The sequence below is a fragment of the Erithacus rubecula genome, assembly GCF_903797595.1.
Source record: "Erithacus rubecula genome assembly, chromosome: 1".
NCBI classification, from domain to species: Eukaryota; Metazoa; Chordata; class Aves; order Passeriformes; family Muscicapidae; genus Erithacus; species Erithacus rubecula.
The window spans coordinates 30,383,334-30,455,422 of NC_136658.1; positions in this window are offsets into that span (position 1 = coordinate 30,383,334).

Sequence of the window (72,089 nt, forward strand, 5' to 3'; positions counted from 1 at the left end):
TGTACACTCAGGTTTTAAGTGTTGGTTTCAGGCAGTTTTCAGATGTTCTACTGAATTAAATGAGCCAGGGATCATGGAGAACATCCACAGGATCTGGAAAGCTAAGTCATCATACCTCTTGAGAGGGGAAGTTGTATGAAAGAATGGCTTGGAACAACACAAGGTTTTTTGGTGGCTCAAATTTGGGGCAAAGGAATCCTTGGGAATAGTAAAAATCCGAATTACAAAATTCTCTGTAAAGAGGCACTGATAACCTTTGACAGATCATTACTCCATCATGTATGCTGGAAAGTTAGTTAATTTTATAGTTTTTTGCTTGTTTTTTCTGGTGAGTGTTTAAGAGTTCATTGAGTTGGATAACTTGCCTCTAAAAAACTTAGAAATTCTGGAAACTCTGGATTATCACAGCAGAAGATTTTGCTGCATGGGAATGGTGTGACTGGCCATACTGTCCATTTTCAGACCTATTACTCAGGAACACACAGGAGAGAAAAGAAACCAAGCCAGAGAAAAGCATATAAAACTGCTTATTACAACATCTATATGGTTGTCATTATTATTTCCTTTCTGCTCAGAAAGGCTTTTGAAGCTTGGAGGGAAGAGTTATTTACTATCAAGTGAACCTTTTATCAGGATTCTTTGTGAAACTGCACACTTGCCTCCTACAAAAAGAAGCTTAAATTAATCAGAGTTTATTGATCTCTGTAGAAGTCTTAAGGGCCATGGACAGCTGGGATCACTCTCTCCAAAGTACAACATGCAAGAGTTTCAAAACCAGGAAGGGACAGTGTCCCAGTTCTGCTGGAGCATGTGAGGCTTGTGAGCACCCATGCCTAGGCATCTACATTCAAACACATCTGCTCAGCTGTGCCTCCCCAGCAAAATCTACGTGTAGGCAAAAAATGGGTTGAATTTATTTCTTAAACGTTTTTCGTTATCAATTCAGATTCCAGATTCTCTGTGGAGTTCAGGTGGAATTATCTAGTTTCCCTCCATCTGCTATAATTCATTGGCAAAGCTGGTGCTGCAGTATATGATGTAAGGTAGGATATAAACAGCACTTCTCCTCCTGGTTGAGTCCAGGCTAATTTAGATGATTGAAAATATGTAATATTTACACTGGAGAATTAATTAATATTTGGACTTCCCACAAGGCACTTGCTGTTAATTTTACAGCATTTTCTTTTTCTGTTTTTCAGCCAGTCCCTATTGCTGCATTCTGTACAAAAGCTGAAATTCCTACTTGGGGTCATCTAGTTGAGTATTTCTTTCACCCCCTACTGCCTGCCACAGAGGCTTTGTCAAGACTTAGAAACACAAGCTAACTGAGATTGATTTATCCCAGTCTGGGCAAGCTGAACAGCTCCCAGTCTCAAATTTGATCTCTTGCCATCTGTATTATTTTGGATTCATCATAACCTCTTCTCTGTAATCAAGATACTTGTGTTTAGTTTTATTTAGTTTAAATATCAGGACTACAATACCCACCACACCTTTGTGACTGCTTGATTAAGCTCGTGCTTCACCAAAAATCTGCAAAGGACTTTTTATTGCATTTTAAGGCTTTTAATTTTTATTCATGTTAATATTTTTCTTCAGGAAGAGAAAATTCTTCCTCTGCAGTATTTAGTCTTTGATAATGTACAGAAGATGATGCCTTTCTTTTTTTCTTTTTTTTTCATGGATAGCCACATCTAGGAAAAAGCTGACTCCGAAAAAAGTTACTTTGAATGTATATAATCAGATAAGAATAATTTAATTAAAGTCCATTAAAAAATCTAATATTTATTATTAGCTTGTGTACTTCCTAATTGTTTTATAGGCTTTTATTTTTATGGCAAGATTCCAATCATTACAAATAGATGGAACTTGATACATATACAAGCAAAGAAATGCATTTGCAACTTTGTTTAAAGAGGAAATTGTCAAAAATTTCAGAGCATAACATTTCACAACAGAGAAAAAATAACTTTGCTTTTAATGATGTGGTTCATCTCTTCCTTGTTAATATATTAAAAAATACATTACCAATTTTGGAGGGCAAAAGGGGAAAGGGGACTGCACTTAGAAAGTGTAGGACTGTGTAATGTCAGTAATGCCAGGAGATTAAAAAATTAAATCAATATATCAGTGTTCACCCAATGTATTGTCTTTTCCAATTTTTCCTGTGAACACCAGAAATAGATTCTGACCTCAGACTAATCTTGATGCTGGAAATACTGTCCCTACTCAAAAGAGAACTAATTTAACTTTTTTAAATGAATAGCAGTTTACAAAATGGGACTCCTGAATACAAACATTTTTCTAAAGACTCTCTGGGACTATTCTGTGCACTTAATTAGGCAGTATCCTTATGATTGAATTAATGAATTAAATATGTAGAACCCTTATAGATACAGTAATGTCAACTAAAAAAGAATCAGCCCTGAGAATATGAAATGTTAATTCCATTAATTCTGATTTATGGAGAGCTCCTGATATCTTGATATCATCTGTTGTAGTTTTGTATTGATTTTAAGAGGCAGGGGATGTCAGCAAGAAACATTTCCTGCTATTTTCTGGTTAGAAATTAAACACAAGTGTAACAAACACAAATCCAGCTTAAAGAGCTTTAAATTTTAATTTCCAGTCTGAAAGTCAAATACACAGGCAGTGGGAAAATAATGATACTACATCTACCTGGGCAATTCAGTCCAAGGGGAATCAATTTTATTGTAAAGATCTTGCTTTTAATCCACCTCTACCTGAGTGCCAGATGGTCAAACCAAAGAATCAACACATTAAGCAGATGGACTTGGTATCTGATTCCCAATTACTAGAGTTGCTTCATGTGGAAGGTTACTTCTACTGATCAGAGAAAATTATTTGTCCCCAGATGGCGGCAAAAAATTGTTCACTCTTTTCATATTAAAGGTTCCCAATTATCTTTCAAAGTTAGGCAGTAGCATTAAAGATTTCATTCAAGGCTTGTTGGAGGTATCTATTGAGGTTGGTAGTTTTGGATCTAACCTTAAAAGTGAGTGGTAAAAACTTAGGGACAAGCAGTTATTAAGGTAAGCCAGGTGATTAAGCTCTGCTCTATGCTGAGCAAGAAAAAAGCCACAGAACGTGACACAAGAAACCACAGGATGCTGCAGATTACTCTGTGAGACTCTGGGCAAGGCTTGCAGGACGGATGGATTCCATGGGTGGCAAAGGAGGAGTCTGATCAGACACAGCCAAAACCCACAAATACATTGGGAAGGGCACTTAGGAGGTTTTGGGGAGCAGAGTCTTTCCAGGACTACACACAGAGCACACACAGCAGCAGCAGTAAGACTGGTTAGGGCTGAGATTACATGAGCAACTATTGCAGAAATACAATATTTGAGTTCATATTTGACTAAACTGGGGCCAATAGAAAGAAACAATTGGGTGCAGATTGTTTATTTGGGAAGAGACAAAAGTGGTGAAAGAACAAACATGCTAAAACAGAAAAGCAGTGGAATATGAAATAGGAATAAACTTGAAGCCTGACCAGCTGGAGAGGAAAGCACAGGACAGGTCCATCACCACTACTGAAAGCCATGTGACATTACACTGCTTCTGTTCCTGCAGGTGTCATGGGTATGGATCCCTGTTTGTGCTGGTTGTTCACACACAGTGAGTGCATGGGATTACACATTCAGCCCTGTTCATGGATGAACCCCAAAGTGGAAAAAGCAGCAGCATTATATCCAGCAGTCCTGGAAAGGGGAAGCCCTCAGGTGTCAAGAACTAGCAGATGTAGTTTTCTGTTAACAGAAAGTGTCAAAAGTATTTAAAATAATCCTAGTAGATATTACAGGACAATAGAGCTGAAAACAATAGAACTCTATGAAAAGCAATAAAGCTTCATTAAATCTTGTTCAGGCTGCTACAGACAACCATGCGTTAGTTACCAGCTGTACATAACTATTTAGTCTAAGTCCCAATTTTAGTGACAATTCCCCATCAAAGGGATAAATGGAAGCATTGTCTGAAGGATTCAACAAGTTGGCTCTGTAGATATCTGTACGTCCAGAGGTTAGGAGCAGGCATTGTTCTGACTGTAGCTCATGCCTTTCCAAAGCTGATACATTTGAAGTGGATTCCAAACTCCCTCCCCCATCTCGTGCTCATGACATTTGCATTAACTTGCAGCCTAGAGATGAGAGACTGTTAATATTGACACTCAGATGTAAATAAAAAAAATAATAAATAAATGAATAAATATTACACATAGATAAAATTTATTTGCATATATGTAAACTCGTAATGTGTTCTTTTTGGGCCAAACCAAAATGCACGTTTTCTTACCAAGCAATGTGCATTTCCTTTCTGCATTTTCCATTCAGGCCAATAAAAAACTTTTGATTTAACTAAAAGTTGTACTGTCCATTTTAGCATTTTTTCCTCCATTTCAAATGCCATCAATATTTTGACATGATTAATTTCTGAAATAAAATTACAGATAGGAGACAAATAAACTAGAATTGTAGTAAACATCATCCTTTAGAATTTTTAAACGTTTTTCTCTTCAGGTTTTTTACTATGGTTATTCATAGAATAGAATCACAGAACCATACAGGTTGGAAAAGACCTCTAAGAACATTGAGTCCAACCATTATAAATTCCCTCAAACTTTGAATCCTGTGAATAGTCTAAGTGCCTCACAAATTATCACTCCCCACTCCCAAATCTCTCTCTAAGCTCAAAAAACCCATTCCCTGTACCACCTGGTTATCCACCATTGTCTACTGAGCAACAAGGATGGAAACTTCTGGAGCAGAGATTATTTAACATTAGGCAGATGCACAATACACTGCACATCATGTTTTGGTGTTTTTATAAATAGCAATGAAATTTTACTCCCCAGCCCAACTGCTAAACTTGGTCCAGCTGTAATTAAAGACAGCCTTCTGTTGTTAAAACAGATCAGGTTTCCAAGCTACACTGGCTTCACAGACTGACATTTCTGTTCAATGACCAAGTTTAGACAGGCAGGAACTTCTGATCCTTTTTGTCCTAAGGGACTGCTTTAGTTTCATACAAATATAACCTTTGAAAGAAAAGGATAAAATGAGCTTTTTGCCAAAAAAGGCTGATGAAAGCCATTTCCCCTGTGTAAATAAAGGGAAAAAGACCTAGTTATTTAGTCCTTTTGAGGAACATTTTGCATCTGTTTCAGGTGCATCTGCCAGGAGAGATAATTTTAAATGCAAGCACTTTGCAACTTTGACAGTGATATGAGCTATAAAATGCTGTAACACAAACAGGACAATAGCTTGGAAAATCTGAAGGGAATTTTCAATGATCAAAAATGGAAGAAAAGTTATTTTCTGTTGCAAATGTGAATTTTCTGTGGCTAAATATCCTCCTGGAATTGTCTTAGCTCAGTAGCCAGTGCCCATTTGTTTGTATTAAAAATTAGGTAATAAAGAATTTAAATAGTAACGATAACACAATTATTCCTTAAATTTAAATTCCTTCATTAGAAATAATGAAGACTTTTCTTGCAGAGTGCAGTTGTCTGGGCAGGGTGCAGGGCAATGCTGCAGCTGCATGATAGGGATGGGATTGCTTTGCAGATTTACTGCACTGCAGGATAAGCAGATGGAGCAGAAACGCTGTGTAGGTGAGCAGGTGAGAGGTGACATTGACCAGACACTTTAAAGATAGTTTACAAAAAGAGACAGGATTGGTATGACCTTCCCCTGACTCTCGTGTTATTTATTCTGTAATGACGGGTTAATGATTCTCTATAGCAACCAGCCCAGATTGGCTCAGGAATGTCCGTGGCTCCCGAGAGACTCACTTGAAACAACCCCTCTCTTTATGCAATCATTCATCTTATCTCAGAGCAGTGTAAGACTATGAGGTAGGCTATAGAATAAATATGATAGGAACTTTATGGCTTATATCTTCATTCCCAGAAAAACCTGACTTCTTGAGGTACAGAAGAAGCAGCTCTGGGAAGGTAAAGGAGAGCAAGAGCTGACAAGCAAAGTCGGCTGAGAGAAGAAAAGTGTGAGGCAAGTGGAGATAGTTATAGTGGTTTTATACCTCCTGCTTCAGGGGGTAATTTTCTCTTTGGGTCTGGAAAGTGTCTTTGATGAGTCCCAGAGTCAGCCAGGACTTAAAGCTGAGCCTGTCAACACCTCCTTCTTAAACAGAGGGCCTCAAAAACACCAAAGGGGCTTGACAAATCTAGACCTAACTTTTAAGTTAGATAAGAATATCAAGGTGATCATCGAACCTTGTAAACAGAGAAACCACAGAGCAGTAAACTGCAAAAGAATTTGTAAGAAATTCCCTCTCTGTTGATCTGTTCCATAGAGAGGCTCTTCCCACATCCCTCTACAAGCTGTAGGTTGAGATCATTCTTGTCCTTTTCATCATTTTGCCCCTGGTTTTGTGTTTGCCCCAGTGGCTCCAGTGCATTCAGAAGCCCATTTCTCTCCTGGTTTGCCCCATCCAGCTCTGTTGCTTTTCTAGAAGAAATGACTTTGCACCAGTCTCAACCACATTCAGTGAAAGGACATAACAGACATGGAACACTGCTCCCAGGATACTCTGCACCTCCTCTTGGGCTGCAGGGAACTCCCAGCAGGGTTCTGGGCAAAGGATGGCTCCCTTCCATCATATGGATGCTCTCCACATGAAAGACAAGACCCAAGGAGCCCTGACCCCTCAGAGGAGGGGCTGGAGTCCAGCTGGGATGTGCTGCACAGCTGACGTATCACCCAAGGTCTGTATGCAGCTAACCAAATCCTGCCCTACTCTCCATGATTAAGTAATATGAATACAGAATTTTCTTTCCCTGTATTTGGTCTACCCATTTGATTACAGTTGAATAGGAAGGGTTTTGGCCTCTGGATTTTATTTTTTTGGTAATTTTCATGTTTTCTTCCTGTGCGTTAATGCATTTTGAAAAATTGTTGTTGCAGAATATTCCCAGAGGTATGACCACCCCTAAGTATTTTAATTTCTCAGTTTGTAAAGCAGCAAGGACTTCTCCAGTTGTATACTCTACCTCCATACTATGTAGAGAAGCTGTATGTATAAACCCCAATGCTTTATTTTAGAAGGCATTAATTAAAAATGAAAGTGCTGCAAATAATTTACAAGACCACACACACATAAATTCAAACAAGGATTAGAAATCTTTCTTATTGTGTCCTATATTGTTTCATGTACTGGAATAAAAAGAACATTTTGAAATTTTAATTTTCTAGACTAAGGTATTTGGCAGTACTCACTCTCTACACCAAGAAATCCTTTACCACAGGAGCAAAGCCAATCAGAATTGAATTGTGAGAGACAGTTTGGTTGTTTGTCCAAATTAGAATATGATTAAGATAATTCTAAAAGATTTTCACCCTTTCCCATTAAAACAAACAAACAAACAAAAGTCACAAACAAAAACAACAACACACCCACAAAAAAGCCACATGGGCATATTTAAGCAATTCACTGCTTTGAATATGCCTCAGCCAGAAAAAATTGCTACATTAGTTGTTATTAGAGTAGATTTTTCTATCCATCACAGGCCACATATGGTCATTCATACGTTGTTTGGAACAAATATGAGCCAAATACAGCCCACTTTGTGTGTGAGGAGAAGGACAACTTTATCTCCTTCATCTGTATCTGACATCCAAAGCACATGATCATACTTTTGCAGTATTGCAGGTACTATAATATTTAGAAGGACAGAATTCCTTGATTTGACCCTTTCTCTTGAAGGAATACCTGAAGGTACTCTGAAAGCCTACATTTCTGTGGACACAGCATATAAATTAGTGCATGAAAAATCTCAGAATCTTCGTATATGAACAGTCAGCCATAAGACCAGAGCAGACCAAAAGTAAGAGTGAATTTTATATGACAAGTAGGACTGCAAGTTGCTTATAATGGAGTACAAAATCCTTTTTTTTGTTTTTTGTTTTTGTTTTTTATAATTTCAAGCCTTTTCTCAAAGGAAGAGACATCAACAAGACACAGTTTAATGTCACATGGAGGGATTATATAACAGTAATTAGAAAGATAGAATTTCTTTTTATATTCATGGGGTGTGGTCCAAGGTCTGAAACAGCTTGGAGATAGACAGAGGGGCTGTGGCTGCCCAGGCTTCATGGCTTGTATATAAATATTGAGATTATCACGTCTTAGAGTTTCTTCTCCCCACCCCGTGTGAATTTATGTTTCCCATCATTCAGTTAATAAATTTTCTTGTTGATAAGGGTGCTGTTACAGCTCTGGACTGGAAGGAGGGGAAAGAATTCAACTGCCTAAATACTGAAGTGGTGCTTTAGGCATGGCAGGCTGTCCAAAACATTCCCATGGAGAGGGAAGATATGACAGATCAGCTTCAGGAACAGCAACTCAAAACCAAATGGGATATCCCAGGGAAGGTTCTGTAATATTAGACAGCTTAGTTTAAGAAACAGAAGCCTGTGGGACATGGGTGAGAAAGATTCAAAATGATTGATCAGGCATGTCTCAAATGCTGCATCACTTTTGACCAGCTGTAAAACTGGATGTAAAAAAGATTGGATTTTGGAGGTGAAATCATGCATTTATTCTTCTCAGAGTGAAGACTATTTGAAAGAAAGAGTGTTGGAGCACTTCATATATTCTTGAATTCATGCATTTCAGACAAAGTTCCTGCCTTTATTTTGTTTCAATTAAATGGATAAATTTTGGTCATTCCCCTTTCTCTCAATCCTTTCAGTGTGCCCTAAGAATACATTCCAGCAATTCCAGAAAAAATACCCACCAAAGCAAATATGTTTTTCAGAAACATAATAGAGAATAAAGTAGGGAGACAGCGGTGTTTCATTGACATTAAAACCCAGATCTATGAAAAAGGATTAAATGGCTGATTAGAACTTAGAAATTGGTGGCAACTATGCAGTTTGCCTGGTAAATATTAAGACTCACACCATCTGAGGACAACAAGCAAAACAATAACCCATTAATTGATTTCTGGTAGTTGCATTAACTATTTTTCCATTGTTATAAAAGAGGACTTTTATGAAATTTTCCTCTGTGAATATATAAATCCAAGTAAAATTAAATGTTTCATACAGAAAACTCATCTTCACTTTGCAATTTGATTAAATATATTTTGGTAATGGGCCAACATAGAACAGCAACTTTTCACTTGTTTTAATACACAGAATGGCCAAATAATCAATATTCCAGTAGAATTGAAGCATAGGTACAGTTGGCCTGTACATGTACGGAAATTCCATTTATAGAATTATAGAAAATTCCATTTATAGAATTACAGAATGTTTTGGGTTGGAAGTGACCTTCAGAATCATCTAGTTCCAACTACCTTGCCATGGCCATGGACACCTTCCACTAGATCTGGCTCCTCAGAGTCCTATCCAATGTGGCCTTGAACATTTCCAGGGATGTGACAGCCACAGCTTCTCTGGACAACCTGTTCCAGTTCTTCACCACCCTCACAGTGAAGAATTTCCTCCTAATATCTAATCTAAACCTATCTTCTTTCAGTTTGAAGCCACTCCCCCTTGTCCTGCTATTACATGCCCTTATGACATATGACATGATTGTTATGTCAGACATGGGATTTTTCCACTTTTCCCAGGTGCAAAATATGATCCTTTGTAAGAATAACCTACAAATACAATCTAAAGATTTAACATTTGCTAGTTTTAGAGACTTCTGTCTATGAGGTACAGACGTAAACAGGGGCAATGTAGCCAATAGTGCAAAGGTGCAACCACAAGCTATTGCATCATATTTTAATTTATGGGCAGAACAGTGGCATGTGTGTGTTAGCAACTAATGTCATCAGCAGTGTGGAGGTAGTTTTGACACAGAGCCATTAAGAACTAAATCATAGTGGCAGATGATTTCGTTTTAGTCTGTATTTAGGAACAGCTCGCCTGTGCTAAGCAAAGTTTGAATAGGTCACCCTGAAGCATGAGACCTATATCTGTCCTAAATCCATCCTAATCAGGAATTGGAGACATTTCCTTGTTCAAATTTTTATTCCCATTGCAGAATTGCTGCATGTCCATCCGTAACTTTTCCACAGTATAAAACTCATCTAATTGCTACTTTCCTTGTTCAAATTTTTGTTTCCATTGCAGAATTGCTAAATGTCCATCTGTAACTTTTCCACAGCATAAACTCACCTAATTACTCCTGAATAAGAAATCAGTACCCTTGGAGTTTAATGAGATGTTTTACACACTACAATTGCAGGGTGTTCACTTCTGTAGCAAGATAGAAAGCATTGAAAAAAAGATATAGAATTACACTTCAGGTTTAGTTACCAGTTTTTTTGTGTGTTTAAAGATGAAAGGCTGAGACTGCTGTCAACTGTGTCTGTGGTGTGTCTGCCACCTTAGCTGGTCATTGAAGATAGCTTTTTTCTCACTAGACAGAGATATTTCTTTGCTGTGATTCATCTGACATTTTTTGGATGTGTATGATGAGTTCAATTGCACCCTTGGAGTGTCCAAGTTCTGTGAAATGAGCCCAGTATCACCAGGCAGGTGCATGCACCTGCCCTCTAAGTGTCTGCCTCAAGTGTCAATTCCTCCCTCTACACTACCTTGACTTGCTGGGCTGTTCCTTAATACACTGTGGTGTTTTGAGTGTCTCAACTGAGCAGAGACTGCCATAAGAACAGCTGGATTTGTCTGTGATAAAGAGGACCAAGTATTCTCTTATTTCCTTCTCATCATCATTTATTGTCACATTTGCATGCTCAATTTCCCCCCCTCTGTTTTATTACCCCTGATGTTTTCAGAGGTGAGAACTGGCCCTCCTACTGCTCTCAGCTGCCATTTGGTAAATAATATGCTGGATTTTATAAAACTTCACTTTCCTAGGAGTAAAGTTCTGGATTCAAAGTAGGAAGTTGTGGGTGTGTATCCTTTGAGCTCTCCTTTGCCTGATGGGTTTTTCAGCACAGTGGAGGGAGATGTGTCCTTTTCACTTGGTTCTGCAGTAAACACTTCAGAAACAAAAGAAAAAGCAGAAGCCTGGAGGCAATACTGCTTGGATTCTGCAGCATATCTAGGTACATATCTTAGAATTTGTGCTGAAATCTCCTCTGAATGATCTGAGCCATTGACTTAAGTGATTGCAGGAATGCTAGAGATGGTAGAATGACTGTAAAAAGATTGAGTTTTGTCTTTTAAAGAATTTTATTCTGATTGATAAATTATGCAGCTTCATTTTTAATGGAAAGTCTCTTGCTATATAAATTTAAAAACAAACAAACAAACAAATAAAAAAACCCCATCTTATTTTAAGGACCTGCAGCCTCTAAATAGAATATTTTTGCTGAGAACTGGAATTTTTCTGTATTTAGATTTTTCTGTAGGTTATTGACTGGTAGTACTCCAACATTTTTCATCTCAAACCAGCTTTCTGGAATTTTTCTCTTTACATGCAGACTGGAATTTTCAATGGAAATATCTCTGACTACATCTATTCTTAATATTTTGAAGCATGGCTGTTGATGGGTCCAAAGAGATCTATCACTTCTAAAATGTTTGGTTCTCATGTCTACAGCAAAACTCATGAAAACTTATCCAAATTACATACCTATATGAATGTAAAGTGATTTAAGTCAGCTAATTAATATACACATTGACTTCCTAATAATATGTATTTACATTGCTTCGCTAAACCATTGAAAAAAAATTTGGAATTAATTTCCTGCAATCTCCCATCCAAACAAATTCTTGCAGAAGGAGGTGATTGCTTCTCTTTGGGTTGGCATGTAACTAATCTATCTGCTTAGATATTTAGCATGCAGTCATTCATGACAGATTAAAAATCTTAAAAAGAAACATGGACAAAACCAGTGAAGATACGAGTTTTTATGCCTGTGCTCTGCACAAAAATACTATCCCAGTGCTTTCCACATTTCAATAAATACTGGCTAAGCCCTAAGGAGGGAGCATGGCCATGGGCCACCTCTGTCCACACTCTAAGATGCAAAGCCTGTAAAGTGTAAATGTTCAAGAAATGACAGGATGTGGCACTTGGTGCTGGGATTTAGTTGACATGGTGATGTTCGATGATCTTGGAGGACTTTTCCAAACTTCATGATCCCATAATTCTAAAGGTCATTTAGAGGAGCTGGCACAGGGTCTGTCCTACACTAAGTTTAGGGTGAGGATGGTGAGGCACTGGCACAGGTTGCCTGAAGAAGCTGGGGATGCCCCATCCCTGGCAGTGCTCAAGGCCAGGCTGGATGGGGCTGAGAACAACCTGGGATAGTGGAAGGGGGCTGGAACTGGGTGATCTTAGAGGTCCCTTCCAACACAAACCATTTTACAATTCTGTAATTCTATGAACTGAGTATAAGCTATGGAAAATCCCTGGCTCTGCTGATCTATCCTTTTCCCTGTGACCACTTCTTTGCCCAACAAAAGATAGCAGTGGAAACAGCATTGCTTACTGTTGCACCTGAAAATGTATAATTATAATTTTCCTTCTCTTTTGCTTCCCAGAAGAGACATGTCCCAAAGGAAGGCAGGGGCACCATTGTCCTTTTCCTCTGGGGAGCTGTGCCTTGCAGACTGTGACAACAACACAGAATTTCAAAAAGGTGGTAGTGCAAGTATTTGTACTCCTTGTGTTCTCTGAATGGAAGATGATTGCATTGTGCACAGATCCTGACTTTTTCTTTCTGCTAATAGGAGAGGCAGTCTTAGGTGCTTCTGAGGATAAGCAGGAACACCAGCTTCTTTCTCCTGTATCATAGCTTCTCAGGCAAAAAGTGAAATTTTGTCATAATAGGTAATTTAGTTTTCTCATTGCCAAGAAGAATGAATGCATCAATGGACTGCTTTTCCAGGACTGTCTCTGCAAAGGTTTCTGTAAGTACTGCTTTGCAGCAGCCCTGAGCAGAACAAGTTATAGTGTCATCAGAAACATCTGTTGATTTTGGAACTTTAAGGTTTTTGTACCAGCAGCTGGAGCAAGTGTAAGTTCATATGGCAGTGTGTCAGCACAGTAAATTTCAAGTCAGGTGAGCAGGGTGAAGTGGTCATAAGCTGGTGGGGTGTATGTGTAACTGGGGTGTGACAGCTGAGTGTGATGGGACCTGGCACAGTTTGTCCAGAGAAGCTGTGGGTGCCCCAGCTCTGCAAGTGTTCAAGGCTGGGTTGAGTGGGTCTTTGAGCAACTTGTTCAAGTGGAAGGTATCCCTTGGTATGGGGCTTGGAACTAGGTGAATATTCCTTCCAACACAAGCCATTCTATTCTATGATTCCATGACATGGCTATGGGAGGGATTGGGAGTGCAGGTCAAATGCTGAAGAGACTGCAGTGTTTGGGAGTTGGCTGAGTTAACAGTGTGTGTGTAGGTTTCTCTAGAGGGGCCAAGTGGGAAACTGGTGATCTGGTGTCAGCTACTGGGCAGACCGAGTCCCCTCACTGAATGGGTCCACATATATACCTATACATAAAGATTTTTTTCCAACTAATGGGCTATTCACCTGCCAGAGAACAGAATGAGGCCATTGGTGCTTGTGTTCATGTAAACACTGAATTTGACAGAATGTGCTGTTTCCTGTGACCAGGCATGTTCCTACTGGGGGGCACACACCCAGAGTTGCTCCTGATTGGACCTGGGGACATGGAGGTCCAGCTCCTCACCTTAACTGGGCTACCAATTTCATCATCTCCTGAAAGCTTGCATAAAGCTTGCATAAAATTTGAATGAAACTACTCATCCAGAGAGAAGCTTCCAGGCACTTCTCTCTTGTGTAGGACAGGTGATTCTCAAAGGCAGAATGAGCCTCATACTTTCTGTGACTTTGGTCACAGAAGCAATGATGAATAATTCTGAAGATGCCTCTACTTCCACTTAGATGTGTGCTCACAAGCAGCAGAGCAGAGCAGAGAAGGAATTTTGAACATTTTTCAAGCTTTCAGAAACTGGCTTGAACACCACATCCTGTTCTCCTTGGCTTGCTATCCATTTGCAGCATATCTGAAAATTTTTTACCCTTCATTGATTCTGATGGGTCCAAATTCCCTTGTCTCTCTTCTTTCCATATACCCTCCAAAGCACCTTTCTCTGGATTGTCTCAGATCTACAGCTCAGTGTCCTATCTCCTTCAGACTGCTTCCAGACATGTAAAAGACATTTTTGGAGCTCCTACCAGACAGTCTCTTTGTCTGACAGGAACCTTCCAAAATCTTCCACAAAGCTCTATTTTCTTGCAAATCCTTTACCACTGAGTCTGCTGAAAAAGAAAAAAAGCCCCCAAGAAATTGGACATAGCTTATTAGGCTGACCAAGAAAGAAAATGTTTCCTTCTGTTGTCCTGTCTCTTTGCATGAGGCTGCTTTCTCTTGCTTTACTCTTTACATACAAGCTCTGAGAGACAGAAGCTGTCACTTTAATCTGTATTTTTCAGTGCTTAGCACAACAGCTCATGACGAGGCCTCTGGGCATTACAGTAACATAAACAGCAGTAACAAATTTATTAAATATGATGGCTATTCCTAAGGCGTGGCTTGAAAAAAACTACCTGGTCACTCCACTTTTCTGGACCTTTATTCATTCAAGGTCAATGAGGTGAAAGAGCAGAGCTTTCTCAGTAAAATCTCTCAACCTTTCCTAACCCAAGTAATGTCTGCAAGTTCTTTTTATTGTTACTTGTCACATTACAGTTCCGCACAGTTAAAAAATATCGTAGAAGCTACAGTTATTATAGTTATTAACATTTTATGGCCTTGTTATTCATACCTTAAGCTCCTTAAAATGAAGTGGTGCATTTTAAGAGAGCAGCATGTATTTAATTGATTTCACTGTAAAAAGGTTGTCCTACTTCAGTGGTTTCCAGTCTTTTTCCTTGGGTTTTGCTTCTATTAATGATGACAATATCAATTGTATGTTTTTAAGAGAATTGATACAAAGCACTCACAATTTTCTTACTGTGCTATCTGTTCTTGGTTTAAACATCCATGCCTCTCATAACCAAGCACCATGGAAAGATGTGCAGTGTTTGAGCTGCCTGTTTATGCATATATCTATGTCTGCTTTGGAGTACAATGTCATGGATTCATTGGCACTATAATTGCTCTTGAATTATGCACCTTTTCCATATTGTAAGTACATATCCTTGGAGAGTTACCAGGAAGTTGCTGATGTCCAATGAGATAAGTTTATCTTATCTTTTTAATGCCTGTAGAGCAGATATTTGGATCTACAGTGATTTCTTTAGATTCTGCTTCTGAACTGCTGTAGAGAAACAGGGCTGCTCACTTGAACAACCTTAGGAATATAGGGCACCTTAAGATCAGCCTCCCTCTAGATATGCCCTGTTTTCTCCTTTGATTTTGTGGGAATCCTAAAGTAAAATCCTCAAGGTGATACTCCTGTGTAGGTCTTGTATGGTGGCAGCTTCTTTGTATGATGAAATTCCTGTGTCGAGACCCAAAATCTAAATGATTACCAAACATTTTCCTTTAATGTTGTCCATTTTCTCTACAGAGGGACAGGGACTACCTTATTCTAAGTACTTATAGAGATGAAAACCCAGAAGTCTTAATCCACCACCAGGGATTGTGATCACTGGAACATAAAACTAAACCATTCTGGTCACTCAGAGGTACTGAATAGCAGCTTCCTTATCTGTTCTGATACCTGCACTTGGATAATGTAAGCTTATATTTCTATGAGGTCAGGAAGGTCAAAACCAAAGAGAATGAACAAAATGTAATCAATTGAATTACAGAGCAGTGATAAAGTCAAAGTAGTATATGTTCACTTTATCTTTCCCAGACTGCATGAGTCACTACAATTTTCATACTTCAGTGTACTGGCAGAGATTGATGGAATAAGAAATGGCTACTCATACATTCATTTTCATAAAAGAAGGCAATGAGAAAGGAAAGAAGTACAAATGCAAACCCTTCTTTTCTGCATCACATACCCATACACCTGGCACATTTCTGCTCTGTTGGCAGCTTCTACTGTGGACAAAGCCAGAAGCTGAATGTGGGGTGGCTGTTGCCAAACAAGCTGAGACCAGCAGAAGTCTTGTATTGTAACTCATGCAACACAGGTACCATGTCAGGACAGTGTCTGGAAGGTCATGTAACATCTGCCTGCATATTCCCGTTGGGGTGAAACCCCCAAATATACCCAAAGATTTAAAAGACATGAATATGTGGCATGGATATGGTTCAGTGGTGGACTTGGCAGTACTGTATTAGTGCTTATTCTCAATGATCTTAAAAATCTTTCTCAAGCTAATCAATTCTATAGTTCTGTGATTCTAAATGCAGCATTTTTACAATCTTTAACATACTGTATAATTCATACAGCTTTATTTTTCAGGAAAACTTGAATTATTTAACATTACTTTACCACTAGCTCTCTTTCTCTCAAAATAAAAAAGAAATTTTAAACTGCAGCTGAAGTATTAGATATTTTCCTTGTTCTTCTTCAAGGGTATTGCATAAGCACATGTAGGTCAAAGAAAGAGCTGCTAGGAAGAAAAGTGTCTGCCAAATATTTTTGAGCAATGTATTAACATTATTCAAATTTCTTTTAAAGAGCAGTCCTTCCCCCCACAGTTTCTTCTTGACAGGTGTCAGTTGATGACGAGATGAGTGCGGGGGCTGGTGTTCTTATCTAAAAGGGTTTTAAATAATGTTACTGACATTATTTGAATAAAAATTACTGCCTAAGTAATGTTATAAGGAGTTTTGTCTTTTAGAGGGTGCTCAATTATGTTACATTTCTCAGTAGTCCTGCTTTTCATACTGACTTCTCCCTGCCATGTGGGACACATGGATTTGCATTTTCCTGGGGTATCAGATGCCATAATGGCACATCATGGATCACTGTTATTAAATTAAACATTTCACAAACACTGGTCAATAGAGAGACCAGTGATCTACAGGGGTCTGAAATGCTGGTTTGGTTTGTTGTGCACCTGTTACAATTCAGCAGCTGTGAAGCTGTGGAGAGGCTGGGGGCTTGAAACATTGAACCCATGGGTGATTTGGTTTGTACTGTAAGAAGTCCTTTTAGAGGAGCTGAAGAATGGCAGAGGATTCCTGTCAGAGCATTTGAAGTGAACTTAAGGTAACCTTATTTATGCTCTGTGTGTTTTCTCCCCATGCATTACTTCCTCATAAAAAACAAAAACAAAAACAAAAACAAAAACAAACACCCAATAAACCCAAAATTTAAAAAAAACAACAACAACAACAAAAACCCACAAAAAACCACAACCAACAAAACAAAAAAACTCAATGACTTTCAGTCTCTCTGAGTGGCCCTTTTTGAAGTAAAACTAACAGCATTTTTTTTTCTGTAAACTTGCCCTAAAATTAGGAACAATAAACCTCTGATGCTTCCATTGAATTTATTTGTGCATATCTGTTGAGATGTCAGCCAAGAGACTGGCATAGTTTTATTGCAGAGTGGCAGATGATATGTTTGAGAAAATTCTACATGTTAATAACTGTTCAAAACAAAATGCTGTTGTTGATAAACACAAGAACTGTCTTCTACTCAATTCTTTACAAGAAATAGAATGAGAAATGGGGAAAGTAGGAATAAGGTTTTTTGAATTCTATGAATTCTATGTCTGATTCTGCTGGTAACTTATTATAGAACAGATCATCCCTGAAAAGTTTAGGTTCTGTTGCCATAGTGTCTGTAAACTGATGCAGCAATGTTAGTATTACAAATGCTTGGAGGAAGACTTCAAGATAATATTAAATTTTTTTCTCCTAATAAGGGCTTCTAACACTTGAAATGCTGTGGAACTGGGAGTGTTTTTCAGAAATTATTCATGTCCTGTACATTAAAAAAAACCCAAAAAAAAACAACAAAAAAAAAGGCATTATATATATGGTTACTAATGGAAAGAGTATAGATATTTCTAGATAATCAATATAACTGTGATGGCTCATGATTGAAAACAGTTGTTTGCTGAATATTTGAGACATGTTGGTATAAGTATGTGTAACTTAAAAAAAAAAAAACAAAAACAAAAGTTAAATAAAATTCTTCTTCAATAATAAAAATACAGAAGAACACTGAAAACCTAAGATGCCAAAAAACCCCCAAACCTACAAAAGTTCCATCTTTGCATAAACTGGAGCAGTATAGCAATTTTTTTAGATATGTGGAACAGTCTTTCAGCCCCTAAAGAAAGTATTCTATTCATTGCATATTTCTTTGTTCTATATTGAATGAATCTGTGAGAAAGACAATCTCTTAGTACACTTTCTCTTCCATAAGCTGAATTTACTGGAGGTTTAGAGATGCTGTTCAATGTGATTATGTTATTAGCAATATGCTGGCTGACTGCGTAAACAGATCAAAAAATTATTTTTGCATGTTTTGTGTGATTTAGAGATTTCATTTTTAATACATATGCAAATATTTATCATATAAATGTGGGAGAAAAAAGGTTCCTAGATCTGCTGTGATTTTTTATTAGACAAAAAGCCAGCTAGGCAGATAAACATGCTAAAAGGGAGGGAGTGAACATAGCAAAAAATAGGATCTGGAAATTTGTATTTGAAAGAAGCAGGCTTGATGTCTCTTTTTCTTCTTTTTTCTCCACTGAGGTCCACAGAGGATAAGTTTTTCTAGGTGACTGAGAAAGCTGAGATGACCTTAATTTACTCTAAAATGTAGAATTATTTTGGACAATTTTACTTAATCTTTTCAACCTCAATAATGCTTTATTGTCATTATTGAATCTGGTGTTCAATTTTTGTGAGATTCTCTTCAGATGTGATGAAAAAGACATGAGACTGAGATTTTGTCTCAGTCAAGAATAATAACAAGAGATGAAGGAAAGTACGTGGGGAAAGGTTTTTAACAAGTAAAGGTAATTGTCTGCCAACTGCATATAAATTTCAGAACATAAACTTAGCATCAGGACAGAGAGGCAAAGAGGAGTAGCATGAGTTAAGTGCTAAAAAAGGCATTTGAAAGTGAGGAAAGTAACCCCCAGCTCAACAGAGAAGAGTGTGCTACAAAAATGTGTGTGAAAAAAATTGGAAGACTTGGAATTGTGAGTTTCTAATAGTCTGCACATCTTAGTAGGCCCCAAAATTGCCAGAAGACTAGGATAAAAGGTGCGACTTCAGATCCCTCGGTCCTTTCCTTTTATTTTCCTCTGCTATACTCCAATGCTTATGTTTTGCTTGATACCTAGTGCCTGGAAATGAAAAAGATGGGCAGCAATACAGACAGTGTCCAAGCTGTGAATCTGTGCTAATTCACATGTTTATGGTCCCAGCAGATCCCAAAGAATACAAGAAAAGAAAATGTTCTCTGAAGGCTGTCACACATGAGGGACCCATATGAATCTCTCCTCCATGCTGTCCTTCTTCAGACAAATTTACTAGCAGGAGATTAGCAGATCAGCAGATCAAAGGTTTGGCTTCCATTCAGTGCAAATTTGGAAGAAAAGTTTAGGGATGCATAACAGAGAGAACTATCTTTGGTCACTCCACTCTTTGTACACGCTAACTCACAGAATCTCTTTTCAGAACATAAGCTATGTCTTCAAATTGGTTCAGAGGTAATTTGTCCCCCACTCTTCTGGGTCTAGATTTTTTCTAGTATTTGTTTTTTTTTGTAGTTGCTAATGCAACTACAGTTATGTCCAGTTTATAAATAATTTAACTGATGGTTCTAGTCCTTCTTCCCTGATATTTTCCCATCCAGTATATATAAAGAGAAAACTTTATCACAAACTGGTCTCACTTTAATAGAAGTTTCTAATTTTCTAGACATTCCAAATAGACATCTTGTACATCAGACTTTGCACATGCTCCTGCTCATGTCTCAAGTTCATATTTGTGGATGATGCCTTTGAAGAAATTTTCTGTAGCACAGACACTTTGTTACCATTGCAACACATACCTTCCTGCAAGCATCATATTATTCATCCTATCTTCTTGCTCTTCCAGCACCTAAGAATCTTTCCCTCACTTTTCCACAGAAGAGTGCAGTTATGGTGACATGTGCATTTTTCACCTCTATGCTGCACTGCTGTTTTTCATTGCATATATTGCTGAATGGAAGAAAATAATGTACAGTCTCAGCTAGTTACTGACCTTCCCCATGTATCAAGATGAGCCATAAACATATCTGTTGCTCCCCTGGCTGTGAACTCTGCTCTTCGAAGCAATTCATACATAAGGCTTCTAATACCTTAGAGATTTCACTTCTAGGTGCCTCAGCAACTGCTGGAATAATTTCTAACTATTTAAGCATAATTCATACAACAGGCAGGACAAAAAAACACACTTGCATTGGAGATGAACAGGTTGACTGTACTTCCAGAAAACATCAGCCCTGCATTGAACTACTTCATGGCTGACTGAATCAAGAGCTTTCCTGACAAATTCCACTTTGTGACTATCTCCACAAAAAAATTATCTTATCTGTAAGAGAACTTTGCCCATCAACTAACTGCTAAACACATACATGATGATGGCAACCACTCACTAGAGTGCCAATCACAGAATTTTTGCTTTTCAGATCAGTGCATTTTCTTTTAAGCAGGAAGAACATCAGTATCATAGTAGTCCATGACATTTGCAGGGATGTCCAAGATGAATATTTTTTAAAATCAAAATAAAGCTTCTCTGGAGTCCAGCTGGTGTTTATTAAGCTCTTCCGTTAAAAAAATTGCTTGGACCTTTTGTGTTTACAAGATGAAAATTAATAAAGATGCATAGCCAAGCAGGAAGAAAAGGAAAAAAAGAAATTAGGATATTATATTTTTAAAATAAATGCTTTTTAAAAGATCTTTTTCCTTTTTATTAAACCAAGACATAATCTGTAAACTGAGGTCTCACAGGGTGATATCTGGAGGGAGTTTCAGGTGATTTTTAAAGAAGTACTGTATATTTTCTTTGATTATACTTAACAAAAGATGTAAAAGTAAATAACTGATCAGTAATGATCATGTGGAGCTCACTGCCACAAAACAGCCTAGCCTAGCACCTAGCAGGATTCCCAAGGACATGCCCTGTGCTGCAGCATGCAGTGGTGAAAAAGTCAGCTAGTGTGCACAGATGTTTGCATACAACCCAAGAAAAAAATTGCAAGATAAGAGCATCAGGTTTTTTCCTAGCTCACAGTGCAGGGACAGCAAGTCGGTGTGTGCATGTCTCAATGCACACAAGTGGGAATTAAGGGACTGCAGGTACTGATGTGAGTACCCACAGTGGTACAGCCAACACATCTCCAACAGGAATGTTGTGAAAAATGGGGAAAACTGTTCTGAGAGGAGGGATTTGTGCTTCTAACTACCATATCCTTGGAGAAATTGTGTGCACTCAACCCAGGAAAGTTGGAGTCATCATTTGTGAATGAGTTTAAAAGACAGGTAGATGTGGTGTTTAGGGAAATGGTTAAGTGGTGGATTTGGCAGTGCTTGGTTAAAGGTTTGACTTGATTATCTTAATTGGTTCAGCCTAAACAAGTTTATCATTCTGTGGCTCTATAACTCTGTCTGCCTGGGTGCATGTGGGTGTTAGTAAAACTTTTGGGGAATCATTATGGGAAGATGTCTCAGAAAGCATAGGTGCTGGTTGGCATTTTGTAAGTGTCAGGATGTGGCCTATTTTGATATTTCTGAATTGATCCTGACTGTGTAGCTCACTGATTGAGAGATAATTGTGTGTCATTGATGAATTGACATACCTCCCTGACAATGATTTGATTTTAACCACATGAATTGACCAAGGTTTTCTTTCCCTGCAACACATAGGAAAGGGTAGGTTTTAAGGCACAAGAATGACTTAATTTTGGGACAAAAGTAAAATCTAAAGAGAATGTGCAGAGGTGGGGGAATGAAAAATAGGAACATTTTTATTTTTAAAATTTTATTTATAGTAAGTGCACTAATTTTCAAAGTGATACCTGATGACAGGATTCTTCCAGACTCTTTCAGCTAAACTAAAACAGAAAATCTGTCACAAATTACTTTCCCAGGACATTTCTAGCTGAGCATCATACAGTAAAGTACCAGTTACAAAGGGCTCAGGTAAGTGTCTGCACTTTTTGTTTGGAAAATCACCCTGACGTCCCAGCTGAAGAAATTCAGACCAGACTGTGGTTCAATACTCCATTTCATGATTTTAAGTGTGTTTCGGGTGGAATTTCTGAAGCATATACCAAGTGAAGGATAATAAGTACAGATCAACAAAAAGACACCAATAAAGTTAAATATGAACAGAAGCTTCTAGGATGATGCTTTTCTGCACATAAATGAAGTAAATTAAGGTGTCAAGCTGTGAGATAGATATCAAATATGCTACTCAGTAAGTACCAGAATGAGAAGTACAACCAGAGGTGGTAGAAAAGAAATACACAGAAGTTTAAAAATATATAAATAAAAAGACAGAAAGAGAGTAAAAGAAGTTGAGAATTCAGAAGTATACAGGAAAGCCCACTGAGTTTGTTTTGAGCTAATCCCATCCATTCGGTTTTTTTTTTTTTTTTGGGTTTGTTTGGTTTTTTGTTTTTTTTCTGATTCTTTCTTGGTGGCCTGTATACCTCTTTTAGCTACTTTAAAAAAAGCCAACAAAACATAATCAAAGAATTACAGCACAGCACCACCTATGGTTGATAAAACTCCTCAGAACAGCAGTGTTGAGGCATCAGGCTGTGCTGAGGAGAAAGTGGGCTCTTATTTAAAAATATTAAAGAAGACCTGAAATAGCAGTAATGGGAGGGGTGTCTCATATGTAAAATCTGGGTTGCAAAATTAATGTCTATTGTTAGGGGCACATCCAGGAAGAAAACTACACAAAAATTGTAACCAAGTGAGGTTTATCTAAAGTAAAGGAAGAGGAAAATATTCCACTGACACGGGGAAGAGTGAGTGCAGCACCAATATGAGCAGTCTGATAGCTACAACAGATGAGTCAGGAGATCATCACATTGCATCACCGTAAAAAGTATCAACCTCAGCAAGCCTTGCCACCTCTAGCTGTAAGCAGTGATACTTTATATTTTTGGAGGTTTCTGTGAAACCATTAATTTCTTAGAATGAATACTCTTACTATGCAGTAAGTTCAAAAAATGGTAAAACCAAAGCACTATTTTGCCTAACTGAAAAGCAAAATTAGAAAAGCAACAGTTACTGAAATATGCAGATAATATTCTTGGCCACTTCCTTCCTAAGTGAAACACCTTTTCTGCTTTTTCCTTTTCTCCTTAACCTTTTCATCCCTGCCTTTAAGAGGATGTATGCACAATATGCCTTATACCTCTGTCATAGTTGTTGTTGTTTAAGAGAGACCTTATTCTGCCATTGGACAAAGAGTTATATCTTCATTCACTGAATTACACTTGCTTTTCTTCAGTGTGAATGAAAGGAGTTTTAAGCTGCTTCTGAGGATACTACAGAGGCAATAACAAAACTACAGCAGGGTGTACATCAGACAGACAGACAGATGAGATGTCAATCCAGAGTTCTGGCAGAGGAGGTTGCCATGGAATTACAGACACTTTCTAGATGTGAAAAATGCTATTGTGATGTGTCTTGAATTGGATAAGGAAATATTTGTCAGTAAGTTTGTGACTTACCTCATCAAGGTTTCTAAAGCTAGGCATGATTCAGAAGACTGAGTGGGACCTTAGACCCCTGCAGTCTGAAAACTCCTCATGAGGAGAAGAGAAGGGGCAGGCACTGATCTCTGCTCTGTGGTGACAGTGACAGGACCTGAGAGAATGGTCTAGAGTTGTTTTGGGGAGTTTCAGGCTGGATATTAGGAAAAAAGCTCTTCACCCAGAGGGTAGTGGGGCTCTGAAACAGGGTCCCCAGGGAAGTGGTCACAGTTCCAGCCTGACAGAGCTCAGGAAGTGTTTGGACAATGTTCTTGGGCACCTGCTGTCATCCTTGGGGACGGTGCTGTGCTGGGCCACATGTTGGACTCGATGGTGATCCTGATAGGGCCCTTCAAGGTCACTATATCAGGTGTGATTCTGTGTCTGATTCTGATTCAGGTTCTGCCTATGGTCAGTGGGAGAACAGAGACATCCTCAGAAGGTCTGGTCATCTTCATGATCATGAATACTCAGGTTGGGATGTTTTTCTAAATGGCTTCCCTCTGCTGAATACATAGAGAAGGAATCTCATCTTGGCCTAAAAACCTAATTTTCATGGTATGAATTCAAGTAACATGGATTTTACATTTCACCTAATTTTAGAAGGGAATTATTTGGCCTTGTACTTAAACTCTGAAGGCTAGAATACAGTAAAACAGGTCTCAGATAATCCATCTGAGGACAGAATCAACTCATTAGTGACCAGGTAGGATCTCCAGGTAAACCTAAGTGAAAAGCAGCATCATCTCAAGATTGACATAGGTTTGTAAGAAACTGAACCTTCACTCAGCAAGATGTGGCAGGATTTGGGAAAAATGATCTGTGACACTGTTTTAGATATTTTCCTTGATGAGCACTCACACATTATTCATGATCAGGCATCAAACATATAATGGCAAACAATATAACAATATGCCCTTCAGTTTGGAGCTATATTAATAACATGCCTCAACATCAAATCTTTTTTCAGCCAGTTGGTTTCAATGTAGCTCATCTGTGAGGAAAACAAAGATTTTTGCAGAAGTAGCTGTTCAAGTGTATGTAACCTCTGAGCATGATTGCTGTAGTTTAACTGTGGTGAAAAAATATTTTACACTTTTGATCATACTAAAAAGATAAAAAACCAGAGAAGGTGACAGCCTTGTTCATCAAATGAAGACACACAATCTTCAAGTCAGTGAACGATGCCAAGTAATGGCATGCAGAAGATCATTTTAGTGACATAGAGAGAAGAGGAAGAATACTTCTTTTGTTAATTACAACAATTAAATTCTGATGGATAGAACATTTAATGGTACAAAATAATTACAGAAGGGCTGCCTAAGATTTTTGACTATTCAAAAATTTGAGAGAGAAGCTTTTCTGCTCTGCAGGATGCACAGTTCTATTCCCAAGCATTTCTAAGTGCTGGTAGCAAAGCTGAATAAACAGGTGAATTGGTTATCTAAAAGTCCTTGGGAAATAGGAACCTGAATCTGGACCTCTTGGGTGTCTAAAAACCCCATGAGAGGTGCTTTTTTAATTTCCCAGTCACTCCAAGGTGGGAAATGCCTTATTCCACACAACTACCTGTTATGATGAGAAGAATATTAATAAGGACATGTAGCAGTAGGACAAAGGCGACTGGATTCAAACTGAAAAAGGCAGGTTTCTAAAAAATATTAGATAAACATTCTTCATTGTGAGGGTGCTGAGGCACAGGAGCATATTGTCCAGAGAAGCTGTGAATGCCTCATCCCTGGAAGTGTTCAAGGCCAGGTTAAATGATGCTTTGAGTAACCTGGTTTGGTGGAAAGTGTCCATGGCCATGGTAAATAAGTTTGAACTAAATAACCTTTGATGTCTCATCCAATCCAAACCATTTTATGACTCAGTGACCCTTTTGCACCAACAGTAAAAAAAAAAAAAACAGTTGGAAATGGCTGCCAAGTTATAGTTCCAGTCTGAAAAAAGCAATATGACAGGATTTTTCTATAGGTATTCTTCTCATATGACGAGAAATTGGAGAAAAAAAGATAATTATTTTCTCATCACTAAGCACAATCACTTCAACTAAAGAGAAAAAAAATCTATATAGTGTATTCTGAAAAAACAATAATCATATTGTGTTTCTTTATCTAACTCTGAAGTTTTCAGAAGACTAAGCTTGAAAGTTAAAAAAAAAAATCAAAGGAAACTAAGTAGCCCAAATTTACATCAGGGAGCAAAGTGAAATATTTTCTGAACAAGTGATTATCAAATTACAGACCTGTCACTACAATTTCCTGAAAGGGTCAGCACCTTCTCCTGTTCCTGACAGACAAAGAAAGTGTGACAGGCTTGATCAATACTTCAGTTAACAAAACAGCTGGCTAATAAAAGGACTTATGACAGACAAAGATTTGTTTCAAGGCAATAAAATACGTTTTTTTTTTAAAGTTGCATTTCAATTTCCTTGTTTTGTTTCATTTTCTAGCTTGTTTAATAGTTTTCATTATTCTGAATTTTCATTTTTCAAGCTCAAGATATGTGTGTTCAAGACTAAATTTTCCAAGATGTGCAAAAAAGAATAATCAGAAGCCATGCAAACTAAAACAAGAACAATTTTTGTTATCTGTCAGTTGTAAAAGGACAACTATGTTGAAAGGAAATTTTAGCACATTAAATGCATGTCCATGACACTTTCATGTGATGGACCCTCTCTAATTTCCCCATCTGATTCACACTGAGAAAAACCCAGGGGTTACAGGACAAGATAGGTAGACTCATCCAGTAGAAGTTAATATCCATTGGTTAATTAATTTCCTTATATTAGTGCTGTCTGAATTCCAGCTGCTGAAATTCCACAGAAGCTTGAGCAATTTTGAAATACTTTAAAATCTTGCAGTGACTTTTTTTAACCTAAAAGCACTCTACCTTAAAAACCAAATCCCTTTCCTTTAGGTTTCCAGAGACCTCCCACAGAAGTGAATTTCAGTTCAAGGAAAATTCATGGAGTCTGGCCATTAAAGTGTTTCAGTCTTTCTTCCTTTGGAAGCAAAATTTTCTGTTGCATGAGGATGGAAACTCTCAAAATGGAAATGCATGCAGATGCCAGTGGTGCACTGCAATAAGAAGTGCACTGAAAAACAGCTGCACAGACCACGATGATATCCTCAGCCCTGCCTTGCAAACTCCTTCCCTTAGCTGCTGCCCTCACCAGCATTTGTTTGGTCACAGCTGGATTTAGAGGACAGCATCAGAGTTCCCACCTATTCTGCCATGCACAAAGAATTCTGAAAAGGATTAGATCGCAGATTTCTCCTTCTCTGTAGTCATAACATTTAAAATACCATTAAACCTTTGCTTTTGCTTCTCTGTGGGTTCCTGTACCCTACAGCTTACCACATTTCAGAGTCTGCAGGGGTTCATATTGTACTCTGAGCTTTGTGTAATATTGTAATGTTTCCATAAAGCCATTATGTGGAAGAATGTTGCAAACTTTGTTTTTTATTTTTCTACGGCACTTTTGTGTGACATGTATTTATATACCTTATTATGTATTGTAGTCCCTAGTGATCATTTTTCATAGTGATCTAACTTGTCTGGTATTCTTCCCCTGAAGGCTCTAAATAGTCTCAAGGCTTTAAATCCGAGCTGTTCTGATGCAGCATTCAGCAGCTAAAGCTTTCCACTTGAGCTGCCATCTTTGTGTGTGGAGTGGCAGCTGCAGCTGATGCAACTCAACGTTTTATGTGACAAAAGCTGAGCTTCTGGATAGAAGAACCATCCCAAAGTTGCCTCTTGGCAATGGCCCACACTGATCTCAATGAACAAGCCAGGTTTATGCTTGGGGATGGATGAGCTTCCGGCCACCTCAGCTCCAACCTGCCAGGGATGAGCAGCAATCTTTGCTTTGTCAGGGAATGCTGAACCTGAGTTACACTGATGTGACAAAAATCATAGTGTTAAAATAGAAGATTTTTCCATTTGCAAAATATTTGTGTCCAAGCTTGATTCAAGTTGGTGAAAAATTACCTTAGCAAATGCTCCACCCTAGAAACTTTATTAAATGTCCAGTATATACACATACATATATATATATATATATATATACATATGTTTAAAACACACATAATTATCATGACAAATTCATTCTGGGGATAAGGAAGAGAGATGAGATGGAAGGGAAAGCTGGAGTTAGCATTTCAGTGGCTTCTGTTTGTGTTTATGTTGCCACCCCCTATGGACTTTGCTTAATGCCTTGAGAAACCTTTTATCGAGCCAGAAGAATGCCAGCCCCAGCTGATTATGGTAGGGCTTATGTTGTTTGATTCAGACTCTCATGCTGATTCAAATTACTTTCTATCACACATCAAAGAAACTTCCAAAATTTGGCATGTTCAAATTACTGCACTATTCCTGGGTGTTGTTTATTGCTATTCAACCCTCAAAGGCTCCAGACTCAATTAGCTGTTTCATTTTATAACAGCCTTCAGCATCCATGCATTCATGCATGAATCCATCCCTCCTTCCTTGTAGATACTGAGGGCTATTTTCAACAAAGCTCCCTCTAAAGCTTATACCCTCAATGGCCCAAATGGGCATGGTTTTCCAGAGGGAAAATTCCACAGAGGATGCTAAGGACTTTTGCTAATCACTAGACTTCACATAGTTCAAGTGGAATCTCAATCTCTCCCTGGAAGACAAATTGCCTTAACAACCATTTATTTTGCTTGACTTTGGTTCTTAAAAAAATTTGGGCAGTTTAAATAACCAAATTGCTTAAATTTCCTGTGATTGTAGTGAAGAGATACTGGCATCAGTACTGAGCAATTAATTCCTTTCAAGACTAGATATCTGAGATATTTAGGATGGATTGCCTGTAGAGATGCTACATTCTCTGTGTTGGCTGTAGATAATTTCCTTTGATGCCTAACTTTCATATGTATAAAATTAGATTATGTGATGATAGACTGACCTTGCACAGGAATGGCAATTTCAAAAGCCTATGAGCATTTGGTTGTAAAAACAATGAGATATAAACATGAGACTTTGGTAATAACACTGGTATTTACATACTTCACATTTTTCAGACCTCTTGAAAACAATAATTGCTGAGTTCTGACAGTTTTGTGTTGCCTTTTATTTATTTATTTATTTATTTTAATGTTAAGGCTGATTTAAAGCTCATCAGATGCAAGATACTGAATCCAGCTGCTACATCTCCAGGCCTCCATATCTTACATATGTGCAGATTTTCAAGCCTGAGACAAAGGAGTGGTTAAGCCCAGGATGGCAAGCCCTGAAGTCACTCAGAGCTCTGAGGAAAATCTACTACATGCTTTCCTTAAAATGAGCATTCAGAAATCACCACAAAGACTTTGGTACTCTGAATTTTTTGTTTTCTTTGAAAAACATAGTAGAACAGTGAAGTTTAGAAACAGAAGACTTTAGTACATAAAAAATGAAATTGTTTGAATATAAGTGCCCTCCTTGCCCATTGTGCCATCTCCTTCCTTTCCCCTTGTTTATCATAATATCTGACTTTGTGGCATGTAATTCTTCCAATGAAGTCCACACAATCCCCTCAAGGTCAAAGGTCTATAAATGCTCCATTGTCATTGCTGGAGAGAAGATGGGAACCCCATTTCATGTTAAGATTATGGAGCACTTGCTGCACCCCAGCTCCTTTTAAAAATTTGACCCTTTAACATTGTTGAGCTTTAGAATAGTATTTTCCTAATCTTACCTGGCAATAGATGCTAATTGCTTTCTTCTCCTGCCAATGACTACTGAATTCAAATAAAAATTGAATGGAATATATATATAGAATAACCATATAATGGTTAAAAAAGTGGTCATCCTGTAAACCTGTCTTGCCTATCAGAAATGCAGATTCAGCCATTCCAGGGAATTCCATCTATATGGAATTCCAGAAAAACTTAAGAGGAAACTTAGTGTTGGTCCCATAGCTACCTGAGCTATAATCAAACTATAAGGAAGGAGTAAGTGAATGAAAAGCTGAAAGCATCTTCACATGGCCACAGGTACTAGGATTTTTCCATAGCTGGGTTAAATTCCCTTTGAAATATTTCCACACCAAGAAACTTATGAAGCCCCTGTCTGCCCATGGACCACAGACCAACAGAAGTATCAAAGACTTCACTATATTTAGTTGGATTTGTTAGCTTATATTTCCTGGTCCCAATGCAGACACATATTTGGCTTTGTGATGAATTGAAATGATGTGAAATGCATGGCATTTGATCTAAGACAGAGTATGTGATGGATGCAGGGGTATCAAATAATCTATGACAGATGTGAAGCATCTGACAGGGAGTAAAAGTTGTTCCATATCACAAGAGAAAGGAAGTTTCTGCATTATTTCTCATTTAATGTTGCCATGATTTGACTCCAGATGGCAAATATGTACCATGCAGCCACTGTGTCTACTCCTCCAGAGGAATGAGAAGAATTGGAAAAACAAGTAAAATCTGTGAGTTCAGATAAGAAGTTTAAAATTTAAATAAAAATTAAGAATACTACTAATAGCAAAGTATTAGTGAAACAGCAAAATAATAATAATAATAATTATTATTATAATAACATACATGATGATTATAGTAACAACAACAGGGAAAAAAAGAGAGGACTAAACCCAAGACAGACAAGGGATGCATAATACCACTGCTCACCCACTGACAATGCCCAGGTCATTCCCAGCAGCAATTGGCCAACTGCTCCCAGTTTATGCACTGAGCATGATGTTCTGTGGTCTGGAACATCCCTTGTCCAGTTTGGATCAGCTGTCCTGGTTATTCTCCCTCCCAGCCTCTGGTGCAGCTGTGCATGGGAAGCTGCATTTATGGTTAGCACAACTTAGCAAAAACGAAAATATGAGTATGTTATCAACTCTGTTTTCACACTAAATCCAAACCCTACAGAACTATGTCAGCTACTCAGGAAGAAAATTAACTCTATCCCAGCAAAAAACAGGACATAAGCAGTCATATTATCCAGATTCTCCAGAATCCCATGTTTATCATCAGGTGTTTCATGATGTATTCAAGTTCTAGCAAATGTCAAGAAGGAACAACCTCACTGGGGAAGGGAATCAGATCAGAATCAAGAACCAGTGTTACCAGGCAGCAGTGAGGAGTATGTTTGCCCAAGATCAGAGCATCAGCATCACTCTGATGCTCTTCCATCAGAGTGGGAGAGTGTATTTTTATGAATAATTACAGAAAAAATAATTTCAGGAAAACAATCTGAAAATTTCCTAGCAGAAAACTGCAAGAGAGATTTCAGCTGGTGTGCAATGACAGAGAAATATTAAGACTGCTTCTTATATCTGGCAGCTTTAGCGCTGCTCAGTGCACTGCAAACTGTACACATTTATGAAGTTTATTCTCCGAGGTTAAACTTCATATTTTCTTAGCAGTTTATAAAATATACTTCCATTGATACACAATACAATGGAATTAATATTAAAACCACTAATATAACCATTCATATTTAAGAAGAAAAGAAAAAGTGTTTCACTGTTTTTTGTCTTTTAAAGATAATTGTAATTACTTCAAATACAATGTAATCACATAACTTCAGCACCTGCTGTCCAGAGTCCTAGGTGTTAGGTGAGATACAGACAAAAGCCTTGGTAAATACCTCAGCTTTTCTGTGCTCCAATTTTAAACCAAGATATAAAATGAAGCAACAGAAATTTCTTATCTTCTTAGTAGGATGCTGTGAGTAATAACTAGAAAATGCCTGCAAGGTTCTAAGAACTTTAATCGTATTTACTGGAGAGGTCAAACTCTTGTGTTTCCAAGAGGAAAGAAAGATTTTAAAATATGAAAAAAACAGAGATTTGTTCCAGTGCATACATTAGTCCTGAAGAGAGCCAGTTATCCTTTCAAGCTCATGGCAAAGAATTGTAATGTGTGGTAGATAATTTGATACAACTTTATGTGAATTAAGATGAAGCAGTTTTTCAAAACTTTGTTATTTAAACCCATGCTTCATTGCAAGGCTGTGCATATCTATCTGCCTTTGCTCCAGGACAATGCAATAGAATAAACTCAGATCTAAAGGTGCTTTGCTTTCAGTGAGGTTTACCTTATTCTCTTGAGAAAGACAACCTGTTCTGTCAAAACCCCTCAGAGAACAAGTGGAATGAGCACAGAAGTATGTATATACATTAATCAGCCCTCATTAATGCACATGATAATGTGAATAGCCAGTTTTCACTGGGGCAACAAAAAAGGTCCAAAAGTTTATGTGATAGTGTACTGTAGGTCTGGGGCAGAGACCAATCCTCTTGTGTGACCCCATGAACTGACAAAACAATAGAATGGAGATTTTTCTGGTATACATGTATGCTGTTATTCATCAACTCATAACTTGACAAACAAATCCTTAAGAGGAATGATATTTGTTGATTGAGAAACTCTGAATAAATAAAGTGCTCCAGTCATGCAACTTTTCCCATACACTCAAGCTCAAGAAAATCCTTTCAAGTTAAACTTCTAATGAATTTAATGTACTCAAGCTACATATGAGCTATATGCAACCTTATACATAAATTAGGTTACATAACTCTACTTAAAATGTATTATTTAATCTCAGCTGCCTGAGAACAGATTAGTAAAATGGCAGGCAGCATTGTTTCTAGGCAGTCACAGCAGTGGTGGTGAACTGGCATCTCCTCCCTCTGGTTTATTTTAGCTTACACAGAGCCCATCGGAAATGAGGAGCGAAAAACAGTCTGCAAGCAGAGTGTTCTTTTACATTGTTGTCATATCACATTGTGTCATTTCAGCTGATATTAAGAGTTGTCACATCATGTTAATGCTGTAAGTCAAGGAAATGGTAATGGGATGGGACACACCAGATACAGATACCAGGAGCTAAATCACAATTCATTTGCATGTCTTCGTTGACTTCATTAGCTGATTGGTACCTCACCATGATCACAGCAGGCTTCCAAAAAATAGAAATATTTTGCCTAAGTACATGCAGTTCATGTACCAGTACTGAGAAATTAGGCTGCATATTGCAAAAGATGCTAGTTTTAGATAAGTGTATATATATTTTTAAATCTTAAGCTCTGAGAGACATTTTTAAAAAAATATTACTTTCTTTAAAATAGCTTTTCATGTCCAATAACTCTAATGACTTTTAGCTTTTCAGCAAAGTTTCTCATCAATGGGATGCTATAAAATTAGATGAGTAAATTTATGAGTAAATGCAATGATATTTTCAAACTCATCTGACTTTTTAAATTCCATTGGCAGTCTGGAAAAAACAATAATTTGGATTTGGGATGTTTGCTAGTGTTTTGGTTTTGTTTGGTATTTTCTTCTCTTTTAAGGGACAGTATTCTTAACAAACATTAAATCTTTCTATGTCAATAAGAGAAGCATTATTTCTGATACATACAACAAAATTTCTTAAATGTCTCAGTTCCCTTCTATGCAATAAATAATTCAAATAATCTTCTGTCCAGAGAGTTTAAATCCATTCTCAACACTGAGTTGACACTCAAGAGCAAGAAGATTCTTGAAACACTTCAACATGTGCTTGCAAAGAAAATTTGAGGTATTTTCTAAGAATAAAACTTCACTTAACTTGCATGTTTAAACATCTGAGTCATCAGTAGAAATAAAATTGTTTTAAAAAAGGGCCTAATACATCTTGCTAATATGAAAAAGACCCCTATATATTATTGTTCTTTGAGTTCTAGTCTCAGGAAAAAAAAAACCAAACCAAGCCAAACCAAGTTAAAGGATCCTGCATATCTTCTTTTATTTCTGTTTTCCAAAAGGATGGGAATTTAGTGAGTTTAGAACTCACTCATGTTACCATACATTTAAGCCATGTTGAATTGAGAATTTGATAGACTAACTCTGCAATGTCTGTACAATGAACACAATATCTTCAGGATCAGCCAGGCCACTGTACATGACATAATGTCACCATTTCCCTTAGAAATTTCTCAAGCAAAAAATATCCAGAGGCAAAGAATAATTGACAACCAGATCTTCTGATAAACTTGATGGAAAGTCAGAAAAGACATTAAGGATACAGAAAGGGGCTATATATGTTTCACACAGATGGAGAACATGTTAGATATTATCTTATTTATACAAGATTTTAGCTATAGCTGACATGCTAAGATGGGGTTACAGAATCAGATTTAATTTCTTTAAGCACTGGGTGTGTAGATCTTCTTCCTAAAAGTGCTTGATGTTTAGCCAAATTACAGTTTCAAATTTAATGTTGGATGTTAAAGCAGCACACACAACCATATACATATAAAACATCTGGCACTGAAAGTCGTAGTCTTGATTCAGTTCTGTAACTAACCATTAGATAAACAACAAGAACAATAAGAGAATACTTCAGCAGTTATCAAAACACTGTGTTATTCTAATTTTTAATGCTATTTTGAAACTACTTTAACTATGGGTCACTTGGAAGGTTAATGCAGATGCATGAGATCTTTAGTAGTTAAACTTAATGGCCAAATCAATTCCATATTTTACTTTTTTTCCAAATCTGAACTGGTGTTTTTTTTTTTTTTTTTGTATTAAATTAGAAAATCTCTGAAAACCAACCTCTGCCTGAAACATCTTTTTAACAATGGCATAATCTGATGTTATGTCTTAGACTTCAGACCCTGTAGAAATTTAAGCATGTCATAAGATTAATTTATCCTGCCCATTACCTCTGTAACCTGTGGAGTATTAACAATGTTTAGCTTACTGGAGCTTTTTCTAATACCTGCTAGTCCTGAGCAGCTTTTACTCTCATATGCAGTGGCACTGATTAAGTGCACAAGTTTGATAAAATTGTCCCCTCTTTAACTCCCTGTCTAATTGAGATCCTGGCTCTTGGTCTTTGTCACCCTCATGGAAAAAGATCCAGTTGGAGCAGAATGGAGCAGAATTCCCATTCTTGGGTTGGCCAAAGCATCCACTTGAAATGGAAGCTTTTGGCATTAATTCCTTCCATCTTACAAAAATACTGAATTCCAGGTGTCAATCCTCTGGATGACCCTTTTTGTCTCCAGATTGCTGTTGAAAAAAACAAACAAACAGACAAACAAAAAAACCCCTGAATAAATGCAGCTGTGACTTTTTCTAGATATAAAGCTATTTCCATTCATTTTAGCCAGCTCTTCAGTGAGTTTTTGTGCCTCTCTGTCTCAGCTCTGTAGTGTACAGCGTAGAAGACAGAAGGTGATCAGCAAAGCAGTGAGGTGTGCTGTGTCTGCTGTATGATGGTTTCTTACCTGATGAGGAACAGGCTTTTTTTTTTTTTTTTTTTTTAATTGATTTTATGTAGGTTAGAATAATAAAAATCTGAGAATCATTTAGGTTGAAACAGACCCTTATGGTCCAGTCCAGCTGTTAAAAGCCCTGCCAAGCCCACCACTAAAACGTGTCCCTGTTTTCCACATCTCACATCTTCTGAATACCTCCAGGAATGGTGACTCCACTGCTGTCCTGAACACCTGTTATGGTGCTTGACAACCCTTTCAGGGAAGAAATTTTGCTTAATAACTTATCCATATTTCTGTTGTGTCCTCAATTTTGGTGGCCATTTTGGATTTCCATAGGATTCCAACAGAAATTGAGGGATTTTTTACCATCTTGGAAGTCAGAGTTTTGCAAAACAATCAGATGCTAAAAGATCAGTCCCACTGACATCACTGCTTACACTCATTTCTTCAACAGCTCTGAGGTGGATCAGGTACAACAGCAAAACAAAAACACCTGCTGCAACCTCAAAGCTGTGCTGAGGTGTCCAAGGCAGGATTGTTTTCCATATTGCTTCAACTGTCAGCAAAAGGATTGACAAGAGGGTTTATCATCTTTCTTGGGCAAGTTCATCAGTGACTAGCAGTCCTCTTGATCATCACTGAAATACTGCACCAAAACAATTTAGATATTAATTTGTCAGATCAGAGTATTCTTCTGAGTCATAAGGCAAATTCATTTTATTTGAACATCAATTAATAAAACAAGAAGAAAGGAAAAGAGATACAAGATTAATAAAATACCCTATTAGTCTATTCATATAGCTGTAAATAGAAATTTTTCTCCTTCTCTTGTTTAAATTTGTTATATTTCTTGGCTTCTTAAATATGGGAGTTTATATTAAAAAAAGCAACAAAATCCAAACTAAACCAAATCTACAAACACAACAGTTCTAGTCCTGGGAAGTGCATGACTGAGGGGAGAAAGTGTTAGGCTTCTTGGGTACCATACCTGATTTCAGGAGCTACTGATGAGCAGCTACTGATGAAAATCTCTGTTCAGGAAAGCCAGCAGGAATCAAAGGCACCCTCCCTCCCCAGATGATGCTAACAGCCAGTTTATGAATTCTTCAGTGAGCAGTGATTTGCTTTGCTTGTTGTGGATATATACAGCAGTCTTCAAAGAGGCCACATCACACTGATCTCTGCTATTTCACAGCAGCAGCAGCTCTACCCCATGACCTGTCACTTCTCTCTCATCTTGTATCCCATCTGCATGTCTGTGCATGATGTTAGTTAATAGAAATTACTCAAGAGGCTCCTAACTTGCCTTATATAAGTGGAATATCCAATATGGGCCTGTAATTCCTGGTTCTTCATCTTTAGTAATAGGCTTGCCCCTTAAAAGACCAGAGGAGAAGTGGATCGGATCCTGCAATCAGAGGGAACTGTTGTCTGTGTTACATACCTTAGACTCAATTACTGGCATGCCAAGTGCCCCTTGCTTTGTCAGACATGCCTGTTCCTGCTGCCCGAGAGCTCTTAGAGATAATTGATTCTGGCACTTCTATTACTACCCAGAAACACAAGGGCATATTTTTTACATTCACTCACTCAATGGTTCGAGAAGAATGGTTTTCCTACAGGATAATTCTTGCACTACCTAATTGTGCCTTTGCTGAGAATGTGTGCAGACATGGCACTCCAATAACATGGTGATGAGTGCAACATAAAAGTGATAGACTCAGAATGCTTTTAGTTTCAACTTTCTTGTTTTTATACGTCTGTCTGTGTTCCTTATTCAATGAGGCAGCCTTTAAATTAAAGAAATCCCTAATACTCTAGCATCTAGATAAAAGGAATTTGTATTCATCTGATATCTTATTCCTTTTTTTTATTCTTTCCTTTCTGCACTTTTTTTCTTGTAACTAAACATGGATGAGAACTAGCTTATAAGTTACAAAATGCCATAGATGTCACAAAGAAATAAAGACAATTATGTATGTGCATTTGTAAGTGGTTTCATCACAGAATATTTGTGGGATGCAGAGATAAAAGTAAACACAAAAACTCTACATTTGGTATTATTGTAAATGATTTCCTTGTCCAGTTGTGTGCTTGCACAGAGGAAAAATGCTTGTGCTATGAGAATTAAAGAAATGGGAAAGAATTAGAAGATACGGATTTTCAGTGCTTATGTACAGGTAAATGTTCCAACATGTACTTAATTTTCCTGCCAGCTCCTTAAGACTAAAAACTTATGAATATAAATTTTATCAGTGACTTTTCAGTGATGCAGTGGAAGGAAGAACTAACAGCACCATATTTGAACAATGCAAACTTAAATCAAAAATTATTTTTCAAAGCTGATAGGCCAAATATTCACAAAAATCTTATTAAATTATGACAGAAAATCTACATGCAGACAATGAACTGCACATGTGTCCACAAAGACTCATTTATACTCCATTTCTCCTATTATCTGTAGGCACAAGCCTGTTTGCTCATAAATAATTAAATATGGGTCAAATTCACAGCAGCAGGAACGTGACTGTGCTGTGAGATTTAGTCCTTACTCGGATCTGCTGCCTTGTGCCTCCATCTAAACTCAGCATTCACCACTCTTTCAATAATTCAGCTTGAGAGGCTGAGTTCAAACCCTCACAATTCAGATTTATATGAGGGCAGAGGACTGGGAAGAGTTTGACTAGTGGAAATGGCTACTGAATCCTCCTCTTCAGCTATCCAAGCAAGACCAAGCAATAACTAATTGTTTTTTTAAATTTGTCTGGAAGAAGCAAGCCCCTTTGGTGTTTCAAGAGCATAAAAATCACAAACTAATTAAAAATACTGGTCCATCTCCCAAAGATGGGCTGAAGTACAATTTCTTGTGATGTCAGAAATATTTCAGTAAAGTAGTTTGAAATGTGGGATGAGTAAGATCAGAGGCACATGGCAGACACTTTAAATCATTTGAGTAGGTGGCTCTCTATGACTTGGGCTAATTATATGAGCCTCATTGTTGCCCTGCTACCTCAGCCTCACAGACTCCTTTGTTTGTCCCTTTTGTCCCTCAGAGAGCATGGCAGAGGGAGGTGTTATGGTAGCCTGAGTACTTCCAGGGGATGGGGCCATAATGGGAACTGTGTGCAGAGCATGGGCAGAAACACAATGATACAAGAAACTTCTTCATCGAGTTTTTTTCTCATTCCCACCATCCCTGAATTTGGATATCCACACACAAGACTGCTGAGCAGGGATCACAGGAAGAAAGTCACTCCTACAGTGAGACATGAGAAAATTATACCTGCCTAGCCACATATATTGTATATTATATTTGTGGGTTGCTGTTTTTTTTAATACTCAGGGCATTTATGTCTGTTGATTATTGCAGATGTTTATGACATGCATTAACAGTTTCTCTCCACACTGCCTTTTTGGAAACATGTGAATTCATGTTAATGGCTCAGGTCTGCTAACAATTTACAAGCAAAAACCACTCTAATACAGCACTTATTCATTGGTTCTTCATATTTTTAATTTTATGTACATCTCTGCCTGAGATCCAAAAATTACTTACTCCATCACCCATGCTCTTTCTCCTACTTAAAGATGTAAATGTATCCCAATAGTACAAGATATTTAGCATATGCTTAATTTTAAGTGTATGAATACTCCCACTAAGGTAAATGGGAGTGCAGCTAAGAGTTAGGCTCACTCTGAAATTGCTTATTCAGAGCTAAGGAAGAGCCCAGCCCTGGCTTACTGAATCCTGCACTGTCCAGGATGGTTTTGCCTCATGAGTTAATGGTATGTTGTTTTTGAAATCCTCCATTGAACATCATCCTGCTAGGTTTTCCCCAGGTGTCAAGCATCTAATTTACCTGCTTGCAAGTGTTTTTTTCTAATGTAGCTCCAAGTGAATAATCATTCCAGGAGTGTTCAGGCCAGCACTCATCTGCATGAGCATGACATTAGCTGGTGATCCAGGTGTCATCCTCAAATTGCAATGTGTTGCTGTGTGGGTTTTACACAGTGAAGTACAATCTATCAAAACAGTGCTTTTCTCTGCTGTGCACATTTTTACAACCAGTGGATGTCTTGGATGATGGTTTTAAGAACAGTGAGGTCAGTAAAGGTCAGCAATGCAGTCTATCTTAATGCTCATAGAATCACAGGTTGGTTTGGTTTGAAAGAGACATTCCAGGTCATCTAGATTCAACCCCAGTGCCGTGGGCAGGGACACCTTCCACCAGACCAGACTGCTCAGAGCCCCATCCAGCCTGGCCTTGAACATTTCCAGGCATGGGGCATCCACAGCTTCTCTGGCCAGCCTGTGCCAGTGCCTTACTACCTGCAGAATAAATATTTTCTTCCTGATATGCACTCTAAAACTACCCTCTTCCAGTTTGAAGCCATTCCCCTTGTCCTGCCCCTGCACACCCTTGTATGTTCTGCACACACACACCTGAAGCCTCAAAAAATGTAGTCAGTCAAAACAATCCTTATTTTGGAAAACTTGACCCCAAACTGCTTTCTAATTTCCCAGAGACTTTACCCTTCATGAAATCTGACTGTTTCAGAGACCCAGGCAGCAAAAAATTCTCCTATTGCTCCTATTGTTCTGTGATGATCAAAGCATTTGTGCACTGTCTTGTACAACCTTCACAATATGGAAGGATTTCTATAAAAACTGGCCATTTATTCACATTAAAAATCAAAAATATAATCTGAATATTTGAAAGACTATTTGTTGAACCCTTCTATCTTTTTCTTTATGCTTTTCAGTTCTATTCTCTTTACTATTTTTGAAGTAGGGAATTCTTTTTTATGGTGTTTTTATATGGGACAGATAATAGGTGCTCTCTTTTAAAAAGGATCTTTCTCTTCCATAATACATGGTCCTTACCACAAAATCAAAACAATTACAGCAGTGCATGCTTTTTATTTTTTTACAGCTTTTCACATGTGCTTTTAGAGCACTATATAGAGATAATTCTTACTATAATATTCACAAAATTATGCTTCTTAACAGACTTGTCTGTTAAAAAAAAGTCTTTAATAAAAGCAAAAGATTCAACATCTCTAAGGAAACAATAAAAAACCTTTCAAAATTTCTTGATCTATTAAAAACAAATAGTCATTGAAAAAAAGGACACATCTTGGAGGTAATGATAGCAGATAAAGAGGAAGGATTATCAGGTAATATATTCATGTCTGAAATAATCAATTCCTTTTTTATTTCTGCAAGTAATCTTTTACACAAAATAGTATTTCAGCAACTTTTTGTTTTCTTTATAATTGTTTTCAAAAAACTATTAACAAAATAAAGAAAACAATATTTTTCAAACTACTCTATATGTTGAATAGGAATGGACCCAAACAGAAAAAGGAACTCTTTTTGCTTGTTGGAAAGCAGGAAACTGTCCTGCTAAAGCAGTTTTTTTAGAAGGGAAATCTTGTTTGGAAGAGTAGTTACCAATCCCTCCAAACAACACGCTGTGTTTCTGGCCATGCCAGGGTTAGCTTTTGCAGCAGGAGCAGCAGTGCCAGGACTGTGGGGTTATCCAGGTTGCCTCTTGCAGTGTGAAGGGGACACAGAGGATCAGGAGTCACCTTTAGGGTCTGCCAGGGATTGCGCTTGGGCGGTGCCAGGTTCCCCATCCTGAGCGAGTGTTACCCCCTTGCTTCTGCTGTAAGCACTCTGTGCTGCTCCTGCTGTTCTCTTTCTTATTTCATTGATGTTTCTAATAAATTGTCCTTGTCTCAGCCTGTGATCTTTACCTTTCTGTGCCTCCAATTCACCCCTCCAGCTGCAGCAGTGGGAGGGGAGGAGGGAGAGAGCAGCATGTCGTCTGAGGTGTTTCAGTGGAAATACTAAATTGAGGAATTCCATTCCTAAACCATGGTATTCAGGTCCCACGACCCAAAGGCATCCAGGCAAGCAGAGAAGCAGGATAAGTGGAGGAAACAAAACATGATTGAAGAATACCTTTTTTTTTTTTTACAACTGATGTAACCATTGAAGGATTTACACTTAAAAAGCATGGATTTCATGACTTCAGGGATGCCAAGAATACTTGAGGTTGAAATTTTTGAAAGTCAAATCGCCTATTGTCATCACACTTTAGCAAAAAAAAAAAACCAAACAAACAAACAAAAAAAAACAAACAAAACAAAAAAAAAAATCAATCTCTTCTTCATTCAATCAATTGATCATGCTTCATTTTAAATATGTGCAGATGGACACAAATGAAAGTCACAGTAAGACAAATTGTGTAATAGTAGTATGCTCAATAGCTGGATAAGTGCCTATCTGATGCATGAAAACATCACCTACTGAGTTGTCTGCAGGTTCAAATTTCAACAGAAAGGCATAAATGTAAGAGTCAATACTTTTTATTTATGTATATACAAAATGATTGTTCATTACAACAACAATGAATATTCCTCATGCGTTTAACACATATCCTACCTGAAAACTCTCAACTTAGCTGGTGAAGAATTCAAGGTCTGTATTTATTGATCAAGATAGCAATTTCTTTACAACGAATGGATTCTGGGAAAATGCCTTATTAGGATTTAAGTGTTGGCTACAGGTTGCTATGAGAACTAAGACAATGTGTGTTTTTGAGTACTTCACCTGCCATAAACAACCTTCAGATCTGTAGATAAAAACTATTATCTTTGTGCACTTGATTTACAGAGCTATTAGAAGTGGTTCTGTATTTAGCAGGAGGCCCTCTCTCAGCACAAGAACCTGCTTCACCTGCCTGACATCAATCAGAGGGAGCTAATCATGATAATAATAAGTGTAGTGACTTGGAGGATGGTGGTATGGTCAAACCCTGGGAAGATGAAGGGTTCATGATCACCACTCTTTACACTTCTGCTCCTATCAATTCAACATGTGTTTTAGTGAAGTATATTCCCTTTTTGCATAATAGGCGCTAAAAGTGGAAATGAACTGCTGTGGAATGATGATTAGCAGCATGCAGCTCATTCACATAGCATATGATTCCTATTCTTCTCAGACAATGGATTTACAGCATCTGATTTATCCACAGGTTGAAGCTTGCAGCTGGGACAGGCACAGCCCACCCACGGAAATCAGTAAGAAAGCAATATATCAGGTTTGCAGGAACAAGCCTTATAAATTGGCTTTTATAGGTGTTCCTTACTTGATTGTGTTCTCCTCATACACAACTGGCCACGGCTTTGAAATAAAAAGACAGGTAAAGGCAAGCACTCATCATTAGAGTTACTAAAATAAATCATTTAACTATACTCACTCACTGACAAAAATCCAAATCAACTGATGGTTTTTTATTCCAATTCTGTGTGCTACTATATCCCTTCACAGTAGATAATTAGCCCAGTTGAAAGACATGTTGAACAGTTCTTTCCTGATCAGAAACAAGTGAACTCAACCACTTGTGGAATATGTAATAATTCCACAATTAGGATTAAATTCCACAAGCAGGAAATCTGTACCCAAATGCTTTGCCTACTCAACTCCAGGAATGACTGAACATGGAGTAAAATTTTGGACAAGAGTGTAATCAAAAAGCAAAGACTAAAAACAATCAGAAAATGTCAGAATATGTGCAAGAGAAGAAAAAAAAATCAGTGTGAAAAATGTGTGGTTTTCCAGTGCATTGATTCTCATTTTTCCTGTCTGCACATTTCTGTTTACATTCCATGTAAAATGAGTGGTCAAATATTCACCAAAAATAAATGTTAAAATTGCAAGTGGAACCACTGTGATGAACAGTCATGCAAATGTATTTTTGGTTGAACGGATTGTGCCTTTTTACTGTCAATGATGAAAGCAAAACTCTGTGACTGATTTAATAAATCTCTGCTAGGCATCTAGATGGAGTTTAACACAGTGAACACATGATATTTGAGGCTTGCAATTGTGCACAGAAAAGAAAAAATCCCCAAATATATGGGAAAAAAAGCAAGTAAACTCATCTATTTGAAGATAGTGTTATTTAGATAGAAAAGAAGATAAATTTGTCAGATAAAATATTTATGGAGACTTTTTAAAAATGTTATTTTCATCCCGACCAAAGAACATCATAACTGAACTGTGTACAAGTGAGACATAATAAAATGGCTTTGCTTAGATATCCAAAACTTATACAAACTTATTTAATATTTTATAGTCCCAGTATGACATTTCATGAGATCAGACTGACAGCTTTTGACAAAGAGCAAACATAGAGCAAAGAAAAAAAGCACTAAAGAAATGAAAAAGGAGAAAAAGTTCTGAAGTAAAAAGCAGAGTATCTTTTTTTTCAAAGGATTTTGTTTCAACACATAGAAAACAAAACAAATATTTAAATGAAGATGTCAGTCAATGATAATCACATTACAAAAGAGATTGGGACCTGATCTTATCAAAGGTTAAAATAAGTTTGTATGTCATCTAAATCAGATAATTCCCTTAGAATAGAGGCAAACTACCAAAAAAGAGTAAAGGACTTCACTACTCTATTGCAATAAAACTTTTTAATATGTGTTTAAAAATAAAATAAAATTTAAAGTTCAATAATAAAATAAAAATGGAATGAAAAAATAAAACAAAATAAATTAAAATAAAATAAATTAAAATAAAATAAAACAAAATAAACCAAACAAAAAAAATAATAAAAAAAAAACCTGTTTTTTTATCAGTAACATGACTCTCCATAACTCCAGGATGAGTTTCCATGTTATTCTACTGCTAGATATCCTGAAGAATTTCTCTATGCATACTGATGAACTCTGATTCAAGTGTGATCAAAACTCAGCTGCTTCTTTGGAATCATGGATTCTTAAGAAGATTAAAAAAAAAAAATTGTATACATATTTTTAAAAGAGATTCTGATGAGAAAATAACTGAAACCACCATGTGTGGCATCTTCTGCTTTAAGGAAAGAGAAAATTAGTATTCTACTAATAGATAAAATGTCACCAGAAAGTTCACCTTTCTCCACAATACTGTAATTAGTATTTCATATACTATAATTTTACACTTGATGAGATAAGCACTTTCTGAGGAAATTTCAATACCTATATTGCTCGTGCTGGCAAAAAAAAGCAATTAAAAATGACAAATTTTAATACTTAATGGAGGTCCGAACCTTTTGATATAATGGCATGAATATCAAATATTTTAGGTACCTTCAAGGTTTTAGTGACTTTATAGCACTGCAAACAGGCCACTCTCAGCCCCTCCCAGTTTCTCTCTATTTTTCCTAGTTCTTTTTGTCAAAGTCATCCTTCTGCATGGCCCAGCTTGGGAGAAAATCTGGGTTTTATTTCTGTTCTAGTCTGAAAGACTGTCAGTTTTGTTCTGATCTAAAGAAATCTGAGATTGCCACTCAGGGCTGCCTTTCATCAGCAGGTGTCAATTGAGCAGAAAGAAAATGCTACTAAACACCTTAAAAAATCCAGGGTACATATTTGTGTAAGAACTAGCAGCTAAACACAGTATCACCTATTTCCTCTTATCTTGGTGGTGTGCAGGAACTTGTGTCTGCAGTTTCCAGACATGTTTATTCTGTTCCTAAATACCAGCTTATAAAGGCTGTAGCATACCACAAAGCATTTTAAAGGACTTACTTAACTTTGGTGCTTTGCAAGGATTAATTAAGTTGCCATAAATTTAAAGAAAAAAAGAGACAGATTTTATTTTTTATTTTTTATTTTTTTTTTTAAGACATATTGGAGATCAGAAAAGTATTATTACTTCACTTTTGAAAAATCCCCCTAAGGCAGCCAGAAGTCATGCAAACTTAATGGGACTGGGTTCTGTTACTGATCAACCCAAACTCACCAAAAGGAAAACAAAAGCCTTCAAACGTTTCAATTAAATCTCTTTTAGCTTAACCCGAGACAGGCTTCTGGTTTTTATGTCCAAGCCAGGTGGAACTGAATGCTTTTTGACTGAGACTATTATGAAGTTCCCCATTGGTTCAAAGCCAAAACTCAAAGGGAACAGGTGTTCACCTACATGGCTCAAAGGCAAAATGCATTCTTGCTTTGTCAGAATGAAGATAAATTCCCAAATTTTACTCCATTGGAGTGGTAAATCTTTGGTCTCATGAAACACAAAACAGAGAGAAAGAGAGCTGACACTTCCCTGCTGGCTAGGCATATCAGCTGCATTTTCAATGGAAAATGTGATCTTTGACTCTGAATTCACTCCAGCAACAGCTTCCACCCTCAGTAGGAAGCACTGGGTGACAAAGGGCTTCCCTAAGGGCGTGCAGTGGGGACAACTGTTCCCTGCTTTGCTCTGAAAATAGGACACTGTTCCCACTGCTGCAGAGCAGGCTCATTTATTTTCCATGTGAGCCTTTGGGAGGATGCAGGTGCCCAGCAGTTGGGGCTGAGAGGGCAATGCCTCAGGGACATGAGTGATAAAACCCCAAACTGGACAAATCTGTGTTGCTGTTGTGCAGCAGAGCTGACACATTAAACCCCAAAACCTTTGTGACAAAAGCTTGTTGCTAGCATAGGCAAAAGGAAGTTCATCCATTAGATTCCATGAAACCAACATGTGCTGTTTTGTTCAGTTCACCCCAAAATAAATAATAATTATGTGGAGATTTAAGGCTTCCTGCTCCAGATTGTAAAACTCAGACAATAATGCTATACAGAACTTGAACAAACCTAGTGACAATTTGAGTGGACCTAAACTTCTTAATTTTCTTTCCTAAGAGAAATTTCATGCAATAAGGAAGCTGATATCAAGGACCATCAAAAGTGCCCCCCTATAGATATAACTAATTTTAAAAGTTGTCAGTGTAATTGGCAGAAAACAAAATGGAGACACATTTTCTTTTTGCGTATCAAATGTCCAGGAACTCTGTGTCCTTGCAAATGCTCAGGAAACAGCTACAAGCCTACAGCAGGAAATTAGTCATCATACTTGGCTAAAACTGACCCACATGTCTTGCCAGAAATGTTATTGAAAATATTAGTTTTAGAGCTCTTTAAATTCTTTGTGAATTCATGAAATATTTTATGAACACAGATGATGATAAAGAAGTAGCCATTTCAGAGACATTCATTTTTAGCTTGAGATTAAAAGAATAAATGCAAATTATATTTATTTTAAAAGAAACAAGCAAAGGGTCAAAAATAGCCTCAAAACCCACAGTGTGTGTGGTTTATCAGAGACTAAATTGCTAGCTTGTCTTCATTGTTCAAAACAAACAACCACTTCAGTAATGAACTTTGTAACAGGATTCCCCTAGGGAATGGCCTGAATTTATGTCAGGGGAGGTTTAGGTTGGATATTAGAAGGTTCTTCACCCAGAGGGTAGTGGGGCTCTGGAACAGGCTCCCCAGGGAAGTGGTCACAGCCCCAGGGGAGCTCAGTAAGGGTTTGGACAATGCTGTCAGGCACGTGGTGTGACTCTTGGGGATGTCCTGTGCAGGGCCAGGAGCTGGACTCAATGATCCCTGTGGGTCCTGTTCAACTCAAGAAATTGTACAACTCTATGAAAAAAAAAAAAATCTTAATAAATGGATGGAAAAGAAAGAAGTTATTGGCATATCTTTACTCAAAGCCCTTATATAACCAACTGTTTCACAGACATCCACAGAGGACAGCTCTGCCATTAGGATGTGTTAATTTTTGTCTATTAAAACCCTAGTGTAGACAAAGCATTTTTACTTGCCTTAGGAGAGTCATAAATTTTCCAGAGGTCAGAAAATATTAATCTGTTCAAATAAAAATGCTCTGTAAGAATGTGTCAATGTTTGCACAAGTATCTTTCCTTTGAATTCAAGTCCTCTAGTTTCCCAAATGCTCCAGCAGTTGCCTGTAAAATTCTCCTGCAGGGCAAACTCAACTTTTGCTGGTTCATACCTTATTTGCAAGGTACCAGCAGGGTCTCACACTGACTGGAACTGCTATTTTAAAGCATTTCTCTTGGTCTGCCAGTCAAAGATTTGCTTGGAAAGATGTGGAGGGGAGGATTTCCATTGAACTGTCATTTCAGTAAGTTTGCCTGCTAGTAGTAGATTGTGAGAGTCCAACATCAGAAGATAATCAACATTTTTAAAAAGCATTTTTACCTCCTGCCCAGGGAAAAAAATAGCAGCTGCTGATCCATGCCTAAAAAGGTGTCTGGAGTTAAAGTGATTATAAATATGGTAATTTCTCAGCAACTAAATCCATGCTCTACACCAACATTTCAGATGAAATTTTATATAAATAATTGTTGGTATAAAATATCTTTTACATCTTTACCTTTGCCATATTTTAAAATCACTGGATAGAATCAGTGTTTGAAATCAGTCCTAGCCCTGACAGCTTGCTTGCCTGCCCAAGTAGGGCAGCATGTGACCCAGAAGTTTGTGGTCCAGGGACAATTGTTGAAAGAAGCATAAAATTAATTACTTATGAGAGCACCTCAGCATTTTGGAAGCCTTGGCATTGTCCAGACAGGTCTAGTTTCAGATTGTTTATCAATGGATCCAGACATGCTCTACTTGCTGGTTGCTTCCTTGCAAAATTTTTATTTCTAATGACACAACTCCATGCATACACTATATTGTCCTGGCTGTATTTAAGAGAGCAAAACAGGCCCCTCAGTGGGCACATAGCTGTCTGGGACATGTTCAGAGTTGAGGTGAAATAAAACAAAACAAAAAGATTGCACCTGTCCACAGCTGTGCAAAGATTCTGTAAGAAAAAAATTACTAAACAGATTTGAAATAGTAAAAGTATCCTGGGCTGTGAGCTAGGACAGTGTAGGGTAGGAATGCTGATGGGCTGGATTCCATGACATTCCTGGATGACTTTCCTGGGAGATTTGTGGTTATTAGGGGACATGTGGAAGGAAGAGTAGGAGACTGTCTCTTCAGGACTGTGAGTAGTTCCCAAGAGAGAAGAGGTGAAGAAAGAGCACTGAATGCAAGCCCAACTCAGCCATTGCACTTCCCACTGCAGACTCAATGCAGAAATAGGGATCTATGTATAAAATGTTCACAAACTGAATCCTTTTTGAAGCAAGCTCTTGTCTTTCCTTGCTTTCATTACATTGAAACTTGAGATGAGAGGGGCTGAGTCCCCTGGTTGGTTTTAGGAGAAGCTACAAGCACATAGCTCAACCTTCAGATGCTAAGAGCTGCTCTCAGCCTGAGATCACAAAGAGAGAAGCCCAGGAACAGCAAAACTTCAATTTCACAATGATAAGTGTGTCTAAATAGTTAACTTACTCTTGTTGGTTTTTCATTGATACTTGCCCACCTATGATCATGACCATACTATAGATACCTATATGCAAGTTCACTCTATATAAAAAACATGCATGCTAAGTACACAAAAAATTGCATCCTATTACCACTGGAGAACTGCACATCCCTTTTTGTGTGAATATTGTCTGTGTACAAGATGTGCATAAACTTGCACTTTTACATTAAAAAAAAAAAACATAATAACATGACAAAAGGAAAAAAATTGCAAAGACATAATTTTAGTAACTTCTTGACAAGCACTTAATGTCTTCCAGTCAAGCAAGAACAGAAAATATGTTAGTTGCTTTTTAAACTCTTATTCCAATAAAAAGTAATTATAGTGATTAATTGCATAATGATTACTGTAATCACAGCCTATTCTTAGTTGATTAAGAAAGACAGAAGCAGCTCAGAGAAAGCTTTCCATTAAAACTATTTATGTTTATTTTATTTGTCCTTTGCTAATTTTCTTATCTGAACCCATGAGTGGCAATATTTCAAAGGCAGCCTCGCCAGTTGCTTTGAGACTAATCCACTGTCCATCAATAGAAACTCCATTTAAGAGGCTGACAAATGTGTTAAGTGTTATTATAAAAGCAAGAAATTATTTTACTTGAACTACTGCTTTTTCTGCTCCTATTCAGTTTTTCCTTCTTTTTTAATTGAGAACTTCTGTCTCATTAGAATATTTTGAAAGAATTTCCATGTACTTTTAAATACATATAAAAATTGTAGAATAATGCCTATATTGAGAAGGTATATGAACCCTCCAAAGAAATGATAATGGGGTGAACAGATGTCAGATTTCATTTTGTGGAGATGGAAGTCTTGGATTCTCATGAAAACCATCATATTTCTGTCAGTTTGGATGGAGTTGTCATAAGTGACACCATTTAAGACTCTGCTCTGTCATGTTGTTCCTCCTCCCAGTCCATTGGGACACTGGTTTTTATTAATTTGGTGTGCAATGAGATCAGATACTGCTATGACAGCATCACAAAACTCAAAATAGACAGTCTGCGTGATGGACAGACATCTCAAAATATTGAGATCTACTTTTGACTTTTATAGGGGAATTGAGAGAAGAAAGCAGCTAATAAGCAAGGCAGATGCTTTAGTTAAAACCTGTTAACTGCAAAACGACTCAGTAATACCTAGGTCCCAGCCATGAGCCTTGATGTTGCTGCACTCCAGTCTGTGGGATGTTTTTTGGGCATAGAAATACACAACGGTCAATAGCCAATGATAAAAGGCTGAGGTGCCTGAAAACATTTGTGACAAGTATCACACAAAGTTTGGAGATGCAAAACAAAGAGAAGGAGTTGTGATATATAAGAGGACCATACTGCCTCAAAGTGGCAGCTTATTCTTCAGTGTGTGAACTTGACCCTGTGGGAACCCTGATGAGCTCAGGCGTGGCACCAGCAACACAGCAAGATCCCCCAATATTCTAATGCCATATTAGTCTGCAACAGCCACAGAGTGAGCTCACCTCTCTTAAGTCACATCCCAACCCTTCAGCCAGCAGTGCCAGATAGCCTTTCCATAATGACACAAGTCCAAGACAAGCATCAGACCCTAGCCAGCTTTTGGCACATTGACTACAGACAGGAGGCTAAAGCCGTTCAGATAAATGTCAATGCCCTCGGTACCTGGTGCAAAGGGCAAACACTTTCTTCTGTATAATTCCTCCACCTGGTGGCCAGGTCAGGGATTTGGCTACTCCAGGTGACACAGGTACACTCCTGGACACAGGGTCGACCCCTTCCCAGCTCGTGATGCCCTTCCTGCTTGAGGTGCTTTTTGGGCTGAGCTACCAGGTCCAGCTCAAACTCACATGAGCCCTGACCATTTTCCTTCTGAAACTGGACAGGTAGCCCATATTTGGCCAAGCATGTACTTTACTGGTAAGGAGTATCATAACTTTGCAGAAATTCTTTACCTTCTGTTTTCTCTCCTCAACCCTGAAAATAATAACTTCCTTCAAAAGTGAAAACATTTGCAGAAAGGGACCGGTTGTGAAAAATATCACATTTCAATTTTAAAGAAAATATATAATGGTTTGGAATTGTCAAAATACCCTGTTTTGACATTTGGAAATGAAAATAAAAGAAACTTTGAAAGGTCACCATCAGAGCAAAGTGATTCCAAATTTATATCTGGTTTATTAACTCAATTTTTTTTGAAAGAGTTCTTTTATTATTGTTTTGCTGCTTTCTCCCCCCTGGTTGTCTCCTTTGTTTTTTTCCCTTTTCTATCCTCCATATTCCTCAGCTATTTAGTGCTGGAACATCTGTAAGATAGTGAGATATTTAGACATCCTGTAGAATTTTCAAATATGCCAGGATGCATTACTTATTTCGTAACTAATGAGAGCAAGAAGCTTCTTTATATCCCACATCTCTAAATCCTGAAAGTACTTGCAAAATGGAAGACCTGCTTTCCACCTGGCACTCATCTGTGTACTCTATCACATTGTTTTATGGTCCTCTCAAGTTAAAAGACATGCAATTATCACTACTACTTTTTATTATAAATTCATACACGCATTAGAGGTGCCTTTCTCTCTGTCTCGCTATTTTTTCACTTGGGTTGTAGCTTTTTAGTATGTTCTCTATTGCTTACCACTCTTCTCAATATATTCTTTGCAGTGAGGATATATTGAACCTGTCAAGTTTATTTAAAGAAAAGTTAAACTGGGGAAAAATCAGGAGTATGTTGCCTAGACAGGGATGGTAAGGTATTCAAGACAAGGCCTTGCTCCACTTAGCAGACTACAAATCCTCCAGATGTCAAGGGAAGCACAGAAAAGCAGATGATAAATGGCAAGTGAGAAACTGTACATTGATAAATGGGACTGCAAAGATAGAATATATCTCCAGCAAATCCTTCATTGTTGCCTGCAACTCAGTTGAATTGCAGAGTGCTATTTTTATAATCAAACCTGCCAGTAATCAGTCAATGGGAGGCATGGTCCTACATGTGTATGAGCCTAGAAAGTGAAAGAGAAGCAGGGAAAAGCAGGGAAAATAATCAGGTTGTTTCTGTCCCTAAACAGATGCCCATGCTCCTCATCAGCTGTGCACTGAGTGTCCTTAAGGGAAGGCACAGGAATGATGAACCCTGAGAGAAGAACAATCAAGGAAAAGGTATTAAAAAATTCTAATATGGCCACCAGTTGTCCTTAAAAATGTTACTGAAGAAATGAATCAAAGGCTTTTCTTCCTCTATAATTATACGACCTTTGTTATTACTTGGTGTGTGGTCTCTTGAAGGATGTGTTCATGCCATAGGTGGGCTAAAGACATGCTACAAGGATTGGGTAGGCTTGCAGCACCCCTTATTGAGCCTTCTCTATTAATTTGATCCTCAGACACAATTACACTGGAGTGTGTAAGAGGAAGAGGCTGTAAGCAGAGAGCTGACCATGAGATAATCTATCTTGTTTGGATTTTGTGTGGGTTCCTTGAAAGAAATCAAATCTTTGGAGGTAAAAGTCTTAGGAGAAACAGAAATTCAGGCTTTGGACTGCAGGAACACTTTAAATGGTCCCAGAGTGCAGCCTGGACCCAACTTAGTGACTTTGGTTTTTTATCCAGAGACAGAAATCTGATCTCAGCTCAGTGCCCTTACAGAGCTGGTTTGAGTATAACTTTTTCTTAGATGAATATGATTTTTGAGTGACAACATCTGCATTTTGTGTACCACCTAAAATAGGCAGCTTACGGAATTGTAGGAGTACTTTGTAATGGTGCATCTTACATTATTTTTAAGGGAAAGGTAAATTTTGGTACAGGCACATTTATACCAATGCATTGATACTTGGGCTTCATTTATATGGCAGAGTTAAATCAGTTCAACCAGGACATTTAGACAGCTTTATTCTACTGTTTACACATCTTTCAGCCCACAATCACTCCAAACTAAATCCACCCAACACAGAGTCTCCTGCTATTAACTGATCACATGAGAATATCAGGTGCTATAGGACTAAGGCAATAATATTAGTGAACATAAAGCACAAATCCAAAGTCAGTGGAAAGCCTTCAATGAGCTCCATTGCAGTTGCTGTACAGCAGGATAGACATTAAATAGTAGCAAAAAGTGGAAATCTCTTTCCATCTACACATTTGTAAGTCATATCAGTATTTATATACAGATGCATGAGACACGCTTCATAATACAATACCTTGAGGTCTTAGAAATTGAATGATTCAGTTTCTTGCTTGTAACCCAGCTGCTGAAAGAACCTCAACATGCTGTACAGAATATCTTTCTCTTCTTTTACAATTTAATTTTAAATACCTTCAGGAAGTTTAAACTCACATATAATATGCAAATTATTCATATTCTGAAACATCACACTGATTTACATTGTAATTGTTCCATTACTGATGATAATGGAAGTTGAATGTCCAAGAGTACTTATTCTCATTAGTAGGAACTCTGCAAAATAGGCTGGCATTGCTTTGCTTCTGCAGCAGTTATTACAATGTGAATGGAAGAATCATAACACACCAGCCATATTGCAAGATATTGAAAAGCATCCTGGAGAGAGTCTTATTTCTCAGAAGTATATTGTAAAGAAAAACTCAACCAAAATAACAAAAAACCCCACACCATCTATCCAGGACTTGATGAATACAGTAAGAATACAATAGTAAATATTAAAATACTAGTGATACAGTTCATGCCTTGAAAATTCATACTTAATATCAGCAAAGTTATGAAAAATAGTCATGGAAGAAAACTTGCATATAATCTAGGTCCAACTAGTTCTGACAGTGCTGCCTACATTAATCTGTGACAAAATGATTCATGGAAATTTTTTTTTCGTTCTCTTTATTCTTTTCTCCAAAATTTTGCTCCCCCTACCTTTACTCTTAGTGATTGTAAAGCTGCTCAATAAATTCAAAGATTGACCAAAAACAGACCATCTATTTGATACCCATTATGGGTATAAAATCTCAGATCAACATATAATGAAAAGTGAGATCATAAGAAACAACACAGATGCACATTTGATTTATGAAATTATTAACACAGATCAAGGGGAAAGATTTTAAATTAAATACCAGTAGTGTGTATACTGAAGGAAAGGTAGAAGCAAAGATACAATAGCCCAAAATCATTTTTTTAAATCTGCTATTTTGATGATAAATATAATACTTAAGGTATGAAAACTAATAGCTTTTTTGTTATGTTCACCTGAGATTTAGTCATGACGTTTCTATTTGAGGGTCAGGTGAAAATAAGTAAAGCTTAGATATCTTTGGTTCTGTCTCAAGGTACGATGGCATAAAATGTTTGACCTTTGGATGATGACCATGGCACCACTCTGAATGGTGACTCTGCTGTTGAGTTTATTGCAGTCTCAGACAATTCCTTTGGCTTTTGTGGATCTCAAAGATTCATAGTTAATATTTGTATGTAAAGTGAAGAGGTTATTTTTATAGGATTGTGGAATAGGATAATTTAGATTGGAAAGGATCCTTAAGATCATTGAATCCAACCATTAACTGAACACTGCCAAGTCTACTGCTAAAACAAGTCTCTAAAAGTACATGTCTATCAAAAACGTCCAAAGGTGATGGCTCCACCACTGTCCTGGACATCCTGTTCCAGAGCTTGGAAAATTTTCTGTGAAGAACCTTTCCCTAATATCCAATCTCAATCTTCCCTGATGCAACTTGAGGCCATTTGCTCTCATCCTATCACTCATTGATTAAAGAGACCAACCCCTACCTCAATTCAATCTCCTTTCAGGCACTTGTAGAAGGCAATGAGGTATCCCCTGAGCCTCGTCTTCTTCAGGCTAAGCACCCCCAACTCCTTAAGCCACATCCCCAGAATTGTACTTCAGACCCTTCCTCAGCTCCACTGCTCAATGTCCTTCTTGTACTGAGGGGCCCAAAACTGAACGCAGCACTTGAGTTGTGTCCCCACCAATGGCCAGTACAGGGGGAAAATCCCTGCCCTGGTCCTGCTGGACACACCACTGCTGATACAGACCAGGATGGCACTGGGCTCCTTGGCCACCTGGGCACTCTGCTGCTTCATGCTTAGCTGCTGTTGACCAGCACTCCCAGGTCCTTTTCTGCCAGGCATGTTTCCTACCTCTCTTTCCCCTGCCTGTAGCTCTGAAGGGTGTTATTGTGACCCAAGGGCAGGACCTGGCACTTGATCTTATGAAGTCTCACACAATTTGCCTCAGCCATTCTATCCAGCCTGCCCACAGTCCCTGCAGAAACTTCCTGTCCTCCAGCAGACCAACACTCCCATCTAATTTGGTATCACCTGCAAAGATATTAGTGGTGTACTTTATCCCCTCATCCAGGTCACCTGGATGAAGATACCAATGAGGCAGGCCTAAATATCAATGAATATATATCAATGAAGATATCAATGAGGCAGGCCTAAATAGTGAGCCCTGGAGAACACCACTTTGGATCAGCCACCAACATTTGCCATTTTAAAAAGTCTGTAAATAAAATGTGTAAATATGTAGCCAGGGAGACTATAACCACACACCAACAATTCGGTCAGACATCTGTAACTCAGCTAATAAGGCTTAAATCTTATGTAGTTCTTTTTTATTATTTTTTTTTTTTTTTTCTGGATAAATTTTTGACCAGGAACATACCCTGACTTATCTCACTTTTTGAATAAAGGTCCTGATCACAGAAGAGGAAAGAAACTTTCTCAGTTTATGATGTATGAAAGGATTTGCTGGGATATTTGTGCTCTGAATCTGTAACATCATTCCATGTATTTTCATTTATGTATTAACATTTTTTCGATGTATTTTCATTTGTTATAAATTAACAATGGACTTTGCTGGGGACTTCCTGTTGTATGATAACATTGGGCATTTTTTTCTGTCACTCTTGTTTCTCTTTCTTTTGTAGAGCGTGATCTTCATAGAATATGATCCTCAACAACAAATCTGAATTGAGGAAAGGAAGCAAAGATGATTTCCTATAGAATTTGCAAGAATGCAGATTCTTTTTTTCAAATGTCCATGTGCTTCACAAAATCTTTTATTTATTTTTGCCTAAGGTAGTGATAATTCATTACAAATGTAAGTGATGATAAGAGAAATTAGTTTGAAAGGAAGAGGCCTCTCGGAGTCTCTCCTGCCTCTTGCTGCATTTGTTTGTGTTTATGTAAGCAAAAAAATGGCATGCATTATCTTTTTATGAGCCTTGCGATTTATTCTGTTTTGTTGTCAGACCTTTGGGAATGCATTCTATAAACTTTATTGAGACAAGATATCTAGAGGCGTTTGCATATTTGTGAGCTCAGCACAATATTACTTTTTAATGCACTTTTGACTTTGCATGGGGAAAATGGAGTAAGGAAATGTAAAACAAATATATTTCAGGTGGCTTCATTTTTATTGCTTGCTTTTTGTTTCCCTAGGTTAAAAGCAAGTAAAGATTCAATAAATTAAATTTAATAAATGCTGCGATCTACTATCTTAATTTCTAACATTTTCTGTGGCTGAAAATTAAAATTACTAAACAAGGTCTCAAGTTAAAAATCTATTAGGGACTAAGCTAACTGAAAGATGCATTTAAATATATTCTGGTATGGTTCTCAAATTGGGCTTTCTGACATGTCTGTTTGCAATAAAAACACTTGTACAGATTTTGCTGTGGTTTTAATTCTTTACATTTTTCCTGATATTGACCCAAACTGGCATGAGCACGTGTGCTGCACTGTGCTCAGCTGTGCACAAATATTCACACACTGATGCAAGTCCAGCAGTAGACCTGTGAAGGTAGTCCAAGGCTTGAGAATGTGTGATGCATAAGCAATCAGACACTGAAAAGGTTGCTTTTGGACAACTTGAAAAAACAAATTTAAGTGAAATCTTATTGTGGTCTTAAGCTACCTAATGGAAGGGTTTAGAGAAGATGTATGTGGGACCTTCTCAGAAGAAGGCAGAGGAAAAGGTGGCAATGCAGAAGGGAAAATCTTTTCACTGGAAGGTAGACAAACACTGGAAAAGTACTCAAAAAAGGTTCCCTTAATTGACAGAAATTTAAATATATTTTTTAAAACAGATCTTAAATTACCTGTACACATTTTATTTTAGATACTTTAATTACATTAATGGTTTGTCACTGTCAGAAGAACAGGGTTAGATATTTAGTACAAATAAATAAGTTTCTTTTTTATTTCCATTCTTTGCACTTCCATCTGTGCTAATATGTCAGGAACCTCCAATGATGTTTGGGTTCAGATATGAGAAGAATTTGCCATTTCTAGCTTATTTTAAAATAAAATTTTGGGATCTCATGATGAATTCAAAGTCCCACTGGCTACCTTCTTTCTTTTTCCCTTCAGCTAATCTATTTTTCATGATTTGTGTCTTTTTTTACCTGAACAGTCCATTAATAAATTAGAATTTATGAGCGCTCTTAAAGAAAAAAGAAACAGATTAGACAGTATTTATGGAAAGCCTACTTTTGCCATCCAAAACTACTTTTGATAGAATCTGGAGAATGAAACTCCCTTTGGAAAGGTTTCTGATTTGTTATGCTTTCCTTCTGTAATAAATCACCAGGTTTAGAAATAACATCCTCACTGAGAAGTTGGGTAAGTGACACACAGCATCCTCTCTTCCTCATGCTGTCGAGGTTCCTCTAAAAAATTTCTGTACCTCTGAACACAAATAAAAGAAATAAATAATGTTTCCTTGTTTTATGTTCTAAAAGAGCATAGTCATTTTCACAAACTCTCTCACTAGCAAAGAAGGGATGTATTTGGCTGCACTGGCACCCTTATCTTTCCTCAATTTCCCCATTTAACAGATAGGTGTTCCCATAGTTGTGATTTTTGGCCATGTTATGACACCTGTTGCAATCTTGTTTCATTTTGCATATAGAGAAAATAAAAAAAAAAACAAAATAAAAACCAAAAAACAAACAAAATGAAACGGCAAAAACAAAAGCAAAGGAGCAGTTTCTCCATTTAGACACCAATTCAGCAGTGCATGCATCATCATTATTCCAGAAAACATGCCATGAACATGCTGATGGGTGTGCTTAGGTGTTGAATTAGGGACTCAATGATGAAAGACAAGCAGTAGAGCTGAACAGTTCATATTTGGAGAACCCTGTCCCCATGGAACTCAAATGTTAACGACAATCATATACTGTATCACAGTGAAAAAAATTAAATAGATTTTGAGGAAACTGCAATGCATGTTGTAACATTAAAAATAATCACAGTTCCCAGAAGTGTTCAGACTTCGCTATGAATATTAAAATTTCTGGGTTTTGTTGAAAGTAGAAACAGTATGCTGGAGGAGCTTGTTGCCAGAGGAGATTGTGGTGACACAGAGCATCAAGAGGTTCAAAAAGTATTACAAAAATTAAGCAGACAAATTAGATGAGACAAATTAGACATTAAATGAGCAAAGTCAATACTATGCTATTGAGTGACTGACAAAACAAATAAAAAGCCATAGTCTAGAGGGACTTGGATGAACTGTAAGTTTGAATGAGCAGAAACTTCATGGAGTTTGGCAAGGAGAGCAATATCTTGCACATGAGCAGAATAAAGCCATTTATCATTACAGCTGTTAACAGATAGACTGAAATAGGAGTTCTGCTGAAAAGGATCCGGGCACAGTGGGTGGACACTGTATTTAGCAGGAGCCAGAAGCATTCCCACTGGGAAGAATGCATGGCCCATATTTGTATACAGCATGAGGAGCAGTGCCAGGAGACTGAGACTGGGTGCTATCCACTTCACCAGTGCAGGTGAAGTTACACCTGAAGTGTTCAGTCTTGGACCTCTCAAATTCAACAAGCTTGTCACAATACCAGAGGTAGCAGAGTGACAAGTGTGATTAAGACCCTAGAATACAAAAAGTGGAGAGACAGAGGAAGTTGGAGATATTTAAAGTGACTGAGGTGAGTGAAGGAAGAAACTTAATGACATCCTGGAATTACTTCAAAAGCATTTACAAGAATTACAGAGTCCAATTCTTCTTAGTGGCAGATGCTAAATCAGAGTGGAATGAACATAATCTGGGGCTTGAGGGAACAGATATTGAAAAGATCTTTCTCTCTGAGAGAATCACATAACACTGGAACAGGAAGAAGAATCTACATCCTTGGAGGTTTTCCAGATCTTGTTAAACAATCACTGCTGACCTGATTTAGCTTTAGCAGCATTCATGCTCTGAGCAGTTTTGCATGATTCAGGGCTCCCTTCCATCCAGAGGTTTTTGTGGATTTTTTTTGTTTGTTTTGTTGGTAAGTTTTGAGGGATTTTGTGCTTTGGTTTTATAGTTGTGGGTATTTGGTGGGGTGAGGGGGTGTTTTTTTAAAATCTTTTTAGTGACATGGACAACAGAAAATTTTAAGCAGACATGAAACAGCATTTTATGCTGGTACTTTTAGAGAAAGAATAAGGGTTGGAAACATTGGTAGGGCATTTCTTGTGTTTTAGGAAGGCAATTAAAAGATGGTGACTTTCTCTCCACATATTGTCTCTTCCAAGCCTATTGTTGCCTTAAAAATTATTCTGCTACTGCTTATTTTGTCCTCTAACAGGCAAAGAAAAATGAAATCTGTAGTATTTGCTCAATGCAACATTTAGCTCAGGACTAATGATATAGGAAAAGATATCATCATACCATGGACCTCTTCCTTGTGCACTTATGCCTCCCATTATAGTGTGCTGATGCATTATAAATAACAATCAGCATCTTGGTGGAAAACAATAGATTCACTAGCAAAGAATGAAGGAAAGTAATTTTCAAAGGACCACGAGGAAGTCAGGATATGGAGAACTAGTGAAATTATCTATAAGACACACAGACATACAACTAACTATACTATTTCAACAATTAAAAGCAAAAATATATGTGATGTGGTTCTTTTTTTTGGTGTTTGCAGAGTCCAGAATCAGTATAAGTAGGAAAAGCTCATGGTTTAAAGGTAATTGTTGGGGGTTTTTTGTTTTTGTTTTTGTTTTTGTTTTGTTTTTTTTTTTAGACAAAGTACCATAGCTGGAAAATCAAAAGTGTTCAGGCTTACCAACTTTAACACACTGTGTCAACACTGTTAAATTAGCATCCTTAGATTGCCCCAGATGCAACTTACAAGAGTAACTAAAAAAAAAGTAAAAATTTTCCCTTTGACTCTTGATGTACAGCAGCAGTCTTGTAAAACTCTTGCAAAAGCTCTGGAGTTTTTGCCATTGATGTGTTTGCTGTGTAACTCTGATTTTTAGCAGACATATTCTCTCTGTCCATTATTCTTCCTTCTCTCTTTGAAGTATCTTCATGGCCCTTTCTTGCTCATTGGGAGCTCCATGCAAGAGCCACCCATCAGCAAAAAAAAAAAAAAAAAAAAAAAAAAAGGATGGAACTTTATCTACTGTTTACACAATAAAAATAATTCCATCCCACAAGTAAATCACCACTTCAGTGAAGACTCTGCACTTAGCAAGCAATGTGAGTACTGTGAGTGTGCAGGTATAATGCTACCAGTGTGATTGCCTGGGGAATACAAATGCATTAACAACTAATAGGATTATTGACCTCATATCACAGAAATTTAAAAAAAATTCAGTTCTGAAATTCTGCTCTAATTGTCATAATTAAGAACTCTTTCCTTCCTGCCTTGACTTTCACAGGAAGTAGATGTATATAATGAGAAAGAGTTGTACACAAATTCTTCATAAGGCTGTATGGGTACAGATAAGAATACAGCAAGTTGCCAGCTGATAAATACACTACATTTCATGCACAGTGATTAGTTCACCGGTATATTTTTTTATATAAGAAAGCAAGTTTAAGAAGTTTTCTTCATTCTTTTTCTGGGTAATATATCTGTCCTCACAGCAGCACTCATTACCCTCCACTTTGGCATTGAAAAAAATATCTGTAGATCCCACAAGGCAATGTGGGCCAGAGAAAAAAATCATGTAATGGAAAATATTTTTTTACTTTTGAATTTCTTTTCAACTTCACTCATTTCCATTTTACTTGCTACATCTGTTTTAGAAAGTTGTTTAAATTTTTTTTTTAAAGTGAAAATATAAAAAATTTCTTTTTTCTTTCTTCCTTGTCTGCTTAACAGAAGTTCCTGATTATTTAACCTCATATAGAAATACTGGCTCATCCTTTCATTACTAGGTTCTTCATTGGTAAATAATAGCTGAGTCCTTTCAAAGTGTATGTTCAGCATTTTCCTGGAGACACTGACTTTCCATGGTATGGATGGATGTACTCTCTCCTGAGTAAAGAACTGTTTGGGTGGCTGGTCTCAGAGAGTAGTGGTGAATGGAGATGATTCTAATTGGTGGCTGGTCTCAAGTGGTTTGGTGTTTGGGCCAGCACTGTGTAACCTCTTCATGGGTGACCTGGATGGGGAACCAGGTGCATCCTAAGGCAGTTCACAGACAGCACCAATCTGTGCTGGAGTGTTGATCTGCTGAAGTATATGAAGACCCCAAAAAGGGACCTGGACAGGCTGGGAGAAGGTAAATTGTATGAGGTTCAACAAGACTAAACACCATCTGAGTCACAGCAACCCCAGGCAGTGACCATTCCCCCTTGTACTGTGCACTGGTGAGGTGACACGCTGAATCCTGTGGTCATTTTTGGATGTCTCAATACAAGGAGGACACTGAGGTGCTGGAACATATCCAGAGAAGGCAACAGAACTGGGGAAATGTCTGGACCACAAGACAGAAGAGGAGTAGCTGAGGGAGCTGGAGGTGTTTAGCCTGAAGAAAAGAAGGTGCATGAGGCAACTCATTACCTTCTACAACTGCCCAAAAGGAGGCTGTAGTGATGGGGGCCTCAGTGTCTCCTTCCAGGTAAAAATTCATAGGACGAGAGGAAATGGCCTCACAGTTTCCAGAGCCCAGCTAGTTAGATATTCAAAAAAATTTCTGCACAGAAGGGGCTGTAAAGCATTGGAATAGGCTGCCCAGGAAAGTGGTAGAGTAGTCACCATCTGTGAAAGGAGTCAAAAAGCAAGTGGCTATAGCACTTGAGGACCTGGTTTGTGAGCACAGTAGTGGTGCTTAGCTGAAGGATGCACCTGATGTTTTAAAGGTCTTTTACTACATTGACAGTTCTATGATCTTCCAATGTGCTTGTTTAGATTTTCTTGCAGCCAGGTTCATAGTTGACTTCAGAAACTACTCCTGTGTTATACAGAGACTGGCTTTGACTTGGAGATGTCCTGTAGGACAGCTGGAAAAAACTTGTTTTGTGGATAGGCTTTTTAACTGCTGGAATGCTGTTCTGCTCAATGCACTGGAAAGAGCTCATACATTTGTCACCTTGATTTTCCATGCAACTCTGGGATTTATGTAGTCATAAAATTCCTGAACAGATCAGAAATTTCACTACCATGGATGGAAAGCAGATCTACAAGGGAATTTCCTCCCTCATATTTCTTTGAAAGCAATGGGTGAGGGAAGGAGTATTTGCCCATTTGAAATATAAAGTCAAGAAAAGAGATAATGGGATGGAAAGAAAATCCTTTACTCCAATTTGGAAATCACAGGATCATAGAATGATCGCATTAGTCTAGAGCAGTTTCACAATTAGCTTTTTCGTAAGATGACCTTCAATTTCAATCAGGAGATAAGTGCCATTTTATGATTACTGTCACACTGATGGTTTTCATTACCCAAAGATTTTAAAGCCAAGTGTGCTCTTCAGATACAGTAGTGTATCACTGAAGAAACCTAGATCCCTGTTATGGGCATGACATGAACACAAAATCCTGTCCAACTATAAATAACTTGATCATTTCTCAAACATTAAGAAGTCAGAAGCAGATATACTTAGGTCAGTGGGATGACTGTGAGAGAAGAAATAAGAAAGGTGTTTTCCTTCTGATCTAATTCTCCCTCCCTCTTTTATTTTAATGTAACTCTTGCTTAGTACTGGAGTATAGAAAAATTCTTAACAATGCAAAACAGGCCAAATTTAAACACAACTGTATGATTTTGACCAGCACATATGATACAATAAATATCTCAATAAGTTTTAGAAATATAAACCTTGCTTTTAGAACAGGAAAGGTGGAAAAAACGCCAAACAAAATCTAAAAACTAAAAATCAGGATATTTCCTGTGTATGTGCTGACACAGCAGAGTTTTCTCAGAAAAAGTTTATACCTTGCTGTGTTTTTCTTCCTTCATGGCAAAAGGTATTTTAAACAAAAAGCAAAAATCATGTTTATCCTCAAAATGGAGGCTCTTGAGGGAACACTACTGATGATTGAAAGATCTTTTAAAACTGTTTAAATTTTAAGGAGTTTTCTAAGATTGAAGAAAGTGAATAAAATAATATGAAAAATCAATCTCAGCTTGTGCAGTTATTTTGAAACTCAGAAACATTTCCAGGGCCAGTACACTGAAGAGAAAACTCCTGGAGGACAAATTCTGGATTATTGTATAAAATAATGGTGAGAAACCATTAGATAAAAACAAGCAGGAAAAAAATTAACCCCCACTAAAACAGAAAGCCCCCTCAAATCTTGTTTCTTTAACACTAAGTGAAAGAAAGAATTTTTCTTTCAGATTTTGCAAGCCAAAGAGATTTCAATAAATCTCGACCAGTACAGTTTCAGGTGTGTACTGTGAATAAACATGAAGGTTAATTTTAAGATGCCTATAAGGAATGGGTCATATTTCTATTTCTGATTCACTGATTGTTAATTATAAAACAATAAAAATGATCATAGGTGTTATTCCATAACTATTAATTTTTGAAGTGTTCTACTGCTTTGCAAAGGATCTTGAGATCAGAAAGGGATGCAAAAAAAAAAAGTGGCTTGGGATTTTTTTCTTTTCTAATTTTCCTGATCATTCAAATTTTAAACTTTTGAGTGTTTGGAGAGATGAAACATCTGATTGCCAGCCCTCTTTGTTCATCAAGTGGGAAAACCATATTTTTATGTCCAGAGTGAAAATACAGTTGTTTTGTTCTTGCTCTATGGTATGTGTTACTCTTCTATAAGAGCTATTTCATCTACCTTTGGTGTGCAAAAATGCTCCAAATAAATCACAGAACAGAGTACATTTTCAGCAAGTATATTTCAAATTTATGTTAAGAAGGAGAGACACAGAGACACCTGTCACCAAAGTAAGGTCATTCACTACAGAAAACAAGAAGTTTCTATGTGTTAGCAGGATTGCTTATTCCAATTAATATATTACTTATAATATCCTTACTCCCATATAATTAATACCAGGGAATGTGTTCTGCACCTCTGTTAGGCATCAATCAAGAATACTTAAACAACACACAGCTTAATTCAGACAGACATCAAGTAGATAATTTTTCAAAAGGATGCAATTAATAAATAATTCTGGAAATCCAGAGATGGAAGCAAGACATTGATGTCACAGCTATTAAGTTTAATCCAGCTCAGTTTCTTTTTACTCTTGCCAGTGAGAACATCTCCAAATTATCCCTCGAAGAACAGAGATGGACACAGGGAAGTTAGAAGTGAGTTTTGTTTCTTCCAGCAAGTAAGAATGAATGAACATGGGAGATAAGTATGGAAAGTTCATGGAGTTTCCTCTTTTTCAAAAGATTTAAAAATATTCCTTTGTTGTCTTGCATGGCATAGAACTTCGTTCAGTACACAGCCAAAACACTGCACTGTGGAAGGTCCTGGAACATTTGAGTCAGCACATAAGAAATTCTGTGACTCCTTTAAGTTGTTTTTCCCCATTTCCTTCTATTCTGTTTTCATTATTCTGTCCTCCATCTACAATATGCTGGAAAGGATTCTGAGCAAGTAAAAGGATCACCAAGGAGATAGAGAGATATTTTGATTTTCTCAAGGCTGCATACATGAAAATAAACTCCAGGAGCAGTGAATCCATCCTCCAGGCCAGCTGGATTTATGACAATTCCATGGACTGTCAAATGAATGGACAGTGCATAATACCCCTTAGTGAGTTTCACAGCAGTGTGACAATTACCTCAGTTCTGGACAGAGTTGGAAATCTTTTGGAGGAATCTAGCAATGAAAAGGGTTTTTTTTGTTTTTTTTTTTTTTAATAATAAATCTTATGGAGCAGGATTTTTTTTTTTTTCCTGAGTAGCAGAGGCAGAAACAATCATCTAAATGTGTGGCTTCCTTTTTTTAAAAGGCAGCATTTCTGGGCCCTCTATCAATTCAAGGGATGCTGTCTACAGTTTGGAATTTTAAATAAGAGAAAAACTAAATAACACGCTTAGTTTCAGATACTCATTTATAAAGTAGCATAGAATAATATATTTTGTTCCATGTGTTGACATCTCTGACATATGGAGATGTCTTATTTATATACACATTTGCTATTTATCACTGCAAGAGATAGTTGAATAAATATGGATAAAATGAATATCTAAACATATTTGCACATTTCTTCTTAAAATACTTCTATCTGGATGGAATTTTGCATCTTCAATACATGGTTTTGGTATATTATGGACTAATAACTCAGTAGAAGGATCAGGAAATGTACAGCTTTATACAAGAGTTTGAGGGGGGCTTGTTTTGTTCTTTTCTTTCTTTGTGAAAGGAACACAAAGTAGGAAGTAATGTAGGAAACAATTTTTGTTTCAATTATGAAGTTACACTGAGAAAATACCAAAAGTTTAATGGTTCTGAATATTAGAATTTCTTGTTTGGGCATTAAGTATTCTTATCCTGTCAATCTTATGGAAATGAAAGTGGTATGGAATAGGTGTTAGAAATTAAAGCCATTTCATATAATTATTAAATGTGCCACTCCATTCTGAAAAGGGTGTAGCTTTAAATGGGCTTTGTTTGATATTAATCAAACTTTCCTGCCTGTAATGCCTTCTAAATTTAATGACTCTGTTCTGCAGTCAAGATCAGCTGTCATTCAAATTCAGTCTATGGGAGGATATGTCTTTTTAAACTTTCTTTTTTACTATAAGATTATTGTACACAGAGCCAAATAAAGCCTTACAGTAGAAAATGTAATTATATGAGATGAAAGATAGAATAAAACTGTGGGAGAGAATAAAGTTGTATTATTAAATATCGTATATGTTCTTTGTCATGGAGGTGATTTCTGCAGTTGTAAGAAGAATGATTTACTAGGATTTAGATTCTTCATTTGCTAAAGCAGAGTTGTACTCTTACAGGGCATGTCATGTAGATAAAGCTCAGTAAAAGGAGAAAATAAAAAGGAACATGTCTCAGTGGCAGAAACTCATCTTTTTTGCTTTTATAGGATGTTGCCTAAAAGTCTGCATTTTAAAAGATCGGTGTTGTTCACAAAAATCGAGCATTTAAAAATGTGAAGAAGTTGTTATACATCATCAGATTTTTCACTAAAGACAAGTATTCAGGAAGGAAAATGCTAAATAATATGATTGTAGGGAATTTTACCAGTTTAGACCCTTTGAGAATCACAGAAAAATGAGTTATGGCAACAGATTAGCTAGACATAACAAAGGGGATTTTTTTTCTTCCCTTTCTGGTTTTTATAATCTCAGTGAGACTGGGATTTGATTCTATTTTTCTGGTAGAAGCAGAGAAAGAGTAAAACTCTCTTTCTGCCTACTGATCTAGAATCAACCTTGCAATTCTGTAGTAGGTGTGTGATTGAGCCCTCTCAAGCCCATAGAAATGAAGCAAATTTTCAGTTCAAACAGCAACAATAGGCTTTGTTCTTCAATTGCAAAGGTAAAGCAGGTGGATTAGATGCTACTATTTGTTGCTCTCCTCCATTTCAGGATTCATATCCTTTCACTCAGCTCTGTGCTCTCTAAAAATTATTTTCATGCATCCAATTGTTGTCCTTGGTTAATGAGGTGCTGAGGGACAACTGAGACTGCAGTCCCTGCATTATTATAGTCTTTCCCTGCAGACTGCAGGTTCCAGAAGTGACCAGTCCATATCTTGCCATGTTCACAGCATGACTTGAATTTTAATATAAAATTCCATTTATAAAATTAATTAAAGTTATAACTCCAGCACAGGAAATTAAGGACAGTAATAAAAGAGCTGGCTGGAAAAATTCCACACAAAAAGTTTTTCTCTCATTCTGTGCTATTCAGACAAAACCAATCCAATTTTTTTTAATGTGACAGGAGATCAGCTTGGACAAATTTGTATTGTATGGTATTATATAGAAAAAACCCTTTGAAAATGATATAACATAACTTTTTGAATTCTTGGAAAAAAACCCATCTGTGATTTTGAGAAAAATGTTGCTTGAAAGTGAATATTGCATAACAAGTTGAGAAATATTATTAATAATAAAATATTAAAATGAAATTATTAAACCAATATAATGATGTGATGGAGTTTTACTCTAAGTTCAGCTGTATTTGACATACTAACATATTTCTGGTGAACAAAAATCAGTCCTTTGGTCATGTCTAGATGTACTTCTCTGAGAAACTAAAATTAAACTGTCCATTTTACCTTGGCTTTATAAACATATGACAGTTGCAGTATACCCTGAGAGAATTGATAGATAGTATAATAAACAACAAAATATTTAATCTGATCTGTTTATTGTAAGGTGCATATCTTTCTTAAGAAAATAAAAGCCATAGATTTAATTGAGATCTCAGTGCTCTACTTAATGAACTCTCATATAAGTGATTAATTTAGGAATTGGAAAAAAAACAGGACCATTAAAAAAAAAAATAAAGGTAAACAAAGGATTTGATGAACAGAATAGGAGACAGCAAACAGGAAGGAGTCCCAAGAACTGACCTGTATAAGAACCTCATGAAAGTTTCTTAATGATTTGGATACAGAGGTTGAATGTGAGTTCACAGAATTTGCTGATGATTCAAAGGGCAGCACAGCAGGAACAGAATCTGAATATCATGGCAGAATCATTAGATCAAAGGAGGAAATGAATAGAATTGTAAAGAAATTTAAGACATCAAATAGTCTTGAAAAAGTAATTAAAATTTCTCAGATGAGCTAAGGACTTTCTGCTCAGAAATAGCACGGGAAGACATTCACTCATCATTGGATGTCTGAAAAATGTCATTATAAACCATCAAGAAAAAGGGAAATGGGGAACTGAAGTGCATTAAGCAACACATTTTCAGAAGAAATCAGAAAGTAAACTTAAGGAAAATAGGATGGTTTAAGAAAAAGAACAGATTATTTTTTTTACCAGAGAAGACTAAAATGCTTGTCTCATCTCATCAGGTTGAGTACAGTCTGAATAGGAATATGATTTATTTTTGCAAAAAAAAAGCATCACGATGGAGAATAACTATCTTGGTGTTGTTGGGTAAAGAACAAAAACATACATTTCCCTTAAAGTTTTGTGAGTTCAGGATGGGGTTTTTTGTTGCTCTTGTTGGGGGGGGAGGGGATAGGGAGTGATTGGATTTTGTCACAACTGTTTTGGTTTAGTTTCTTTAATCCATTTAGATTTCTATGTAAATTTGGTAATACTTACAGAAAAGACACTGTTAAGTGTAGGTTTTAAGACTAACACTGCAACAGATATAAATTCTGTTGGTACTTCTGCCTCTGAACTGCATATTCATCTTGTTTTAAGACCGTTTATTTCCCAGCATATAGATGTCACTTAATTGAAACACCTAATTTAAAGAATCTCCTGGTTTACTGACATTTTATGCATGCCAAAATTAAATCCTAACTACGGGGGGAGGGGGCAGAAGAGTGAGGGGAAGCAGCTCAGAACAAATGAGGATGCCATGCTAACAATGGTATCATAAGGGTCTAACCACTTAGGTTGATGCTATTTTCATCTGCAAAATATCGAACATATAAAATTTTTACGTTTAGAAAACACTGAGTATGCTGTCCTGTGATTTAATCTCTTAGAATGAATCCTGGGCTAATATTCATAGTGTCTTCTTTTTTTTCAAAATCTCTTTAAACATTATTCTTTTGAAGGTGTTATCATATCTAAATTTTTTTAAAAGATGATTTCTCTATAGAGATTTCCCTGCAAGTTAATTCATTTCTCCCAGGGGAGGACATTGCTTAACATTTTCTTTAATTAAAGCATTAGGAGTAATTCCTAAAATAATCAGTACTTTTTTTTTTCCTGTTTTTATGAATTCTCAGACTTGTTTATAAATGTGAATTAAACAGACTTAGAAAATATAACTACCCCTGCTGCTTTCCAAATGTTTCAATTACAGGTAGAACTCTCATGGGAGACTACATTTACATTCAGTGACGACCCTGATAAATATTCTTTCATTTTGGCTGAATAACATAGTAATTTCTGTATTTCATAGGGACAGCTGAAAGAAGAAAATAATTGGTATGGCATTGCTGTCTTGTCCTTTATAACCTCGAACTTAAAGAATAAATGTCCCTTAAATGTGATTGAATGAAGACTCATTAATGGAAGTTATGAGAGCTAATCAGACTGTCAGTCTGCATTTCTTGGTGTCCAGAAAATGAAAAGCAAGCAAGACACTTACTAGAACAAGTGAGACATGCTTTTTACTGTGATAAAGATGCAATCCAGTACAGATCTACTGAATGTCATCTTCTCTTGGAGTCAGAATGACATCTTTATTCTCCACGCTTTTAATCCTGAGGCACCTCACAGCAGCAACTGTCAAACTAGTGCTAATTCAAAAAGAGCCCTGGAGGTGAAAACGTTTGACAGCCTCTCTCAGTTATCCAAATGAAAAATCAGGTTGTTTTCTTTCACCATCCTTTTTGTCCACTTCTGCACAAACTTCCTTTGATTTACCTTTGAATTTCTTTGTCATTGTCAGCCTCCCCAGTTATTCAGCCTTAGCATTCCTTTTCCTCTTCTGTTAATGATTCAGATAGAATTGTTTGCAGTGTTACATAAAAGAAAAAAAAGGTGTGAATTTCCTTGTATAAATGGTAAAGGTACCTTGTTTTAGAGCTGTAGACTTCATCTGAGAAGAAGAAAACAGCCTCAATCTTATCTTTGTTTTGCAGGAGGACTCCCTGCTTTCTGAATATATTAATTTACATAATTAACATTACAGTAAAAGTGAAATAAAGATTAAGAAAAAAGTGTTAGTGCCAAAGCAGCTTGGAAGTTATCTTATAGGGTTTTGGCTGCTCTTGGCTTCTAATTTACTCTGTATTGATGCTCTATTAACTGTTATAAAGGCATGAAATGTGGTCTGATCATTGAAATACAATGCACTTATGATAATTTTCTATCTCTGCTGCTGTGAACACCATAAATTTCGTAGTATGGAGAATATGCAGAAATTAAATATTCAGAATAATTGCTTAATCACTCCACAATATTTAAGGTCATTGGATCACAAGGTCACTCTATTAAATTACAAGTCATTGAGTTCTTCTCAAAGACCCAGAGACTCTCATTACAGAGATGTTTTTGGGATGGCCCCAGCAAATATTAATGGAATAATTGTGGCTGAGACATGCAGTGCACTGCAGTGCAGATGTTCTAAGGTGTGTCTCAAACCAGTGCACGGGCAATGAACCCCATGTGGACCCAAAGTAAAAAGTTAGCCATCAAAAAGATCTGGTGTGTGGCTGCATTCCTGTCTCTGGAGGTGGCTCAGGAAATCCCATCAGTGTGATATGTCACCAGTCTGGAATTCTCATGGACTAGGTGTGAATTGACACACAACAAAAGACCACAGAGCTGTCTAATCCCTGTCCTGGCTGGGATCAGGGTGACAGTCACATCCCAAGGTTTCACAATCTAAAAGCTGAATCATTTTACATCAAAATAATATCATTTATCAGAGAAAATAATTATCGGAAGCCTGGGAAAAAAAAAAAAAAAAAAAAAAAAGGTGGTAAGCAAGTGAATTTTTTCCTTCTCTTGAATCTTAACCATCAATCAAGATTCAGTAAGCAAAATTTTAGCCAAACTGTTCAGCTGGTGGGCAAACTCTGGGAGCAACAAAAGCTATAGTTGTATTTGTGCATATTCTCTGAAGACTTAATGGAATCATATGATATGCAAAATGTGCCTTGTTGGGAATGACAAGAAAGAAGAAAAATGCACACTTGTGTGTTTTCTTATTCTTTTTATTTCTTATTCTTTTTATTCTATTTATTTCTTATTCTTTTAGGAGTATTTTGTATTAGTAATTTCATTAGATTGGGTGTAGAGGAATTAATTTTGAACTATTTAACGCACCACTCTGCAGTACTACTTTCCAAAGATCACTTAAAAACTTTCAACCAAATATCACTGACATCAATGGAAATGGGATTTTCCCATTGTGCTCTGTCAGCCCTGGATCCCATTTCATGTTTACAAGTTATTTTCATGTTATTTTTCAAATTGTCGAAGCTTTTTTGTAGGGTTGACATTAAGCTGTGAAGAGCAACGGGTCTAAATTCACCATCTTAGAGCCAGTAGGTTATCTCCAAAAGGATGTCATGGCTCTGATTCATTCATGAAACAGGGTTCACACAGTCTGTTATGTATTACAGCTTGCCTGACTACATTTTCTTCTTTGTATCTTGGCCAAGACGTTTCAGTGTTCCTGTTCCTTTGAGACCTTCTGTTTAAGATGTGATTTCCAATACAGAACATTATTGCTGCAATTAATTAATTGCCAACCAACTTTCTTCTAATAAGCCCACTACTGAAATTCTAACTTTTAGTCCAGGGGTTTCCATTTCACTTGTATATTTTAAAGTATTTTTTTAGTGGTGTGTTAACCCCAGCTGTCAGGATTGATTTTGATTATTTCATGTTTCTACTCTGGACATATCATAAGAAATAAATAGGGATAAGAAAAACTGGATAAAGGCTTTCTGTAGCCATCTCACTTCAGACAATGTTCAAACCGAGTAAGTTGCATATTTTATTGATCAGCAGGGAAATTCATAGTGCACAAGGGAATGTCCCCATTGGGCAGGCTGGTTCTTCTTTACTGGCACAGTTATTTACCTTCCATTTGCTGATTTCTAGAGAACAATTAATTAATCTTTTCACCCTTTAAAACAGACTGCTGGGAAGATGTATCATTCTGCGTGGAGGATCCTTACCTTTGCAAATGAAATGTTTTTTAAGAGCAAAATTTAAAAATCTGTCTTGCTGTGTGTGAGATCCTATGTTCAATGGCATGTATAAGCAGAGTGTTAACATTTATGCAGAGTTTAATGGTCATTTTCACTGCCAGAACCATAAAGTTCCATGATTTGGTGCTATTCTTGAGTTTCAAGAGCACATGAGGGGACCATTTAGTCTGAGTCTTTGAGCAGAAGAGTATCCTGTACCTGCAATTCTAATCCCCTCCTAACATGAGGAAGATGAAAAATCCATGAGGAAAATCTATAAGGATTTATCATTTTTCTGCAGGTGTGTGTTTTGGCTTCAAGCACAGCATCTTGATTTGTCCAGAATAATATCACTTGGATAGACAAGGGTATATAGACAAGTATAATTAGTTCTGATTTTCTCATTTTTAAAATAAATATCACGGAAATGTCACATTGCTGATCTGCATGGAATATAAGTTTAAAATTCAAATGTTAAAACTCATAGAAGAATTTTAAAAACTGTAATTCTACTGATTTCACAAGCCTAATATTACCCCATCTACCAAAGTATGATATAATTTAAATTTTTCTACCTAACTCTTATTTCATTCACCAGATAAATTTGTTTAAAGAAAGAAAGAGTAGGAACAAAGTTGCCAAATCCTTCTTCATCTCTGGCCCTCAAACTGGGGCTGGAGCCAAATAATGTCATGGCTCTTACAGTTGGTTCCAAAAATCCAGAAGGAATGTACTTTCATCAGAAATGTAACTGTAACTTGAAAGAAAAATTGAGGAATCACCATACTTTAGCAAGGGGTGTTTTGAATTTTCTTTCTTAGAAGTGTCATGTGAATATCATAGAATCTTAGAAAGGTTTGGGTTAAAAGGGACCTTAAAGCTCATCCAGTTCCAACCCCCAACCATGGGCAGGGACATATTCCACCAAACCAGGTTGCTCAAAGCTCTATCCAACCAAGGCTTGAACACTTCCAGGGACTTCTCCTGGCAACCTCTTCCC